The following is a 72,089-nucleotide window of genomic DNA, read 5'->3' as shown; positions in this document are numbered from 1 at the left end:
GTTTTCCTCTAAATAAATCAGCAACTGTAAATAAACAATTACAGAGAAGAAAGTAGCTGTAAAACGCTTTGAGAATATAAATATTATCTGTGACTTATCTAGTAATTCTTTATGAGCTTTATGTCACTTTACGCTATTTTTGTAAAATCGTATCTATGCGTAAATCAAGGGTCGTATCTAATTATGTGTAAGTTCTGAATGATTTGATTAAATTGATCAGTTTGTCGTATTTTACATGTGAAATTATTGTAATATTGTGTAAAATTTAAAAAAAGACATCAGCTTTATATGAAAAATGAGTCGAATTAAAAGATAATCGCGCTTAGGATATAAATCATTTTTTTCACTTCAAATCACCGGCGATTGATCGGCGCATCTTTCTTAGAACTCGCATTAAAACTTTTTTAGCAATTATAATGAAAAAAATCAAATATAATCGAAGGGCGAATAAAAAAGTTACACCAACACCGAAAACCACCTGGTCACGGAAATCGGACAGGTGACTTAATTGCTGGGGTGTTTTAGATCGTATCAGACAGGCGCCAAGGCAAACAATTACACCGAAAATTAATAACAATAAAAAAAACATATGTAGGGCATCAAATGTACTACGGTAGAATAATTATTTCGACACTTTTTTATTTATTGAGTAATTATTTTAACAACACATTACGTTTCAAGATGAGGGAAGATAGAGCTGTGACGGACTGTCGTAATGCAGGTGTGACCATAAATGCGGTACGTGATGTTTTAACACACGTACGTATAACTAGAATAAAGGGTTTTATGAATATGATGGAATTATGACTTTTTATATAAAAATAAATACCTAATACATGACAAAAGTTCGTGGAGTGATCATAGAATGTGAATTTATTTAAATTCATTGCTAGAAAATTATCAGACTTATGATTTTTTAATATAAAATTTGTAATTTATTAGTTGCCTTTAAAACACTTAAATGACTTTCAAGAGCTTATTTTTCTAATCATAAGATAATTAGCGGTGTATTCCCTTAAGTTTAGATTTTATTTTAGCTTCTTAGCATATTATATTTTATTTGGGAACTCCTATTAATTAATTATTTTTATGTATTCGTGTTAATAAAAAAATATTAATGTGTCTTCTGTGTTACGCCTCCCCGAGCCACCGAAAAGCAATGCAATCAAACAATCTTCGTTCAATATTTATCCAGCGCCGTTGTAATTATAACTGACAGTGTTGCCAGCCATCAAGGTCCTTCGGATGGTCAGGTATAAAAATTTCGAAGCGATTATCCTTTCCTTCTTCAGCTTCACCGGGTTGAAATCTATATTTCCTCAACGTATAAGTTTCGTTAAAGTTTTTTTACGTTTGTGCGCGTGACAAAAGAGAAATTTGATGAGGCGAACCAAGATAAGAGAAATACTATTTTTAATTTGATTTTTTTATCGAAGTCGTCCTAATTCAAATATTGCTGGCTTCTGTCATTATTTTAATGTAGTAAACTCAAAAGGGCATAAATAATATATTCTTCTAGAAAATAAAAATTCAATTATGGGCTTGCTGTATTATTTTATTTTAAATTATGCTGATTAACCGATTGTGTGGTCCTATTGGTTAAATTATATTTTCGCCAGTAGAAATGTATGTATACTAATGAAAATGTATTTAGTTTTTAACTTTATTAAAACATCAGTAAAATTATAACTTTACTCCTAATATAAATTCACTGTAACCAATATAAAAATATATGTTTGACCATTTTATTTGACTAGAACGATTCATTTATTTATTGTAAATCATTGGTAGAAAAATCACAGGCGTTAGCATAATGCGTTACAAAGATGTAACACATTCAACAACTAAGTAGTGAGACACCGGACTGAGATCAATGTCTGTAAGCTAGTAACATATATTTTATTGAATATATATTACAGTTGACGATCAATAGATGGCACTGTGTACGACTTAGCTCGATTTTCATCCATGAGATTAAGTAAATCTAGGAAAAACTTAATCTGTGATGATCGATGGAAATTATAATTATATAATAACATTTATTTCAGATCTCCTAGATACTATATAAATTGAAAAAACATTGAGATCTATATGGGATTCAAATTCAGGTCTTTCAGGTATTAGTCGTAGACCTATATCGTACTAGTGTACTCCCATTCTTATCTGGAGCGTATTCACCGCGCAAGAGAAGAATCATTAGCACATGTTTTCTCATATAGCAGAATATACTAAAAATAGCAATAAATATATAATAACATGTATATTTATATATTAGGCTATTAATAGCCATTTCTGATACATTTGTAATAGTAATATTATTTTATTAAAAATATTAAAATATGCACTTTGTACTCTTATGCCATTTCAACTCAATCCGTTATGAAGAGACAGCCGCAATTAATATCAAATTATGTTCGTGAGGTTTAATTTACTCGCACGCGGTTGTGACTGTCACGTTTGTCAAGGCTTTGATTTTTTTCGTCCTTACGGTCATTAGAGTGGACCCCCAAATTATACACCCAGAACAAATTACAACAGTGGATTCGACACGAAAACTTACGCATGTCATCGTCATCGTCATTTTTGTTCACATCGATCGTGAGAGTGTGGGGTTTAATCGACTTAACTGGACGCGTATGTAGGTGTAATTGAATCGTTAGGCGCGGAAAGGGCACATGTCAATATTTTCCAAGAAAACGGCTAGTACTAATAATTGTTAAACGATCTCTACATGTGGTTCCTCAACGTTTTATAACTTATATTCATTACTGAATATTTTCAACGTAAAAATAAAAACAATTTAATAATATATATGTATATATATATATATATATATATATATATATATATATATATATATATATATATATATATATATATTTTAATCTCGGGATTCCTCGCGATTTTTTGCTTACTTGTATTCTATATTTTGGCCGTGATTTTCCGGCCATGATCACAAAATGATCAAAAATAATTAATTAAAAATAATTAATAAAATTAAAACCAAAAAAACAATGCGAGTAAAAATTCCCTTCCTGCGCGAAGCAAATAAAAGTGTACCATATAAAAAAAAATGTGAAAAACTCCTGAAGATGCCGGGAAAATCGCCGGCGAAATATAGAGGAACTAATTCAAACGCGAGAAAATCTCGTAATCAAATTTTTCTAAATATTATGCCGCGTAAAAATTCAAGCAATTTAATAATATTAATAGTTACGTGCTGTAAATCGTTTTTTAAAGGTCGAACATTTGTAACAATACGCAAAAACGATCGATAAAAAATTCGTCAGTATGCTCCTATCCGCGGAGCAGTAAGGGTGTAATAATATTCAAACTAAAAAACGTGTTTTTAAAATTAAAACCAAAAAAATTGTGCGAGTAAAAAATCCCTTCCTGCGCGAAGTAAATAAAAGTGTACCATATAAAAAAATGTGAAAAACGCTAGTAAATATATATTTATATATATATTTACTAGCGTTTCCTCTCGAGAAGCAATACTATTATTAAATAGAATAGTTGTACATATAAAGAGAAATGGGGTTATTTGTAATAAAAATAATTCAATAATGAATATAAGTAATAAATAATCAACAATAATACATACATACAGTGGCGTAGTGAGGGTATGTGCCGACTAGGGTGATCCTTAAAATTGCCGCTCCTCCCTCCATACATTTTTGAAAGGTCATAAAATCAGCATTTCTTAAAATAATAGTTATTATTAAGCTCTTGTTATTTGTGTATGTTTTAATGCATTCAGGGTTAAGAACCACACTAGACGATCCCATCGCGAATATACCACCCCCAAGCAAGTGCCGCCCGGGACGGCCCGTCCCCTCATAGCTACGCTACTGCATACATACATAGAGAATATAAATATCTAATGGATATTTGCAAAAATCAAGAAAAGTATGACTTGTTTATAGTTTTTTTATTTATTACAATGCTATTTAGAGTAATTTAGTAATTAAAACTATTTTTCATTAGTATAAAGATTAATGTTAAGATTAATTATTGCAATGTTAATAAATAGTTGTCACGTGTTTTTATCAATTAATTTAAATTTAAAAAATAATGGCAATTGCTAATTTTAATAAATTGAAGAAAACACAAAGGTTATAAAAAATATTGACAAAAAAAACAAGTAATATATTGACGTGACCTCAAATGTTTTTCGATACATATGATTAAATGTAAGAAAATTAAGCATCACCTTATTTTTTCCCATATTCATGACATGTTTACTTATCCTACTTTTAGTATTTTTTATAATAAAAAACAAACCTGAATAGTTGGATCCAAATAGCAAAACACATGTATCGCTATAACATGCTAATAAAGTAGTTTAATTTATATTCTTAATGTAAAGGACGTATTTGCCCTTTAAAGCAAAGTGCAGTTAATGTGTTTTTCACTACAGCTTAGATTTATTTTACGAATGCTAATATTGTCTTTTTTAACGCTAAAAGAAAAAGATATTTAGCTTTTTTCTTATGTTTTACTTTTTCATTGTTAATCGTTTTATTAAAAGATAAATTTATTTTAGTATTTGAATACAAAAATAAATGTTAGCAAATAAATAGGGTCAGTTAAACCATAATGCAAAAGCTTCTTAATCAAATGTCTGCAACATTTACATTATAATATCATAATGTTGTTTGTAAACAATCTTCTTTGCCCTTGTAGTATATTATTTACTGTCATTTATATAGATAATAGATAAAAGAGGCTCTAAAATTATACCCTGCGGTACCTCACATGATATTATTTAAAGGCAAATTATTATTCAACAAATTTTCACAAGATTTAAGAAATAGCTTTTTTTAGTTTTAGTGGCAGTTAGTTTTTCATATGTATAGTGTTAAACTGTATCGAGTATATATTTAAAAGTTTGATATTATTTTTAAACTGACTTGGATAAGTATGTATGTAGGTGTAATTGCGAAAATTCGCCGGTCATCCGGGGTGGCACCTATTTGACGACTTATCACAGATTCCAAAGACCGATCTCCCGGAGATGCTGCCGCGTGGGCAGGGCTCTGAACACCAGGGACTCGGGGTTCAATGGGTGCATTGTTATTACGGTAATGGTGTTTCGAGAGAACGTGCGGCCAAAGGACTGCTCTTGGCCCGAGGACATCAGAATCAAGCAGGGCTTGATCGTCATCGTCAATATGGAACCTCGAGAGCATTTAATATTATTATATGCCCCGGTAACTCACGGATTCTGCGCCTTTAATGCAGATTGAAGGTTGTTTGTGTTGGGAGCGAGGGCTTTGTGCGCGGAAGTGGAAATAATTGACACAGGAGTACAAAGTGTAGTCTCCCCCCAGTATCTATTGGAAACTATATAATTTTAACGTGGCCATTTCGAAATGTCATGTATTTGTTTGCGTTTAAAGAGATTTGCGCGCTTGGGCGTAATAGCGAATTGATTGTGATGCGTATGTGTTATCATATGTTATACTTAATATTACATATTAATAATATAGGGTTTCAAAAGTATTTATTCATGAACATTGAAGCATATTTTAAAGAATTATTAAATTACTGCTTTCTATCATTTCAGACCGTTATTGAAACTGAAACTGAATCTTTACTAAACGCATTTCAAATATAAATCATTTCAATGTTTAATGAAATAGAGACCTATCAAAAATATCTCTGACTTGGACAAACACCTTCAATACAATCAATTTTTGCATTTATCTTATTCAAATTTCGTATTGTCATTTTCATTATTCTTAAATTATTTTTTTTTAATTCTTGATGAAAAAATCTTTATAGCTTTTTATCATGTGCCATTATTTTTATAAATAGATTTAATAACAATTAAATTTTTATACATTTACGAACTATGAAAAAGAGATAATCTTACGTTTTCGTAAGATTATCTGTTTTTTTAATGAGCATTATCATTTCTGAGCTAATGCCAAAGTTCGCAAACGTCTTGATTGTTATATATTAAAGAATATATATTTTTAAGTAATTATTGAAATGTGATACTGTTTTATTTTATAGAAAAATCATAAAGATTCTGGAAGAAAATGCTAAATATAAAAAAAATACAAATCTAATGACTCCATGAAAAACGAATAAGGAAAACAATAAAACGTATAGCAATAACTAATCTTGAATCACATGAATAAATTATCGGTGTAGGGAAAAACCTACTTCATTCAAAGTAATTATTTAATGCCTAGTAATACATTTGCCTACATTTGGAAAACGGATATTGATGTGTTATTCTGTGTTTTTTACATTTTGCTTCATTGTCTCTTATGTTTTACGTATATGAGCTCAAACTTTAATTAATGCTCGTAAAACAGCCAAAAATTAACATCGAATAAATATGTTTTTTTAGCAAAACTGAATGCTCAATAAATTTATATTTTTCACAGTTCAACACTTCATTAGTTCACTGTTAAAAAAATTGGGAAAGCTATTTGTAACTAAATATATATTCTAGAAGCATATTTTTATTTTAAGTCGTTCCATATAATATCTTAGTCATTCCTTAAATACTTTGATCTAAAGAGTTAAAAAATAGACGTAAGTGTCTAACAACAATATCAAAGCTCATTTTATTATCAGTCAGACCTATTTTTTAATTACTTTATCGTTTCTCTGGGAAATTCTATATTAGATTTATTATATTCATTATTAAAATCCTTAATTATTGAGTTTTTAAATGTATTGGTTTGTTTAGAGATTTTTCATATATCCAAGGATTAAATTTAAATCTCTTGCTATAACAGTGTAATTTTTTACTCACTCAAATTTTATGAATGTTGTAAAATTTGTGGCGACAAAAAAAGTGCCATCAAAAAAATATAGAAAATATAGGTTCAAAAAATGCTCGCTCTAAATATTTTTCATATAAACTGAACTTTGTGATTTTTCTTTACTATCGATCGAACAAGAGTGCTTTTTTATAAAAACAAGAATGTACTCAAATGCTATATTTTATCATGTAATAAATGTGGAACGTGTGAAGTTAGTAGCGAGTGAATAATATTTAGTGTTTAACAAGTTGTTTTATTATTAATTATATTTATTTAAATTAAATTAAAATCATCGTGATTTAACAATCCCAATGCGTCACTATGGTTAAAAAACAATACATAGAAAATATAATATATCATATAATATATATAAAAATCAGTAGTAAAGAGGTAAAAACCATACATGTTTTCGTTTCAGCGGGTGTAAAAATTAGGTTAACTCTGACTAAGTGAGTTACGTATCAGACTTATCCTAACATGGTCAAGCACACACATAGTAAATATTATAGATGTCAAGTTTCATTAAAACAGTCGATGGTATAGTGAAGAAAAATCATCGATTAAAATTAAATAAAATAGTCTGATTTATGGAGATGAACCATGCATCAGTGGACCATTTTATCCTTGATTTTCTGAAGTTCTAAAAAGTTTCAGGTGGATATTAAACCAGTTTTAGAACGCTAGTGATTCTTACATATATTAATAACTCAAAAAAGCGATTAAAAGAAAAAAATACAGGTACGTTGAATATATGCAACTGACAATGCATGAGTGTCTTAGCTAACATATTTTTTTCTAGTATTGTTGCAATATTTGTATAATTATAATACAATACAGACTATGTAGAAATTAAAAAAACTATAATCTGAATCTAAATATAAAATAAAGGAAAATAACCTGAAACTTCCATAACAATAAACATAGAGCAAACCTAATATTTATCAAAAAAATAATTCGGTTTCTAATTCCATCACTAAATGTACTCAACCATGTTTTATAATAAGGCAAAATTACCTTTGTGGAAAGTTCAAAATTTCAATTATACACGACTTTACGCCGCAGCCAGATCGCGGAGATTGAACCGGAAGGTCAGTTGGCCCATTGTCGTCGTTGATCACTGTGCCACGTTGCGTTGCAAACACGCCGCAGATAATTATCAAGTGTTGGTTCGTGATCTAGCGGTGGCTCACGAAGAATTTGCCTCCTGGGGAGCCTTCTCTGTTATTGTAACACCCTGTATATTACACACCCTCGAAACATATTTAAACAAAATATATAATTATTTAATTATTGAAATTAAACGTAAGTTAAACTACATAAAAAATATGTATAATTATTAATATACACGTGCATTGATGCGTATAATAAAAATTATCGCTCAAGATGGTCGACGACCTTCAGATACATAAAATTCAAATTAAAAAACCTGAATTAATTTTGTGCTCTCTTACTTTTAATTTATGTAAGAATCGGGCCTTCGGGAATCCGATCTAATTGCGTAATGATACACTCCTAATATCGTGACTTTGATTATATGAAACAGTTCATTTACACCGATCATCATAGAAAAATGTACATTCCTGCAACAATTACATCGCCAACAGGGCTACCAACATTGGGTATGGAAATAAAATATATAAATATTCAATCTTAAGAATATACATATTTTTATAAAATTGTATAATATTTACTAGAAAAACGCCCTTATTTTACAAATAAATGATTTAAAATCAATTTGAATAAGAAAGAGATAAACAGTGTAATCAATGCTATCGTGTATTATAATTTTTATTAGTAAATTTATTTAAGTAATTAATTACAGAAAAAAATATAGAAAATAAATTGTGTCAAAATAAAGAATGATATCCTATTTAATTTATTATTAAATAATTTAAAGCAATGTTCATATTTTATATTTGTACTCATAGTTCATATTAGTAAATTTTTATTTGTACAGAAAAATATTTCATTACAAAGTCTCAAAAGTAGATAAACAAATTCACAATTATAGTTTTAAATAAAATGCAGCATTTTATGCTTGAAATAATTATTTTTAATATATTTTTTATTTATTTTTATTAAATTTTCCGTTGTAATCTGACAGGCGTAAGCCCAATGCGTTACAACGGGGTAATTATTTACCAACTGAATAAGTCAGTCAGATATAATGAAAATCTACAAATAAGTATTTACCACCAGACTGAAAGTCTAGGAATCGTTGACATCTTTATTAATAATTTTAAATTATTATGTTTAAAATAATATGATTTATAACCAATAGATGTCACTGCAGCTGGGGCCGGTTTTTTATTAATAGCGCATTTTTTATAAATAAAATTTCGAATGCCGCTGCCGGGACTCGAACCCACAACCTCAGAGTTACTAGTCTAAGACATTACAGACTACGCTATTCCATATCCGTCCTTAATAATAAAAAAAAAACATGGTGAACAAAATTTATAGGAAAATACTAAAATATTTTATAAAGTCGAATAACAGAAGATTAAATTAGTAAATTTATTTAATCAATTGATTATAGGAAAAAAATGAAGATTAAATTATAATAAAAATTACTTGATTTAAAAATAGATTTTGTCTAAAAAGAGTAAAATTTTATATCTTATTTATTATAAAATTACTATCAATAAATTAAAAATTATCAAGAGCCATTTTAGGTCGTCAATTTCTTAGAAAAAAATATCTTATCATTGAGCGTGAATTCACAAAACAGATTGATTTTACATGATTTAATAAAATAATTGATTAGTTTGCTTCAAAAAACGTCGGAAAAATATACCTTTATAGGTAAAGAGTTATATTATTTTATTTCTATTTTAATTTAATTTTTGATAAAGTGAGTTTGTATCACTGAAAAATTGTAAATTAAATGCTACGATATTCTAATTGCTTTTATCTGATCTCAAATATGTTTTTATATTTTTTTTGCTGTAGACTGTTCAAAAAAATAACTTTACAAAAATACTTTGTTAAGTTAAAAAGTGATATTTATTTAATTTGTATCATTTTATTTTTATTATGCTTAAAACTGTATTTTTACAACAATTGTACTTTTACTGTGTTCTATGATTTTTTTATGTAATCTAATTATCAATAAATCCATTTTGTTTCCAAATTTGCTTTATCAAAAAAAAAAAAAAATACAAAAAAATATATATAACTAAATGTTAACGTATTTAAATTCGTATCAGTAAGAAATGATCGTAATATTTGTTTAATATACATTATTTTTTACTATAATGTGACAACCCTAACACTAGCACGTTTCAGCCTGAAGCGTAACGAGCACAAACAATAATTAAATAAACGCTCTTTTTAATAAGAGATCGTTACATAGACAATAATGTCTAATATAAAGACAATATTTTCATATTATACTCGGCTATAATTAAATTAACATTTGATGATAACCTTATGCGCACAGGAATAACCAATAATTGCTAATCACGATCTTTCCACAAAACTTTACGCTAAATCGATTACGTAATAATTTAACGAAAATATCAACATGTTACGTTCCACGTAAATCACGCGCCATTATAAATTATCATATATTTATTTACACACGCGTGTCAAACGAGAATATTTTTATATCGAATCAGGCTTTGCGCTTGTGATATAAAATTAAATTATGCATTGTTAAAAAATTCCAGGGCTCTTTCTCTCTCTCATTTGTGTCTCGTTTAACACATTGTGTTCCGCGGGCCTTAATTTCCGACGTTCATCAAACCTGTATTTAAATACTCCCAAGGCATTTGTGGTCACGGAGAGCGTTCTCGATCCGATACGTAAAGTATTAAAAAAATGAAAAAATCCGCCATTAAGTCGAGTGGGGGGTGATATAAAGTTTATTTTGGCCCCGGGGTGAATTAAAAGAACTCGAGTTGCTCACCTGTGTTATTATTACCCGGTCATGCCTACGTGCTTGCGGGCCGCGTTCGGACTTTTAACTATTGCTTTTTAACCATAAGCGTTTTTAATGCTTCTCATATGCATGTGTATTTTTTTTAATTTGTGATATTTATGTATGTAGATAAGCCACTGAAAAATAATTCAAATCTATATCCTAAATATAAAACAGATTTTTTTGCTAAAGCAGCAAGACTCGTACGGTGAATACTGGGGTCATGAAATCTACACACTTTTTATGTTTAAAATTACAAAACCACTTAAATGTAATTTTCAACAAAAGCGATTGAACTAATAACTACTATAACTGTCAAAGACAAAATGCTATTTAACTAACATTGCTACTTAATTTTGTAGAGTAGTACAGGGTACCACACTTTGTCAAAAATCATATCTGAGAATACAGATTTATATCTTCATTGGTGTATTTTGCCAACCTATATACTTGCTAGAGTATATATAGAGTGTTTATTTATAAAGCAAAATTGATGATATGGTATGAGATTTAGTACCTTTATTACTGGTTTTGTTATTTTTAATATTTTTAAGAAGTGTAGATATGCATTAAGATGTGCATTTAAAAAAAATATTTAATTATTAAATTATCATATTAATTAAAATAAACTTAATAAAAATAAAATCAGTGGATAAATGTTTCATAAATTATTTTTTAACAGCAGCTAATATAAATTAAATATTATGAGCATTTCCATTTTTAATTTTTTTTAATTACACTATTTATATGATTTTACGATTAGCGACCATATTATAAAAAAATACCACGACTTTAATAATTTAAGGGTAACCTTTGAAGTCTAAATTAATGATCATATAGTCCTGCGGAACGCGTCAGTATTTATGGAAAGTTTATTCGTTATATAAATTGGTATACTTTTGGCTTCACCTATATAAGTTTATTTATTATCTTTAGAATATTAATTACGAAAGTAATAAATACAGGCATAATAACATCTAATAATTAATAATCTGGTATTTTAAAAATAGTTATGTATCAATGGATATTTTATGGTGACGGCTTGTTGTTACAACGAAATATTCACAATAAATAAATATATTTCCATAGATTGTTAATATTATGTTTAAAAATAATATTTTAGAACTATTAACATTTGAAAATTAAATATATTGTAGTTCTTCTAGATCGAATAAAATACGATTAGTGACTTAACCCTTAACATTTTTTTTTCGGGCAATGCGACACAGAAGATTTGAAAGGTTTGCTACCCATGTCCTAGTTGATAGCTTAAAAGCTACATCTGATATTTATATATTAAAATAATGATTAATAAGAGTTCATATTATTCTGAATTTTACATTTTTACATAATTTTACATACACGTTATGGTTTTCTACTTTTTAATATAATTTTCTTTCTGAAAAGATTACCAATGTAATATATTATTTAATTTAACACGTTTGATTTTACATTCGACTTTACTAACGACAAGCTGTAGTAAGATAATGTACGTAGAATTTACTTATTTATATTAAAAATGTATTACGAATGTAAATATATATTTTTTTGGAAATAGGATCTGTGTGGGGGTTCAACCATTGAAGCCATTCAAACAACCATTATAAATATCATATAATGAAAATAATCAACACACCAAATAGAAGACATAACAATTAAAAATAAAACTCAATACTATATTTGCCTAATAATTGGAGATTTTACAAATCATCTACTTGCTAGCATACCCGTGCGTGAAGGAAGCGCGATTTACAATGTGTCTAACCTGCGTAAAAACCGCTGTTGTTATTTACCCCTTTCATTAACCATCTTTGAAGTTTCATTGCAATGCGTGAGTTTATTTCGATGGTTAAATAATCAAGCGATGCAAGTGGCCCACCAACATATGCATCTTTAATACGCCAAAACTGTCTCAAATCAAGAGTTCATGAGATATCAGTATCAAATGATTCGACAGAGGCTCCAAATTTATTTTTAAGCGTGGAATCTTTTATATCGTGTGTCATTTTTTGAAATATTTTATTGTATCATAAATAAATTATTACAATATTAAAAATATTTATAATTTAAACAACATATAAACTATAGATATAAATAAGAGTCAGATGTTTTTTTGCTCTGTCAAAACTTGTTAGTACGCTTCCACAATTAGTGTGCGCAGAAATCTTGATGCGGTAGTAATGTGTAATTATACGAATCGTAGTGCTAAAGGTTAACATCAGGCGACCAATTTAATTGCGAGAGATAAAGCGCAAATCTCTTGCAGATTTATACATAGATAGATATAGAGAACGGTCACAATGCGGACGCGCAAATACGAAATTGCGCTCGGCCGGCGCTGGTTGGTCGCCCCGGGCATCCAGATCGGTCGAGCCGTGGCAAGTCGGGTAAAGAAAGCCCCGCGAGAATTTGATTTATCTGGGATAATTATCGAATAATATCTGCTTTGCATCTCTCGTTATGCCATTATGATAATTTCGCCCCATTACACACCGAGTGCTATATGCCTTTTTCGCGCCGGACACGGCCCGCGGACCCGCTCGCGTGCACGACTTGGCCGCACCACAGAAAGCCCTGCGCACGATGGACCTCGAGTCCACAGTAATTATACCGAACACCCACTCTGTCACTATCGTGGCCTGACATGGTGTCGTCAGGACAGCAAATACGGTCAAAATGAGACGTAACATATGTAAAAATAACCCTAAAAGCTATCATCTCTTACAATCCCACTCATTCTTAAAAACTTCGTAACTAAGAATTTCATGATAAATTTGGACTGTATTTTTAAAGTCATACTATTGTTTGTAAATATACATGTGTTTTGTATCTAGAACAGTTTTAGTACAAGGATTATTAAAAAACTTTTTTATAGTATGAAAACAGTAATATATTTACTTTGTATTGGGGGTTTCAACCACCTGCACAATTTGTTATAATTTAAAGGTCACTAGCTGTCGGTACTTCGCTGTCATGAGGTACCGAAGCTAGTGAGTGTGCGAATACCGGACCCTCAGCTTTTTGAGTTTTAAATATTATTTTTGCTTCGTTCTGATTTCTTAAAATCTATTTTTAAATTCAATGGTTCAAATTAGATATTAATATTTAGGATTTTCAATGATAGTCAAATTGGTTCAAACTATAAAAAACTACTTAACATTTTCAATTCATTTTAAAATTGGTTTACAGCTTAGCTAAATATTTTATATTATTTAAAGTTAGATTTGAAACTAAGATATTTAATGATACAACTAAATATTGTATATCATTTATGACTAGGTCTAAAACTTATCTAGATGATAGTAAAATTAAACATTGTACAGTGAAATCTCAGTATAGCGAAGCTCACGGGACCAATAAATAAATTTCGTTATATTGAATGTAAGGAAGATGATATATTTTTATTTTATTTTTAATTACAATATTACTACAGCATCAAAATAACCTCTTTTAAAAATTGACAAATCGTTTTTTGTCCATTTTTAAGTTTGAGGGTCGGTGAAACACCTTGATTGTTGCTTGTGAACACATCCGGCACATCAAGTAATGAACGAACTGAATTTAGAAATATATTGTGTCAAGTTGTAACGTCATTTTTAAATTCGGGTCAAAATATTTCGTTATACTGAGATCAATCTTCGTTACAATGAAAACATTTTGTATGAAAGTTTATCGGGGACAAATTGAAAATTAGTTATACTGGGAATTTTGTTATTTCAGTATTCTTTACAAACAGATTCACTGTATTACGTTTTAAAATAGGTTTGCAAATTGACTAAATATTAATAAGACAAAAAATACTAATATTTGAACATAAAAAAGAATATTAAACGTAACATTTTGTATAATTTAAAAGTACGTTTACAGTTTAAATAAATAATGATAATAAATAGCATTGGTTACACATTCGCTCAAAAATATGACTGATATAAAAAATATTTTGTTACGCCTTACTTTTGCTAAGTGAGCGATTATAAGTCATTGATTGTGTTTTAGCGCATTTTAGATGTTTGAGGGCCCGTTTTAAAGCTGCATATAAAACAATTTTATCATAAATTTAAATTTTAGTAATAAGAACGTTTTTTAGTTACACCATAAGTTACTTTATAATTAAAACAAGTTGTTAATATGTTATATAAAATGTAAGTATAAAAGCCATTGTTTCTTTATATTTACTAATTAGAAACAAACAATAAACTGACCTAATCTGTTACTTTAAACTAAATTTAGACAGTAAGCAATTTTGAGACCTTTGTCTATTTTTATTAAAAAATATATAAGATGTATATATTTTTTAAAATCAATGTTTTATCTGTGCAGCATTATATATTTTAATAATTAATAAGTGCAAAAAGTTTTCACTGTATTTAAAATTAATAATAAACTAAACATATTTAAAATTTACAATAAACTAAGAATATTTGATATCCATAATAAAATTAAAATTATTTTCAGGGTTGAAAAAAATATTTTGAATAAATCTTGAAATTTTATTCTGAAACTTTATAATTTTACTAATATTTAAATTAGTATTAGACAATTTTGTGTACCTTAATTTCGAAGGCTTCAGTAAGAGGGATTTTTGCAACACTATGCGTTTAGTAGTTGGTTGTTAATGACAGAACTTTACGCGCTGTAATTGTGACAGCGCGAATAATACTTATTTTGAGACTGCCGCTTTTTGTTGGAAATGTTTTCTCAAGCGAAATTTTTAAAATTCTCTAAAAACTATATCATTAAATTGCCAACGTTCGCCAACATTTAAGTACACTATTTTTCTGTATAGAGTAGCTAATACAAATCCACATTATTTATATTATTTTTAAAATCCCGTATAAGCTAAACATATTTTTCTTATGTTAAAATTTTTTTTTTAGAATTTTCCGATTTTTCTACATATTTTGATAAGTGTTTTACAAATTAAATCGATAAAATCAATTGCGTAGCTCTTTTTTAAGCACGCCCGTCATCAAGTTTGATGTAACTGAATATCCTGAATTTGGCTATTCCGAAAGAGGAATGATGGCACAGAACAAACATTGAATAAAAACCATGACGTATACATATTTTGTCACATCGAAATTAGAAATAACCCACTCTTAGATATTTTGGCCATCAATTATTCCAGGTATGCAACACATATTTATAATCATTGTAAAATGTCAAGAAACTACAGATAAGTATATTGCGAGTCATCACTCGGAACGGAATGATCTAGTTGAATTTTTTTGCTGTAATAATGGTTTTAATTTATTTTGCTGTAACCAAAATTCTTCAGCTAAATAACCGACTGCATTACAATCATTATCACGCGATATTCGTGAAAGATAGTATCCCCAAATATCAATAGATAAAAAAATACGTTTTATTAGCATTCATATAGTTTAATCAACATTAAGCTCAATCTTCATACGTACTAAGTATATATTACATGTTCACGTTTAAAACAAACCTGGTTCAGTCAAATTTAACATATAGGTGCAATTAATCGGAAGCAATGATAATGTTTATGTATTATAAAAGGAAAAACTCACTTTTCAGCCTCGGAGCCCGTCGACGGAAATTCAAAATTTGACGATCTCATTACGAAGATTATTTATCTTGTTTATTCAATGTATTCTTCTAATCCTCAACACATGTATATATTTAATTTTTATAATTATAACACTGAGATAATTTGCAATCCGATTATTTATATTCAGTTAAAACGAACAACGCACATAGCGAATTAATGAAAATTACTGTCGCGTAGCAAAATTTTACTAATAAATAATAATTATTTAAAACTGTTGTCACGTTACTGTCGGCCATCTTGTTTTATATTTGAATGCTTATTTTTTATTGGTCGAAACCACAGAATACATTACCGAAGCAAATTAAATTATTATTTTTATTATTATAATTAAATATATTTCCTTTGTTTACGTATATTATTATATACACCGTTCATACAAAGCGATATGATTTAAAGAGTAGAAAATTGAGCATAGAATGTTTAATTTTTAAATATGCGCGTCCGGAAGCGGAAGCGGCTTAGGACAATTATATATACCACTATTTAAAAAAAATTAAAAAATGTCTTGAAGTAAGATTACACACAATGAAAGAGAGATCCCGTGATAAAACATTTGCGTTGATAATTAAAAATATTGCACGGATCACATAATAAAACAATTGTCCCTAAAGATTATTCACCCATAGGTATCGCTGAAAAACTACTCTTTGCTTGGAAAGGATGCACAACTTATTCTACCCTGCATAAAATAGCATTGTTTTTCTACCTTTTGGTGATTCTAACGGAGTGGTAATTTGGACCATTACTATTTTAAGGCTTGAACATATTGATGCAATTGCCCCGTAAATATCTTCATCTGAAATTCGCCAAAATCAAGAACGTCACTGGGGCATTTGCCCCGTTGGTTGTTCTAAGAATGTATTTCTATCCGCACATCATCTGTTCATAACAATGATGTTGATCTTATATTTTCTTAATTGGGTGAAGAGAGATAAAAACAACAACGAATTATTTTAATTTCGTTTTAAGTGTTTTGAATTCATCAATTTAAGTCCAAGGATCAGAATTACTGTTATGGTCAATTTTATGGCATTCTATAGCAGATAAAAGTCAAAAGACCTCTATGTGTCAGCAAATGAAAATATTTCTAATATGTTAATATTGCAAACGTTGAAAAATATTATATCTGGGAATGAACAGGTGATAAAATTAAACAGTCGAAATATTGTCATATTTAAATTATATATATTTATTAATTTTATTTTGTATGAAGTAAGACAATGCTCGCTGTTATGGAAGCAAAGAGGCATAATGGGTCGTTTTCCACGGCATACATCATATGTCGTAATAAATTTGTCGAGCCGTTCGAGACGTTATGTAATAAAATTTCATCAAGTCGTATAATTTGGTCGATCCGTGTTTCGCTCGGGGACAGAGAGCAGCGCCTCCCAAAGGAACCGGACCCGGACCTTAATGCTAGTTAATCATTAACATCAACCTGTCAGTATAGTGATGCTTGTAGTGGAGCTTCGTCCGAGTCGTTTAAGCACATCCCCACTAGGACGGAAATTACATGGCAGCGGTGAACGATGGAATCTATCATGACTCGAGTCGCGATCAAATCGATATCGATCGGCGTGTGTAAATATTATGTATAATATCATGTGAATATAAATACGGAGAATGCATTGGCAAATAGCTTGTCCTGACTTTGTTGCAATGGGAGGAAAACGTGCGAAAATACCAAGGCGTTATCTGACTTCGACATGGAATTCAAACAATTTTTTTGTAGTACATAAATATTTTTATTCAAGTGTTTTTTTAATGTACGGTACGATTTTACAACAAGGCAATTCATGTTTACAAACAGATAAACATATAATTATTAACTATTAAAATAAATATTATATATCTATCATTATTTTTTACGAGCAATAGTCATCCATTTGTTAAAAGCTCTGATGTCACAAAAATCAAATTGTTTTTAGTACAACAATAATGAGATATTTTTTTCTATCTAAAAAATGCCTAAAGATATCCACTACTAAAAAATAATATATACAATTCGAAAATCGAATTAAAGTGTCTATTTTGTTTATTAAAAATAAAATATCGAATTATAGATTAATTAAATTAAAGTGTTAAGTGTAATGTTGTGCTTAGCTGCTTATTTTATTTATTAATATAAAAATATATAAAGGTAATTAACAAGAACTGATTAAATGTTTTTATATATTTTTCATAAATAATTTAAAGCTTAGATTTGCAATATCTTCCAATTTTAGATATTCTAATGTTAAATATACACTTTTTACCAAATAATTAGGGTACTTTTTTTCTTTTTCTGATTTAACTGAGAAAAAATTCGATCTTATTAACAAAGTGAAATTTATTTTTATAATGCAATAAGGATTCTGTGGATGTATTGCAAAATTGCCAATATTTTTTATTAATAGATATTTTTTATTAATAGATGGTGGGACACTAAACTTTAAATCAGTGCATCTATTTTATTTATTAGAAAATATCGTTAAAGCTTAAAATTAATATTCCTATATGTCACTATGCACAACTAGCATGATTTTATTTTAATTATTTATTATAATATTGTGAGATTAGCAATATCTTAACTAAATCTAGAATTATAATCCTGATTTCTTAGAACATCGTATATAGAGATTTGTGGTCTTCAAGGTATAAAATAAAATCTTGTTTTAAATTTGGGCCAAATCAAGCAAAATAATTGTATCTCTCTTAGGACGACGACGAATGACGGTACACCTAAATGTTTTTTTTATGTCTGTAAATGTGTGGAGTAGCAACTTATTTTTTTTTGTTTAAGAAATTCAAACTAGAAGTCATTGAAAATAAAGGGATAAAAATAATATGTAGCACACCCATTTATACTTAATTGAAAACCTTCATAGTATATTTAAAATAGCAACATTAAATACCGAAAAATACAATAAAAATATTACGCAATATATACACTAATCTCCAAAATAATTAAAATTACATCTAGCTTTAAAATTATATTATTTTTTTAGTAGCTCAAGCTCCCTAGTAAATAGTCAAAATTAAATAATTATTTATTTTATTTTTATTATAGTTTGTTAAAAGTTTTAGTATTTTTATTTTATGTTTTTTATCACTACAAGTATCTTAATTATTTTTTGTAAACTATAAAATGGTTGTAAATCAGCATACTTATTTTTATTTTTAATATCTGTTTCTTGTATTCTGAATTTTATAATAAATATATTAAATACTGTAAATTTGTTTTATTTTAATAATTCCTACATGAGATTAAAAAAAAATATAAAATCTAATCTGTGATAATTGATCAGAAATTTATTTATATAATAATCACTAACTCTGATTTCTTGATATGATAACATGGAAAACACTAGGTTCCATATGGGATTCGAACCCAAGTCTTTTATGTGCTAGTCACCCACTTACTACTGATTTATTGTACTAGTTGATTCTAAATGAACTAATCTGATTTCTATATCGTGTGTTATTTTTATGAAAATAACTAAGGTGCTACATAATAACTGTAATTAGATAATTGTATCCATCTGAAATAAATAAAATTTTACAATCTTATGAAATATTATTTAAGTAATAAATTAATTAGTCTTATTTACCATATTATTTAGAAAAAATATTAATTGTAGATTTGGTGTGAACATTTTGTAAGTCATTGCTATAATAAACTGTTATTAAATTATTTTTGGCTTATCTACAGATTTTTTATTTGCTTGATGCTCATTGTTAAAAAAATTAAAATAACACAAATATTACATTTATCTTGTCGATGCTTACATTTATGTAGTCAAGATTCTCGTATCAAGTTTAAGGAACTTGAAGTATAGAAGCTGTTATTTGTAATTATTATATGGAAAAATTTAAATTGAAAGAAGTGTCAGTATGATATAATAAATATTATATATTAAAGTGAAAAATAAATATCAACAAATCACTAAGATAAAGAGAACAGATATATTAATATCTTCAATCGCTATTCTAGTTTCGTCAGTTGACTCGGGTTATAATTACGGTAATTAATAATGCGTCGGAATGGTCGGTCGCTCTGTTTTTTTTGTGACAAATTCACTCAGACACCGGTGTGGCCGGGGGGCAATTAAAATATAAAATCTGATATAAGGCAGTATAATTATCCAATAATTAAGTTGTAAATATTTATGACCGCTGGGCAAGAGCGAAAACAAGTTCATCGCACAGTACTTACGAAACTAATAATAATCGACGCTATATGTTGTATATTTGCCTTCGATGTATAACTGTGTATGCATACGTGCATTTGCTTTAATGTATCTCATATATAAAATAGAATATTGTTGAACGATGATCTGGCGATATTTATACATTAAAAAAGCGACGTAAAAATTGTATTTTAAGTATATGGAAATGAATTGAACGTGTTGGATATTTAAAACGATATACATATTATATTTTATAATACAACAATAAATATATAAATATAGCCATTAAAATACACACTAGTTAAAATATTTTCAACTTGTTTTTAATGGTTTTATGTTACTGTTTACGATTGTGGTTAAAATATTATCATTCGCGAAGGAGTGTTAGTTATTGGACATAACGTTGGCAAATTACTGTCATTACTCAATTATTTAATAATATAACATGTAATATTTGCATTAAATTCATATATAATAGATTACTATACAATATTTGATAAGACTAAAAATCTACTTGATAAGAATTCGGAGAAATAGCAGTTTAGTGGATGAGTAATTATGTCATGAATAAGTAGAGAGAACAGTGATATATTAATTGACTATCGCAAAAATTTAGATTAAGAACTTTGACAATTAATTTTATTTTTTATTAAATATAAATGTAAATATTATAATGCATAAATGTTAATTTGACTTAATTATTGTTATAAATAATATATTTATTTAATAAATAATATCTAGGTGTTGAATTTTTGTATTATGTTTTAAGTCACAAAAATATTATTCTAAAATAATTTGCTTTAAATAACATAAGTTGTGCAATTTAATTTTCTTAAGCTTTTTAAAAACTCCTATATTCTTGAATAATTATATGAAAGTGACTTGAATTTGTGAAATTTGATTTGAAGAATTTAAAACTACATATTTTCAAAGTTGATTAAATTAAAAAAGTTGTTCCTAAAATCATAACTTTAATTTAAATTAAAGTTTTGTCCGAAAGATATTTTTAAATTATTTTCTTCATGATGTTGAGTAGTAAACGTATTTTTACCTTTTTGTCTTGTGGCCTTAGTTGATCTTTGTATAATGATAAAAATTATTAAACCTTTACTTGATTAGAGAATAATGTGAAAAAATTGTGTTTCATTAAAATTCCATGGAGCTGCATATTGTACGAATTTAATATGAAAATAAATTCAACATCTGCTAAAAACATATTTGTGAAAGTATTTGTGACATATTTGATGTTAAAATTGGTTTAAAATTTGCTGGACCACACTACTTGAAAGATAAAATAGTCATACGAGATGAAATTGAAGCATTTTCAACGGTAACCATCGAATTTTTATCAAACAAGATCAGAATTTTTAGTCTACTACCCAAAGATGTTTTAAAATATTAGAAAGAGTTTAACCCATGAACTATTTGATCACTACAGAACACATGTACTATTTTGCGTAAAAATTATATTTTAGTAATTTCTCTAAAGATCACTGGGTCCTTTATTCAAACGTGACTTAAAAAAAACAGGAGCTATCTCACGCAGAAAGGGCCATTACTACCCCTACATACAGATTGCACCCTAAGAATGATTTTTTTGTGTATGGTAGGATTCCAAATAAATTATTTATTTTAAGGTGTTACAACAAAGTAAAACAGTGATGGCAGAAATGTATAGTAAGCTTTTAACTCAATTCAAGTATTACATTGAGTGAAAAGAGATAATTTGAAGTAAACAGGTACAAAAATATTATTTAACAAAACATGCTTGATTAACTTGGGATAAAAATCTGTAAGTTTTATTGCAGCGCACATAATTTCTGAAAACTACTATTTTTTTAAATGAAAAGTTTTAATGGGAAAAATATTGAATTAATTAGAAGGGAAATTAGCTCATTTGTATAGTTATAATACTTCATTAGAAAGGTGGAAGAAGGTCATATAAAAAGATAAAAATTATATTATATAGGAAAAAAATCGAAAATACTGAAAAAATTCTATCTAAGTCTGAATATCTTATCATATTTGAAATCGTATATTTTAAAATTTAAGAATTACAAACACTGTACCTGTAATATTTATATTTATTATATTTACTTACTCACAAAGTAAATTGTAATATAAATATTTGTTTTTCATAGAGAAAAAATATTTACTTAAATATTTAAAAAGCTCTCGTATAGTTTATATTATATATAAGCCAATTCTATGTTATAAAAAGTAAAAATATAATCTAGTTTAATTATAATGTAAATTTACCATATAAATAGGAGACCTTTAAATTTCTACATAAATTTCATGGAATCAATAAATCGAATAGCGTCGATCTAGAAAGCTCACGCGCGTTCGGCGGTAATTAAACCAAAATAATAAAATTTTATGGTAATGGCGTTTATCTACTATATGCCGTGCCATAAATTTTGCATTTTCCCATACAAATGTGACCGGTATTATAAAGTGCTCGAAGCCAATTAGCCGCGCGATAAAGAAACATACCGGATTAACTCTCGTCCATTTCGTGTTTGATTAAAGCACAATTACGATATGGGGGCTCTCTTATTAATTTATAATAAGAGAAACTTTCCATATACTAGTATTATATGATGCACATACACACATGCGAGGTGGTTCAATATTGAGATCTTGCTTATTACCATAATTTAACACGACCGTTAATTACGCAATTTGAGAAGAATGCTCAGAGATGATGACCAATTAATTGCACCCATAAAACTTAACATATATGGTCGAAGCTATTGGATAGCTGTATAGAAAAATAAAGTCGAGTATTGAACTTTAAATAACACGATTTTTCAATTTATTAGTGTTGTACAAAGAGATTTGAAAGCCACCCAGCTTTAAATCAAATCTGTTATATAAAGATTTAACCATTTAAAACGGTTTCGCTCAATATTTTCACTCTGCTAGTAGAGCCGCATCTACATATTTAATGTCGGATACGAGGAGCTGTTCCGGATCATATTTTTTATTCTTATGATTTTTTTCTTTCTTAATATGTATTATTTTTTATCATTTTCTGTATTGTTATAATACTATCTTTACGCATTGGGGTAACCTGTTTGGTCACGTTAGTTTTAATTTAATTTAATTTAAATAAAAATATTCATATATTATAACATATAGTATATGTATATATAAAATCAAACCATCATCGGTCGATGTAACACAACATTGTTTCAACTTAATTAAAGAACAGTCAGAGTTGAACGGTGTTCATCATTTAATGGCAAAATACTGCCGGCCCCATAATCGACCATTATTTCATAAATTATCACCTGGGAAAATGTCAGATCGATCACTTAAAACGCCGCACGTTCACGACCAACTTGGACCTTTGAATGGACCGATTAAACTCGTCCGCTGATATCACAAAGATTATAATATCATATTTTATTATTGCTTATGACGGTGGTTTATTATATATTGTGTAATGTGAGAGATGGTAGAATTCTAAAGCGATGAGAAAGCTCAACTTTTCAATGGATTACATTCAGAAAACACCATTGCAAATTTGAGTCTTTACTTCCTTATTTAGTTTGTAAATCAAAATTTCTCTCATTATTTAATCAATGAAAAGAAAGTACGTATTATTTCGTTTTAAGTATGAAATGTTTTATTTTTCTGATAATGATTTACTTTAATAAAATAAATAAAAAAAATATTCTTGATATTTATTTAACTTTTTTATTACTAATTTTTTTAAACTAATGCTTGACATGTCAGTGGCAAGTCCACTCAAAAATGGAACAATCGTTCGCTATTCGAGAGAGGGTGTGTCGCGGCAATGATTTGTGTACATTATCGATTATATTGGAATGGTCGGCGGCAGATTTTTGTGACAGGGGGCGAATTAAGCCCATCGCCCGTTTTTAAGGGCTTAAACTTCAATGGACCAAGAAGGGGTGAGTAACTCGACCGGCAGCGGGAGGCCGCGGAGACTCTTTTAGCCAAAGATGACGGCCCTTTTTTTGAAATATAGTTCAATAGATGGGGGGAGAGAAAGAGAGAGGCCAGCAGATCCAATTTTTTAATCGAATCGGATTTCGCTCGGTGACTCATACGGGAATAAAATGCGCGGCGATCGGGGAGAGATATGGAATCGGAAATTAGATGGCTGCTCATACGTGTAATTTAAAATGCGCAGGGGGTTAGTGGGTGGTTGGGAGGCTAGTGAGAAATATTGGCGTCGAAGATCGCGTTATGGATGGAGAAAAGCGAAAGACGCTGGATTGAAAATATTATTTTTTATTATATTTGGTTTTATTACAAAATGTCAGTTTGGTTTTTATATGATAATTATTAAGAAGGATTAGATATTTTAGTAGTGATATTAAGTTGTTGTTTTGTTTATTTTGCTTAGCAAATTTTAAATCAAACAAAAAATTAAGAAGATAATGATTTTTAACAGATAAAATATCATACTTACCATATCATTAAGAATGCAATTTGCTCAATTATTAGTTTATCTTCTCTCTCGATCCGCATTACCATATACATATTTATGTTAAAGCTGCAATTATGTATTTTTTCAATTTGTTTTTCTTTATGAAATAATTAATATTTTTTAATTTCAGTGATGTGTAAATAATAAATTAACTTCGATCTTAAGATGTTTTACTGCCAGTTAGTAAATTAATATGTGCTATTTATATATCATACAAATTGTTCTAATAGCTTATTATCCACATAAAAAAACGCCTCGATTTTACCACAATAATATATATAATAATATATAACTTTTGTCCTTTAAGTTATTAGTCATACACTAATATTATTGTTTTTAATAACAATAAGCTACGCAAAATATAATATTAGGTAAATCTTAAATTAATGTCGTTTTTTTAATAATAAAACAATAAAAACACTTTTAATGTTTTTACAGTTTTAACTTCTCGATCGATTTTTAAATTACATTATCGTAAAACGTTGAAAGCTTTGATTCAAAATATTCCGATAGCCCACTTTTTACATCATCTAAATTTTAAATTATTTTTTTTGCTTAGGAAGTGCTGCTTGTTTTCTATTTTCATTAAAATATGAATACGTACCTAAAAAGACGGACTCGTGACTTGTATGTGGTCAATTTTTTACTATGAAATTATCAGTAGGCTTAACATATAATTTTTATCTTAAAATTTCATTCATATTAGCAAGTTTAAAATTGTGCTGCTTGTTTTCTATTTTCATTAAAATATGAATACGTACCTAAAAAGACGGACTCGTGACTGTATGTGGTCAATTTATTACTATGAAATTATCTGTAGGTTTAACATATAATTTTTATATTAAAATTTTATTCATTTTAGCAGTTTAAAATTAGCTAAAAATTAGCAGAAATTGTACATTGCTGAACTTTGAACTACTGAAGTCATATGTTATACATATTTTTATTATTTTATATTTAATTAAGGCTATCTTAACTATGTATATACTTACGATATTATCTGAGTAGATCTTTTGTATGTATGTGTAATTATGTAGGTTGAGGTAAATTAAACACATTTTTTATTTTCTGATAAACTAGCATTGAGTTTATTTCACCAATTACACTTGACAATGTAGTAAAATTAATTATCAAATTGTCATCTTTCAATTAATTTATTGTTTTTTTTTTAAAGTGAACTGCACAAGGATGGTAATCCTGCCAAACTGATGACACTGAGGGAAAATGCATCAATTGTAAAATTAACTGAGCCTTAATAAAATTATACATAATAAAACTATACAATATTCAGTAAAATTATACAATAATATAATAAATTATAATAATCATATTTATAACGTATCAAAATTCTTAAAAAAATAATGCTCATATTTTATGTACATGATGAAAACTAATATATGCATACAGTATATAAACATTTTTCGTTTTACATCACAAATTAAAATACATAAGTAAGTTACAAAGTAATATAATAATAAACATACGCACGTAATATAAACAATAAAGAAACATCATACAAGTTTAATACTATGATCTTATTATTTTTTCAATATTTGATCACAGTCCCTCAGAGTGCAATGCTATACAAGCGGTCCTCACTAAAAACACGAATTATTAAGAAAATATCTTCAACAAATATTATCGATTAAAAACAGTTTGGCTAAATATATATCATATATTTATATATTATATCAGGTGATTGAAACTTCATAGAAAAATCGCCAAACACAGAAAAGTTATAGAGATATGAAATTTACATAGGAACCATTATCGGCCAACACACACTGGCCTTTTTTTCGTCTCAACGATTCAGCATTTTCTTTTTTATTATTATTATTCACAACACAAAATAAAATTACACCACTTTATATAAATAAATTTGTAATATTTATCATTCATATAAAGATTCAGCTAAATGCAACGAAGAACACGCAAAGTAAATAAGGAAAGAAATTTAAATCAATTAAATAATAGTCAATACGCTGTTCTGCCTCTGCGTTGTGTCGTAGAACAAAAACCCTCTAATTGAAAATTAATTTAATTTAAAAAAATTAAAATCGTCCTTTAATTTCGTAACATTGAATTATATAAAATATTCTATTATTGGCTATTTAACTACTAGTAAATATCAATTGATTTAATAAAGCATCAAAAATCATCAGTGAAATATTGTAGTAAGTATTAGTAACATTATCGAGAGGCAGTTGCTTCTCACGAAATTATTAAAATTATTTTTCCTTCAAATATAATAATGCAATAATGTTTCACACACATACACTGACTACACAAAAGTATATATGCGTTGAATTAATGTTGTAATAGTTTTGAGGCGATCGACTGGCGAAGAAATTCTTATTGAAAACTTAACAATATTCAATTTCATATTAATTACTATTGTTTTGAGTACTTCAGGTCGAGTAATAAAGTATAAAAATTATATATTCATCAGAATCTTTATGTATTGCGAACGTTAGAAGGAACTTCTCACCGCGCCGAACCACCTTAGGATTGTAGCTTACAATAAAAATATAATAATAATATATAATGGCAATAATAATAATAATAATAATAAGAATATAATAATCCAAGAATCACACTTAGTTCCAAAATAAACTCACTTGTTTGCGAGGTAGGCCCAGCTGATGCAGGACCCAAGTTTCGAGTTCGTTCGTTTTGGAATATAACTACGATATAATATTAATTATTATTTCTACTTGTTTTTTTCTCAATTATTATCATTACAACTACAATACGTTACGTACAATAATACAGATCAAAACCACCCCCTTGACAGCGCCCTCTAGCGCCATTTAAAAACGCCAAAGGGCGTTGGGGGGTGGTCAAAGTTTGCTGTTTTTTTTCACATTTAACCTCTTAAAACATCGTAATTTAAGGTGTTTATTATTTCATTTTTTAATATTAAATACCTAAAAATTCTGCAGTAATATTCTTTCACTTTATAATAATATGTCAATAGTTAGTTATTAATAATTATTAGGAACCAATTTTTTTCATTTTTTCTGGCTAACCACCAGCAAGTATTGGGTATAAAATATTTGCTTTTTTTACTGACATATAAAAACACATCACAAAAATAAAAATAAATCAACATTCATATACGTTTTAATAGCAACGTTAAAACACACACATTAGTTGCAAATATATATATGAATTTATCATAAATTTATGCTAGTGTTAGTATTTTTAAAAATACGACGTTGCGCTTTAACGTTGTTAGTAAAACTAAAATCATCATTGAAAAATAAAATTTACAAATTGCAATAATAATTTGATATATTATTGATCGTATTTTTTTATAAGAATTAATAATAATAAAACAAACAATATAATAGTGAACGTTATATTTTTGACATCACGATTTTCTATATATATAAATGTTCATCAATACATTTCATATATAGCTACTTCGGATGCTCCAGGAACTTCTTACAAGAACATTATAAACTATCGTTAGTTGATTAAATATGTATTATGTATTACATAGTCATTATGTAGTATTATTAAAATTATAATATTATATGCTATAAAGATAGGAACTTGCTTTTCTGGGGGTCGATGGTAAATATTGTATCAATTGCTCCTTGCTCTCTCAAAATGGACGCAACACGTGGCGCTGGTGGTAAAAAATTATTATTATATACCGATTTTTTTAACACGCACAATCTCCTATCATATACCCCATTAGTCCTACTACAATCAATCGCCGAAGAAAAATTAATAAAAATATTGCAACACACACAATATCTTATGATATGATCAGAATCAGTAAGAATTGATAGATATAATTAATTGTTTCGAACGAATGCTTGTGTGAGTAGCCCGCCCGAGGGCTTGTCACTTGCGTCAATCAATTATTTATTTTATTTTATTAGTATCAGTATTCATTTTTCGATTTCAGCATAGTGCGCGAGAGCAGGCTGTCACGCCACCCCCCAGTGCGCGACGTGACCATTTATTATTATTTTAATTTTTTTTATTAAAATATTTAATATATTTTATTAACATTCTTTGCTGCCAATAGATTTGCAAGAAAACTATGGCAAATCAATTGGACTATATTTTTTTCTGCACGCTTGCATACACGTGTACGCATTTTTGCGAGCCATTTTGGTCGTCATTTTAAAATACGAGCTTTTCGTACTTTCGAGTCAAATGTCAGTTTCGTTCAGAACATTTAGTTCAAGTGACATATTTTTTATATCGTTTTTTATATATTCGTATCGTGCGTCTGCGATTCGCAGATCATCGCACAACACGAAGAAAAGGAAGAAGAACCGCGGATTTACTTAGAGTAAATTAAAAATTAGGAACATACTTTCGCGATAATCTCAAGAGAATCGCTCACATTCTTTTATCGCCATGGAATTGTATAAATATTATTCATTTATAATATACACGCGTTAAAAGTAACTGATTGCTTTTTTTTACTCAGTTACGTCATTAGTTTTCCGACCGATTTATAAATTCACTTCAATAGGAATTTCGAACCAGGAACTCTGAGAGGGTGATGATTGTTTTTATATAGATATGAAACTACACAACCAACTATACAAGATCAACAGTGATAAAAATCAAAATACATAATTTTATTTTAAAAAAATAATCATCTACCCCCGTTTAAATCTAAATACACGTAATTGTGCGAAAAATTAAACTTCATTTTGCAATTTTAAACCTATGTTTTTTTTATCAACACACCGATATATTTACAAGTCTTAATTTAATGCAGAAATGCTGTCTATTATTTTTTATTCGAAACAGGCGTAACGCAATATAAGTCAGCATCGAATCATAAATTTATATTAGATTAATATAGGAATCAGAAGCTTTCGTCTATTTTTATATTGTTTATTAGTATTAGTAACCGTGCTAAGAATATATAGGAAACTCGTCGATCAGTGGAGTGCAGACAATCTGCTACTATTCAACTCTTCACATTCGCCACCGTATTTATTAAAAGATATGAATAAATTATTGTACAGCAACAATGATCTCTCTCAAAACTCCTATTTGGGCAGATCGGAAGCTGTCGTGTGCGGACAAGAGATGCTAAGACCCAAGGTCACTTTAGAAATAAGCTTACGATAGTCTAGCATAGCTAAGAAAATAAATATATATATATTAAATATATAATTTGACTTTGAAACGCATAGGAACTCTTCATAGGAATACACGTGACAAGTCACAATATCTTATGGACATTTATAAAAATATTTAGCGATACACCAGTGCTAAACAAAGTAAACGACGTTGCTCGGGTTTTAGCATCTCCGGACGCGTCTTTCGTAGAGTTTGGTTAGTGACCGGCGCTGGCTTGCTGGAGAAGTTCGCCCGGTGGTGGAAATCTGGGCTTAGCGGGACCTGGAGCGCAAAATTCCCTTTGAATGTTAGCGTTCGAGTCTTTGGTGCCAGACGAAGGAGAATCTTGGGCAGCTCTGGCAGCCAAGAGTGTGATCTGGTTGACCACGTCTTCCATTTCGTGACTCAGTGGAGATTCGGGAGGCGGTAGTCCGATCTTGGGCGGTGCTGGTATATGATTGCGCTGATGCATTTCAGTTTCAGTGTGTTTTCTGAATTCTTGGAGGGTCTTGAATTTTTCCGCATTAGGACAGATCCTACATTCCAAACCGGTTTGTACGACTCTGATGACACCGCGCTCTGTTTCTCTGCCAGCATAGCACACTTGGCGTTGATGTGCTAATAATGCGTGATCTGTCAGGAAAGCCACTTTGCAATGTTTGCAAACGAAGCACACTTCGAGATCCACGTCTCTGGCTGGAGGTGGAGCAGTTGGTGGCGCTCTTGGCAAGCGCAACGTAGATAATCCAGGATCTGCAGCGATGTGGCGAACTTGGTCCAAAGATGTTCCTGGCAGATCCAGAAGAGCTGCACCGTTACCTGTCTCCACTACTAATCCAGCTCCGGGAACTGAGGTGTTTACTGCAACAAAAATACATTACGTATTAGTTTTGTGTTCACATTACATTCTTAAAACTATCACACGCAAATAATATATAAAAATGTATGCAAGTTATTAAGTTAAGGAGTCTTGACCTAATCTTTAAAAACTAATTTTAAGTTATGTTGATAGAATCTCTTTATTACTAGTATTGTACACTAATATTTAACAAAAAACTACAACTATAGATATAATAATAATTTAGATATGTATTCTTCAACAAATGATGAAGTAATGAACATGGCGTCTTAGTAGAATATTAGAGCAATATTTATAGTCATTTTCGTGGTAAATATAGTTTAATTAGGTAAAAATGTATTCTAAATTTATTTATTTATAATCAACTTTCCACTGTCATATGACTGACGTTAGCCCAATGCGTTACCACGGGGTAAACACTATTAACAACTACTAAGTAAGTCGTGAGAGACGTCGAGATGATCTAGCTCAATTTTTTTTTAAATTATCTATCTTGATATTCATCTGTGGGATTAAGAAAATCTGTGATAATCAATCAAAACATAATAATGTAAAAATCATTAGTCTATCGTGCTTAAAATTATGTTTTTTATTCTTAAGAGAGCACTATGTTTAATTTTAGTTTACATATAAAACTTATAAAAATATTTTTACAGTGATATCAAATAAAAATGTGCTTCTGAATATAAGTTATTTTAATAATAAATTATTACGTATTATTTGAAAAAACATAAAAAAATCAAATTTATCCAATGAGAAAGTCCACAGCCACACAAGATTAACTCGAAAATATAAAAAAAATTCGGCAGTTAAAAAATGTTTTTTTTTCTGTATTATTTTGTTTGACGGTTAGTTATTGTTATTAAGACTATTAATAATAACATAAAGATGGCTATTATTAATATCTGCTGCATACAAAAATGCATTTAGGTATACTCAAAAAATTATTACTAAAATAAATTACTTTAAACTGACTAAAAATTCAAGTTAGGTTATTTATGGAATTTCGGCAATTACAGAATAGTTTTTGTCTTCTATTAATTGTAATTGCCATGGTTGTTTTAAATAAGATAAAGACACATAAATATTGCAAGCAAAAAATGACACAATTTAGCTGTAGATGATGCAGTTGTATATATAAAAAGATTTAAAACATAATGAATATACAACTATTGTCTTAAAATTATTAAAAATTAATGTTTTAAAAATAATTATATTTAAAAAACGTGCGAATATATTCAGTACTTGGATATTTTAATATTTGGATTTTATTATTTAAAAAAGTAATAGTCAGTAATAGTTAATATGTGTAATAATGTTCCACCAAGATATGAAGAATTTTTATATATTTTAAACATAGCAAATTCATTAATTAAAGATGGTTTTCAAGTTTTTTAAAATATGTAATAAAAAAGTGAAGGCTATTTATTCAATATATATTGTCAAAAGCAAATGTATCAATAATTCTGAAGAACTAGATGCTACTTATGTAGCTAGACAAATGTAAAATATGGCGATACATTTTAAATTCAATAAAGTTAAAAAAATGGTTAAAAATAAAATTTTTGGGACAGCTTTTTTAACAACAATACATAGATACACTTTTTCTTTAAATTAATTAATCAATAATGATAGTGATTTTGTATACAATTTATTTAAAAGACAGCAAGAAAAAATCCAAAAATAATAATTTCGTTTATTTTAATATATTATAAATATATATAAATATATTATATACACCTGCAATACTTCCGATTACTACTGATATTTAAATTATTAAATTTTATCAATTTTTTTTTATTTTTTGTATTATACACCATAGTTTGTACTTATAAAATTCATCCATCACTACGTTGATACGTAATTCATATATATCCAATTAAATATCTCATTATCTTTAAAAGTATTTGTAGCTAAATATTTTATTTATTAATAAATGACAGCTAAAGTAAAACCTGAATTAAAATATTTTTTTAGGCACAGTCTAAGGTTCACAAGGATTTGTCCATCCCTGCTTTAGATGAATAGTTTCAAAATAAATAAAATTTTATCGTATTTAAATAAGGCTTGCTTCATTTGTTATTATTTTATTTTCAGTTCAGTAATGCTAGTCTTTTTTGGGTTAATTTGTTTTTGCTATTTATTTTATTGAATATAGTAGTTAGTAGTCACATCTAAGCCTAGATTGACTGATTGATATATTAGTGCAACGATTTGTTATCGTCTGGCTGTCTTTCGGTAACAAGCGCGGCATGACAAGGTAAACATCGCACAATTACAGTATTTTCTTTGAATATTCAAACAACACGAAATGTCATTCGAGTCAATCAATATGGTACGGGTAATGATTTGTAAATGACGTGGGCGTAGCGGGTGAGTAAACACGGCGTTTACTTGCCCTATCAAATATTTAGACTAATGACCGCAATACTTCATTTGCTTACGGTTATTATTGGCATGGGGGACATCCGAACGGTCACGGCACGTCTGACGGTGACCGGCGCCGGTCACCAGAGATGGCGGATAAATTTTAGATGAGGCCGAGAAAAGCATGCGAAGTGTATGTATGTACTACATAATGTCGAAGGAACGCTTGGCCGACCGATGGAAAGTTAATGTAAAAGGTTAAACATTGAGAGTATTGTTTTGATCTCATTAAGCATTCAGAGAAAAAAATATTAAAAAATAATAATCACATCTTCATCTACGAAAATATGATTTATCAGAGAATTATTTTTCATATATATGAGATTATATTATATATATGCTTTCTTTTTTGCGAATTATTCAGACTTTTCGTCTCGGCCATCGAACGCTTCGCGGCCGCAATTACGGCCAGTATTGAAATGCGGCCCGGCCCTCATCTCATTGTCTGCGCAGAGTCGCGGGGAGAGAAAGAGAAGCATTAAATGCAAAGTGCATTCAGCGTCATTTGATTGAAGGACCCGCTTGTTTCACACGACATTATTCAAATGGTCCGGCAAATTTCCATACAAAATCATTTGGATGTAACAAACCGAACCGGCTGCCGGTTCAATTATTCGCTGCTCCACTCTTTTATGGCCACGACTGGGTTTGTTTAGGGACGTTCATTAGAAAACGTTGTCTTAACCAGGACACGGTGCTCCTTAACGAGACATTTGAATATTTCATAAAATAAGGACAAGATCGTGGCGAAAGCCTCGAGCTTAAAGCTCTCCTGGAGTCCTAGAGAGAAATGCGAATCGTTTCTTATTAAATGTTATTACAGTAGCAAATCCAAAACATTTTCCTACTTATGCAACTTTCAGTATTATCATTTTTTTAAATATGATAAAATAAATAATAATGATTTTTTTTATAGAATTTCGATTATATCTATAACCAAAATGCTAAGGGTTTGAATCTCACATTAAGCTTTAATTTCTATCGTATCTAGAAGATCAAAATAAGTGATTATAATAAATATAATTTCAATAGATCATTACAACCTAATCTCACATATAATTATTGTGTTAAATAAATAAAATCAAATATATAAAAAATCCATCTAAAAATAATCTAAACGTCGCTTAAAAAATTATGTGTTAATATTAATACAATTGTATCGTATCAGATTGTATTGTATAGTAAATTTTGGATTCTCTCTTTAAACTTAAATTTTATTACATATTTATAATTGTGATAATTCCTATCAAGTGCAGATTAACACATATCTAAATCTAATTTTTTTAACTAAATAATTTGTAGCTATATTTGAATTACAAACTGTTTCTTTATTATTAAAAGTATATTTCGGATAGAATAAATCATTTTTAAGATCATCATTGAATGAATCGTACCAATTAAAAATCAATACAATATTAAAATCCTTTTTTTTTTAACTAGAAAATGTATAAATATATTTGATTTATAAGCAGTTTAGTCATTATTGAAATTATTATAGATATAAAATATATATTTCGAATAAAAGATTAGCATTAAATTAATTTAACAACTAAATGTATTATTCATATATATAGATGACGTAAAAACAATGCTCATATCTGATGAATTATGAATAATATAGAGAAAATAAAAACGCTAGATAAATCTCAATTTAAATCCCTTCAATCTATGTTAAATTAAAGGCCGTAGAATTATTTTAATGAAAACAGTTGTTCTAAAATATAGTCAAATATGCTAGAAACACATTTTATAAAAGCTCATTTAAAGTCATATATGAAGACATAACATGTAAATTCTGTAAGCAAACGCTATTGTTTAAGTCATTTTTATTCGATTTATTATAAAAAATTACTGTAACATGATTTTTAAGATTATCATTAAATGAAGATTAACACATATTTAAATCCTATTTTTAAAACTAGAAAATATAAAATTAAATTTGACTTACAAACTGCTTATTTATTATGTATATTATTATAGTTTAAAATATATATTTTATTTTAATAAAACTATTTTTAAGATCAATATTAAATTAATGATACAGTATTAAACATATAGGTGACACAAAAAATTCATATCTAATGAATTATTAATAATATATAAAAAATAGATACGCTAAATAAAAGCTCAATTTCAGTTATTTTAATCTATATAACGTAAAATTAATAAAATTAGAAAAGCTACTTTATTTAAATATAGCATTGATGCTAAAAATAAGCATTATATAAAAGCTTATTTAAAATATTTTCTATTTATTTGTCACATATTAAGCCATAACATGTAAATGTTAGAAAAATAAGCTATTGCTTAAGACCTTTTCATTCAATTTATTTTAAAATAATATAAACTGATTAAGAAAACTGTACTAAAAAACGCACTTTGCTTCTGTGTAACTGATTTTTGCGATTTTGTAAAAAGATAGATTACATAAACGTTTTGTTAAAATACAATATGTATTGTTAGTAATAGTTTATAAAATAGGAATATTTTTAATGTATACCAATGAAAAAAAATACATTTTAAAAATGTTTTTATATTCCTATTATTTTTGCTCAATCAGTACATTTATAGTAATTTTTTGCCTTTTTGGGCTTAGAACTAAGAAGTAATCCTACTTTATTACAAATCGCTATAACTCCTGAAGTACAAAGTAGTGAAATTTTAATATTGAAACTCAACATTCTGTTTGCTATCAAATTTAAGAACTATTAAATAGTTATATGCCACATACATATATAATAATATAGATATTTTAGTTTAAGCAAAATTAGATATTTACAATTTATAAACACTAAAAAAACTACGAATAATGCTTTTTCACAGCTATCGTTTAAAACACATACCCTTATAAAGTGGCATACCACAGAACTTGCACATATACAAAGTTTCACTAATATTTTTGTGCTGCACACACTCAGCACTGCAACATTGCGTATCAGTCTACCGACCTCGTATTTTTACGAGTCCCCCAATCTACCACAAATAAAAAAAACGTATTTTACGTAAACCAATAGCAATATGTTAATCAATGAATAAGACCTTTAGCTTTTTTTTACTGTTCTTTAAATTTATTTAAAATTGGTATATATATATTTTTAATTCTTAAAACGGTGTATGCTAGCTTTGTTATATAATATTTTAAAGCACATTTTAGTATTTAATTCTAAAATAATAATTAATTTATCCAGTAATATTATGTAACAGTAAAAAATAATGAAAAAGTCACGAGTTCACAACCTTTTCACTTACATACATTAGCGAGAGCGCGTGCGTCGATTATTTTACGCTATTATTTAGTACACACCACGGGCATTGTATTTATATGTATCATTACCACACAGTTTTATTACTGTACTAAATATTATCTAATACAATAACGAATTATGTAACGACGTACATAATAATACAACAATTGCGATCCACGACGCCATTACGCGCCGCGAAAGTCATTACGCGCGTATCGAGATTTGATTATAAGACCGAAGCTCGTTTATGAAACACTCTAATTATATGGCGGTGTCCTGGCACTGTCTAGGAGGCATTTCTTCATGACTTACTATGTTGTACGAGTCATACTGTCCGACCGTAATGAAATGATTGTCAGATGTCCGTGCAAACGAGACTTATGTCCTTTAACGTCGATGCAAGGACCATCGGAGCTAAACTGCCTTAATCAAGCCGATTAAATTAAAATGGTCTCTCAGTGAATATAATTAATGCTAATTATAAAGTATGCGCAATGTGCACGTGTGCGAATATAGTACCTCGTTTAACGCCGTTAACTTATAAGGATTCATAATCCTCGGGTTCAAACCCCATTATGCATTATTATAACGCGACGTAGTGCCGCAGCTAGTAAAGGCTTAATACTAATTTACATCTCATTAAAGACTTTAGACATGTCATTGAACATGACTTAGGCGTATATTTATACGCGCTTATGTAAAATTATAATTCAATTTTCATAAGATTTATGAACGCATTAATTAAATTATTTGAGTTAATATAATATACTGTGCGTAATATTAATTCTAACTGTCACTATACTGATGTATTTAAATTATATGAAAAAAACAACGGTACATAGGTTGATGGTTATTAATTAAAAAAAAGTAATATGTAAAACCACATATAAACCTCGAAAAAAATTTGGAATTCAATATGATCAACGACAAAAAGATCATTATTTTTTTGACATTTCTGATGAAAATCAATGTTTTAGAAGACATTAGTTAAAATTGTGAATACTAATAAAAGCGCAATGTTTTTAAAATGGCTGTGAAAATTCTTAATTAGATCCGTTTTTTGTGCCAAAAAACAACTAGCAAGCTATTTATATAAATGACACAATGACATCTTGAGTTAATATACAAATAAATCAAATACTATTCGTAATTATTAAATAGCTTTTATAACCTTAAAATCAATATACTCGACAGTTAATTTGCTATTAGAAATTTATTCACATTGCATCTTTACTTGAATCAACAAAATAATTAACTTCTATTAAAAGTTCCGCCACAGTACATTGATTTTTTAAAGCATACTATAAATTTGATATAATTTTTAATATTTCAACCATAAAAATCTTGGCAATCGCCACTCGAACGCAAATCAATGAGAGCACCCCAACGCGCATAAAAAAATATTAATGATTTTCGTCACCCTCGCTCAGGTTCGTTATAAAAGCACCCCTCGTTTTTTTCTCTCCATCATACATCTAAATGAGGAGACTTCGCCACCCCCGCGGTCTCCTAAGCCGCTCAGGAGACATTGTCCACACGAGGAGTGCATGTTGTTTTCCCGTCTCGGCGAGACATTAAACATTCAAGAGGCACCTGCGGTTTGAAATTTCAACATGGCCGCTAATGGACGGGGTGGCCGAAAACGACGTCTGGTGGGTGGTTTCAAAAAAAGGGTGGTGGCCGTGGGGGCGTGATTGAGATGGCTAATATAAAAGTTGCACAAGTTTCCTTCAGAGTGAGAGACGATGAAAAACGACTTTGCAAATTTATTTTTCGTCAGCGTTTTTAGCGACTTTTGACCAAAGGTAAATTTAAAAATACTGTATTTTAATTTCTAGACATTCGCCTATTCAAACATAACTTAACTCAATACACTTATAGTGTATTTAAATTAGGTAAAAATGTTTAATTGTTACGCAAAATCTGTATAATCTGTATAAACAATTTAGGGAAGCTTAATCATTTTTTGGTTAGGTGGATATAAACTTTTACAATAGCACTTAAGAATCAATATCTTTATATCTATATGTTGCAACAATAATAATAATAATACGGTAATTTCTCAATTCAATAAAAACTTGTTTTCTCACAAAATTTTCCTATTTTTTTAAGAAAATTTTCATTTTTCAACACATTTGCTTTTAACAGGATAAGGGTGCATTATTCAATCACTTTAAAATACAAATTAAATACCATATTGCAATGTATTATTCAAAACAATTTAATGGTTTAATATATAATATACCATTAAATAAAGAATTTATTAAAAATCAGATATGATATATTTGTCTTGTATTAAGATTATTAAAAAATAATTGCTCAGTATTTTTTTTGTATAAAAATATAATTTTTAGTATTTTAGTTATGTTATTTGTTTTTTACTATTTTTATGATTTAATTCACTTAAATGCTCAGTACTTGAAAATATTTCTTGAAAAAACGTATAGCGTACTAAATTGTTTTCTAAGGTTGAAAATTTACTAAAGAACTGTAGAATCATACATTAAAGTTGTTTTTATATAGCAGTTCTATGTTTTTATAATAGTTACTATAACATTATGTTATTTAATAAAGAAAAATAATGATGAAGTTATATTTTTTTTGTATTGTAGTGATGTTATTAGTTTTTTTACTAGTTTTGTGCTTTAATGGACTCAAATGTTTAGTACTTAAAAAATATTTTTTGAAAGGCTTACTTATTTGTTTTCTAAGATTTACTGTAAAACTGTAGATTCATACACTAATTTAACAGGAATATGTTTTCATTATAATTGTTATAACATTATGTTATTTAATAACCATAAACAATGATAAATTTGACCGTAGCAGATATAATAAATGTACATATATAGATAGCAAAAGTGTAGAAAAGTTTAAATTTTACCGATTTTTTAAGACTTATAAAACAAGACATTCACAGAAAAATTAAAAAGCTGAATTTAACGTAAAATATTACATAAAAATAAAGTTAGCTCGGAAAGTGTAAAAAGTTTTTGTCAATTAAATAAAATCGTAAATTATGCTAGTAGCTGCTCATTTCTATTTTTATCAAAACTCTTTACTTTGTGTACCTTGTTTCTAAAAAATTTAACAAGACTTGAGAAAATTACTTAATTTGAGGCAAATAATAAAATTGTAATAATGATGTTTATAAATGTTTCTGGTATCTCAAAAAAAATGTGTGTAGGTGAATCGTATCATAGGCTTATTTCAAGTTACCGCTAAGTTTTTTCTAGATAATATATTATTTATTCTACGCTCCTTATAATTACACCTAATATTGAATTTATATTTAAGATATAATCTTTCATCTCGCCCCTCTTAATTTTTCATTTCCAATATAAGTCGGCGCCGTTTTTCTCACATTTCTGCGACGCCGTAAAAAATAATCATTCGTTCGTCTAATTAAAAATGTTCTCAACAAACCATAACGAAATTGCTCATGGGTCCCCCTTCCTTATATATATTTTCCATAATATCACATTCCGCACCCCCGACTGCGGAGGTAGAGGGTAGCGAAAAAAACACATAAAAAATTAAATTGCGAAAGCGCGCCACCCCGTCTTCTCCATCCCTTGAAAAACGAACTGCAAGCGAGTGCAGTCAGGGAGCTTCAAGGAATAACAAAGAGTCTCATGAATAACAGCTTATATACCGTCTCGAAACTTTGCCAATCTATTCACTCATCGTCGTAGTTTCTATTTTTTTTTTTGTAATCTTATTTGGCTCATTTGTATCGAGCGAATATCACGATACAATCATTCAAAGAAATGGCTTCGTTTACTCAGAAAAACTGTAAACTTTGTAGCTGCTTTTGCCTCAAATGATCATAAATGCATTCGCTGAAGTTATTAATGGAGATTTGACTCTCAGCGTCAGACGCTTACATATTCAATATTCTCATCGCGTTTGCCTAAAAATCGTTATTTTTTTACTTTTAAGCTGCCTTCTCCCCATTCAAGCTGACACCCTCTTCCTTACTTCTTACATCTTCCTACCCTCGGGAATGGGAAGTGGAGTGGGTTTTGTGGGGGTGAAATCTTCCCCCCGTTCCGCCGTCAAGAAAATCTCCCTCTTTCCCGACACAAATTTGACATTACGAGTGCAAAAGTATGTTGCGAAAAATGCTAAAGTTCTCCACGTCAGAGTATAATAAATACGCATTTTCTAAAACACATTTTATCATTTAATTATTTATTTATATAAATATTTCTTATTAAATTGATAATGCTGTCAAAAATGTGTTGATCTAATAATGTTAAAGAAATTTTTAATTGCATAGATCTATTCAACTTAAAAATTTATAATTTTAGGCAAATATCCGCATGAGTTTTAGTTATTTATTATTAGTATATCTAGCACCAACTGATTAATGTTGTATATATATATATTGAATATATTATAACTTTTTATGACATACCTAAAGATTATTTTGCTAAAACTTAGAAGCTCTTATTATATTATCTATTTAAATTTTCTACATAATTATTTATATTTTCACTTTGAGGAATATATAAAGTTTTTCGTTTTACTTGATTATATAAAAGTTACATTAACTTCTCATCACGGTCGTTGTAATTTTTAGCAATCATATGTGGAGTTGAACTGAAAAACGATCACAATCGTGTTATAACAAAACATAAATCATGTTCGAGCGCGTCGCACAAAAGGAAGCGTGGATGAGAGAAGAGAAAAGAGGTGCGAGGAGAAGAAAAAAGGGAAAAGCTCCACTGTGTGATGTTTATGATCTTGTGTGTATTGAATAAAAAGAAACAATTTAGAATTGGGAAACTTTTGTTAGATTCAATTTTGTAGGCTTTTCTAACGCCTTCTACTTTCATGAATCGTTATTTTATATGTATAAAAATATATTGGATTCACGTCTTTCCCGACTAACGAAGTGGAGAGGCGAGGCGGGCGGTCGGGATGCTGGGGTAGCGGGTGGATACCGTGGGGTGGTTCGTTGGGTTGCTTTTTAGGGCGGTTATAAGGGGTGGGGGAGTGTAAACTGAACCCTCTGCCTGCGTGACTGATGGTAGACGAAACTTTAATTATTAATGCATATCTTCTTTCCTCGACGCATTTTTTGCACATCTTACGTTTCATAATAAATTTATACGATTTGATGTGTTTTAAAAAGTTTTTGCTACTTATAATTAAAATCTCAGTTATAAATTATTTTTATTTAAATATTAATTATACTAAAATGTATTTATATGTATAATACACAAAAATAATTTAATATTTATAGCCCTAAGTTTATTGGTTTTTAAAAATAATAATATATCCAATATATATTAAAAAATGTAGTGATAATCTGACTTTTTCATATAATACAAAAATGTATGTTATACATAATAAAAATACTTATTTTTTGTTGTATTTTTGATCATCTGATTCTTAGCCTTTTATGGTTAAAAATCAACGGCGAAAAAACGTTTAAAAAGTAATAGTTAAGTAGTGGGACACCACAGTCATCAAAGACTCTAAATTTTTATTTTTTTTAATAAAATATATTTTTTTCAATATGCATTTTATGATAGATGAGGCTAGTTATTAAATAAAAATATCTAGGATCATTTATATTAAATATAAATATCAATTAAAGATTGATGTATCTTTTATTGTATGTTTAAACCCTATATGATTTTTTGTTAAAACTACAGCTAGTTTTAATGAAAAATAGTATAATTTAATAAAACTCTAAAACTTCAGAAAAAGCTTTTCTCACACGCTTATTTTTTATTTTATTTATATATTATATATAAATGACAATATTTTTTTCGATGCATTTTATGTTAGATTAGGTTAGTTATTTAAAAGGATAGGCTCTGGAATAATTTATATTAAATATAAATAAATCTTTTAATATTTTTTAAGTAAGTTCATATCCCATCTTTGTTAAAATTAAAATAGTAATTTATAGTTTATCTCAAAATTTATCTTTTTTGTATTTATTATATAATATATATTACATATAAATGATAACTACTGTTCTCTGACAATATTTTTTTTAATGAATGCGGCTTATTTTACCAAAGAAAATTGTACTATAATTTATAATAAATATAAATATACCTGTAATAGATATCAATTCAATTTTTTTGTATAAGTAAAATCTTATATGATTTTTATTTTAGTGTCTATTAGTTTTTAATAAAATAAAATTTCATTTCTTGAGATATATTTTTTTGTAGATCTTAAACCTTAAAATGTTAGAATAAAATCACATATGAGGCATCCAGAATAATAATGGCAACTCTATGAATATTTAATAAATTGTATAATAATATTTAAGAGTAACATAATATGACTTTAAAATAACACAGTAACATAAAACTAATTTATAATAAAATGAACAAAAATGAGCAATTAAACACATGTTCTTTATGAGCTATGTTTATTTCTTATTAAATAATATATTCACGGATAATTGTGAGAATAGAAAAAATAGAAGAACCTATTCTGTGGTGATCGATCGAAATTATTATTATTTTAATCGGTAATTCCAATCTTCGAAAGTATGTCTTTCATGTGTTATTTGTTGTCTTACACTACTGATCTATCGTCATGATCTGATTATTTACTTAGTGGTTACTGTTCTGAAACAAATATAAATTTGTTTTTAAAATTCCTATTCTTAACTCCTCATATCATAAGTTACTTTACAAGTTTCATGCTACAGGTGTTTATTATTATTTTTCAAAATTGCTTCATTTCTATGCACATAAGTCTTGAACTTTTTGGGACTTTGTGTTCAATTTAGATTCTACGTATGTATATATATAAAACATCAATACATTTTCTTTTAACTTTGTTCATATTTTTTTTTATATATATATAAAATGTTTTAATTTTAAATATATTTTAGAATTTGTAGTAATCTTTTTAAGTAATATTATAAATCATAACAGATATAATATTATATCTTATTTGGCAATCATCCACGATTGTATTAATATATTGCACACCTAAATTCTTATACATTCAATACTTGTATGCATACACCTACGCAAGAGTAACTTTTTTCGGTATAATATGAGTTTGCGAAAATTTGTTCCGGCTATCAGCCGAAAGGAATTTCGTCGGCTACATGCGAAAGTATAAACTCTCAATAGCGCACGTAATAAGTATTGATCTTCGGGCCATTAAGACGCCTTTTGGCTCACGGGCGAGTTTCCCTTTTTAAAGAAGAAGAAGAAGAAGAAAAAAATAAAAAAATGTTGATCCATATTTCCCCCTGCTCGCACACATGCACACACACGGCCAAGTGTGGAGAATTTTTTTGGTTTGCCTGCTATCTTACTCGCATGACGGATTTTAATAGCTATCCCGCGGTGGGTATGCGATGGACTAAGGTTTGGGGTGGTTCTCGGCGGTCGGGTGGTTCTTGGGGGTGTCGGCGGTTAAGGGGGTTTCGAGTCGAGATTGCCGCGGGCTGCAAAAATGAGGGATGAAAGAAATATAACTTAAGACGTGGATGTTTTACACACAGATAGGTATAATGATGGAGGCATACGTACATACGTACGATATAAAAAGGGGTCTTTGTGCTGTGTATGTGTGTGCTTAAAAAATGAATTTTAATAATAATTTATTGCACACATACGCGGGCGAAAGGATTTAAGGGTTTTCATAATATATTCTAGAATATTTTTGGGGATGTGTGATGTTGTGTTTTTTGGGTTATTCTTTTATCTGGGGGTGGGTTTGTGTGCTCGTTAATTTTGACGTTTATACATCACGTGTCTTGCGAGATGGTAATATGAAGTAATGCGATGCTGAAGAATTGCCACCCGCGGGGGGTGAATTTTTATATTTTTGCTTTTTGTGTTATTATATACAGGCGCGAATTGAAAATATTTCTGATTTTTTACAAAATGAAGACGACACCTGTTGCTGTGCGTTATTTTCGCACGGAATTCTCTCGAGTAATAATACGCATGTAACCGGTTCACATTTTATAACGCGATTAAGGTTTAACAAGCAAGTCTAAGCTGTCAAAGTAGCACATTTGTACATATGTTATGAATAGTTAGTTATCGACAGCTTACATTGGATTACATAATAAAATATATTTTATATAAATATGTAGTTATTGCATCATAAAAATATAGAGTGAATAAAAGCATTTTTCTTACACATTAAAAATAGTGTTTTTTATACTTTAAACAAAGTTATTTAATAGTATTAAATTGTAAGGATAATATAATGTATGAGACGGTTAATTAAATTAAGCTGTTCATTCTGTAGATATTTTAGAAAATATACTTTATGTTGATATTATAATAAAATATTTAATACATTATTATATTCATTTATAATGCTAATTGCATATTCGGTCCTTTTTTTCTATTAATATTTATTAGCTATTTAATCACTGTTCATGCTTTGGCGAAATTCAATGTAAATAATACTATGATGTATGTAGTTTTAAGGCTTCTTTGTCGATCTTATGACACATGGATTAGACAGTATGTGTTAAAATAAAACAGATCAATACTTTATAATCATGTCGCATAAATAGATGTTGTAAAAGATAACGAGCTTAATCCAAAGTTGCGATCATTAAGCTCAACTTTAATAATAAAGTGCACAATCATCGTTATATCAACTTTCTCATTTTTTTCCCTTATTACGTCCATAATTGGATATTCCAATCTGGCTCCGTTTCGCTGCAGTCGACCGGGCTGGGGGTGGTTTCTTAAGACGGGGGTGGTTATTCGGGAGAATAAATCGACTTTGAAATTAAAAAAATCTTCTTTTATACTATTTGCCCGGCGATTTCCACAACAAAAGCCGCCCACGGGCCGAAGGAAGAGCGTCGGAGCGGGCGAAAAGCGTCTGATTACTTTTTCCTACCCCTCTTTGGTACGTTTAATTTTTTTTGGCGCAAATTTTTAACCGAAAAAAATCACGACTTTCCAACTCCCCTCGAGCGGATTTTCTACTTTAATTAAGGCAAACAATTAAATCGGTCGAGCGTGGGAGAGCAAAGATTAACAGTCGATTGCTGGGGACGGTGTCGGTTTAATTACGTGGCCGTAATCGGAGAATTTGAGTGTTTTCAGACAATACAAAAAGGAATCTGCTTTTCAATTTTATTTTTTATTATTTTCTTAAAAGCCTCTTAAAAGATAAATTAAACGGGGGTTGGATTTTTTGCTTTTATTGCGTCCGTTTTGATTGTATTTGATATTATACCTATCATGTGTCTTATATTGCTTAATGGGGACATAGCAAATTATGTACGTGTGTGCGTGTAATTATTAAATTGTCAGTGGCATTATCAGCAGCCGGAAGGTGTTGTCATTCCCACGTGGGCGGAGGATGTGACGTCACAGCGATTTAGGCGAGAATTAAAACGATCGCTGCTAGTTAGCGGGATGTGTTATAATTGGAATAATCGTACGAATTGCGATGGGGGATCGTCAACATTTTTATTATATAAATATTTAACATGATATGAAATACGCGAAAACGAATAAATTTTACTGGAACTAATTAGGGTTAAAATATATTATTTTTCTGCATTTTTAAAATCAACCTAGCAATAATAAAATGTTATTTAAATGACCTTTTTCAGATCAAGTAACTGATTAGTTATGATTTACATAAATACTTGAAATCGATTCTAAAAGAAAAACATTGTATAGTTTTTATAAATCATTAATCAAATTCTATTTTACACACACAGATAAGATAATATTGCTTTATCTGACGTTTCTTGTTAATATATTGTGTTAAAGCTAATAAAAATAAATGTATCCAAGTATTACATATTTATTAAAATATGGAATTTTTTTTTTACCGTAAGCATAATTAAAAACATAGTTATAATTAATTTAACATTTATATAATTAGGAAAATGTTTTTGACTAAATTTGAAGTTCAAAGCACTTGTTAATACTAATACTTTGAATACAAAAATGTTATATTTTAGATTTGAAAGTTCACGATGTTGTGTAATATATAGGGTATAAGTTTAATATAATATAAAGATAATCTAAAGTTCAACCCAAGCCAATCAGTTATTTAGTAGTTGAAGTATAAGACATCACATATGTATTTTTGGAGTTTAAAATTAATTTGGCTTTTTAATTATAATAAATTTACCATAATCACCTGAAGGATTTTAACTTTGAAAAACCTGTGTTATTGGTCTACTATATCTGTAAATAATTAGAGCAAACCACTTATCATGTGTCGAAGGAACGGCGTTAATAATAATATATTATAATTGCCAGTTCTAAGCTTCCAGACAATATTAATTAAAAATAATGGGTTTGATATATATAATTCGAATCCAGGTCATTCAGGTATTAGTCACAGACCTGTACCACTATTGTGTGAAATTAAAAATTACTGGTTGGGTTCATCATAACTTTTGACATTTGATATTTTTACAAGATTGAGTGTATACCACAAAATAATATTATGTATGATTATTAAGTTAGTTATAAAACATATATGATTTGACCTTACTTTAACTATGCATTTATAAAATTATGCAAATTTCGTGTAGTAGTCCTTTATCGGATTAATTTGATTATTATTAGAAGATCTAGTTTTTAAATTATCATTTAAAAAGGTATGACATATATATTAAAAATTTTATATTGGTGTCAAATTTACTGAATTAATATTAAAACATAATATTTATTTAAGGCAACGGTAAAATTATAAAAAATCTAGATGTACATTAAATATAAAATTTAAGTAAATTAATTAAAAATTTTGTATGAAGTTTTAGTTTTGAAATATGTAAGGCAATGGTTAAATTATTTACTGTAGTCCTTAGTACAATTACTACTAACTAGTATTGATATCATTTGTAAACAGTTTAATTGCAATAATGGGCGTAACTTGAATGATATTTACGCCCATATATGTTATTATTAATTATAATTAGCTTAAATAGATGAGAGCTCTTAATATAAATTGAGTAGTAAATTAATATGCGGGTAACCATTGAGGCATTAAAGTGATGCCTTAATATTTTCTGATAAATATAATAAATTTATGACTCCAATGTTTAGAAACATGGGCGTTCTTAAAATTTAATTAAATCTAGTGGTTTTCTATGGCATTTATACATCACAAAATTGTTGTATAAAATCGTATTTTATTATTAATTTAATTTCAAGCATAATATATTAAAAATATATATGAAAATAACGATTATATGTCGAATATGCTTTATGAGCCTATAAATTTACATTTGCCGTCATAAAATCACTACCGAACGACGCGGTCCATTGACTTTACGAGCGCCTTTACAAAAGTGTCAAAAATATTTTTAACCACGAGTCGCACTTTACTACACAAAATACTAATCACGGTCTTTCAGATTACTCTTAAACATTTAAATCATGCGGGCTTAACATTTGAGACAAAACTTATAGATAGTGTTATGAGGGCATGCATGCCAGAAGTACTAGACTTAAATGCAATCTTGGTCTCGAGTCGCGTGCCTGTATTATTAGTAGGTCGACTCATTAATTGTGTAGTACTCTCATTATGCTACCAACACTAAAAGGGATATACTTGTTTAAGGATAATTGTTGTTTTTGTGATATAGCCGGGGCACTGTAATTGCGACGTTCACGAATTAACCACGATTGAATCGAGCGACTGATTTAATAGATGACATATTTTTTTGTTGTTTACGTTTATTAGACAGGGAGGACAAATATATGTTTAATTAATTACTTTATTATATTCATTTCACATATGAAGATATAATAAATCATTTACAACTGATCGTATCATATTCAAATAAATATCAATTTGTTGCAAGATTCTAAATCGTTGCCCACATAAAAAATACATATATATCGACCTTTAAACAACAAATCATTCTCGGCGCTTTTAATTTTTTTTTAATAACGCCCACTTAAAATAGCCCTTCGTACACATTTATACAAACGAAGATATACTGCCAGAACAGCCCACCTCATCAAATTAGGAGCTAACATTGAAACAAATTAATATATCTCTCTTCATAAACGTCTTTCATCTCTCAAATGTATTCACGCCCCTTCTTAATAAAAAAATATTAACAGTTGCTCAGTTTGTTTCTATATATATATATATAAACGTTTTAAAAGATTAGGACACCTTGCGTTTATTAATCAGCGGCCCCTAAACGCCCCTTCTTGTGTTATAATTATCCCTTTACCACCCTAATATCTTAGATGAAAAGGGTTGAGAGATGAACCGCGAACAAGACACTGAGAATGACTGTTAAAAATATTATAAATGTATAGATATTTTTAGATGTGATTTAATTATGTCCGCCCACCGAAAAAGGGTTATTTAACGCGCCCTTGTTTGGGGTGCGGTTACGTTAAACGGCATGCAAATATTCCTAAGGGCTGGCAGGTCTCTAATAAAGACGGAGCGGAAGGGTTGAGAAGCCAAATCTGGCGAGTAATGAAAGGGTTATTATTAACCGAGCCAAGTAGTCCTCGGGGCATACGGTCCCTAACAATTAATTAGCCCCTTGTAATTATCACTACATCAAATTGAAATTTATGAGGTAATTTATATAATCATTTTATATTTACATTCCTAAATTATTGTTTTAAGTAATTAGTTAATCTGTGGATTTTTAAGGCGAATTTACGAAAACGAGAGACGTAAATAAAAAAGTCCCCTTCATTTTTATTAAAATAAATGAAGGTCCATCCATCCCTTTTAGCGAAAATCTCGATGTTACAAAACACTTTTATTTTTTCACGTTTCGGAACTCATTTACTGGGTGAGGGAAAGGCGTGACTCAATTTACACCCTCATTACATGAATTAGAGAGGCACCTTTAAAGAGAAAGAAAAAAGTTTCCCCCTTTAAGGGTTGGAAAATTGCAGAGAGGAAGAAAAAATGATCGACAAACACGATAGTCTAAATTGAAACGCCGAAGAATCGCCATAACCGGGATTAGAGGATAATGGAGGCCCTAAATAAAGCTGTCATCCCCGAACCTCCCTCAATGATTAAAAATTACATCACGTTACGGCGCTAAAAATACGTCCCGTCCGGTTACAAGCGGCCATTTCCACTTTACAACGTAACCGATTTACTTTCTTCACACGTACTATGCTCGCCCTACTCTGCCCTTACAGCGGCAAAGTTTCGATACACGTATGAGGGTGTGGGGTAAAAATAATGCAAAATTTGTTAAATACTAGTATCTATAAATTTATTTCATTTTTATGTTTATTAAGTAGAATGATATTTTACATCAATTTACTAGGATCTAATTTATAGATTATTTTATATTAAATATACATACATACCAATGTAATAAATTAAAATCGTAAAATTTAAAGCAAATTTAAAAGCAAGTGTTTTTTCTTGAAAATTTTCATATTTTGAGAAACTTATTATTTCTCAAAAAATATTTTTATTTAAAAATTAAATTAAAGTTTTGTACCCATTCTATTTTTTGTAACGCTGCATAAAAAAGTATGAGTCCATGCCAGATGTTTGAACATATGCATGATTTTTTGGAAGCTAAAATTGTTTACGATTTTTCCACTCCTCTATTTGGTATAAACTGTACATTATTGATCTATAATAATAGCTTAATTAATAATAAAAAAGGAAATAATCACTCCGCGGCAGATTTCAAAAATGTATGGGGGCCTTCCACAGAGTTATGCTATAAAATTCCTTGTAGGCGAAGTTAAATCTCGTTTTTTCACGCCACTCAACGCTCTGTAATCAATGTTTGATTATTCGCATCCATTATAAAAAATCATCATCATTTTGAAGTTTGTTCTCTTCAACGATCATCCAGTTCTCTGTTCATCAATATTATAAAAATACCTACAACGTATACTGTATTATTATAATCACATACTTTATAAAACATATATTGTTATATTTATCAAAAATTTTCTCGTAAATTCTCGAGAAAATCGAGATGTGAAAATGAGGATTCTCATCTCTCGAGAAAAAAATCGAGAAACCAGAATGTCTAACCAGGAATAATACAGTGTAAAAGACGTTTTCTGTCTTAATATAAACATTTATGACTCATTGTTAATATATGTGTAATAATTAAAAGTATGAGACATACTGTAAATCGTATTTTTATACTTTAAAATATGTCAGTGTTTTTAAATATATTTTTTTATCGGCAAATTTCTAAAAAGAATATTAGTATATTTTCTGAAAAAAAAAAAATTTTTATATCCATATTTTCTTAAGATTCCAAGAGTATAAATAACTATTCTTAGAAATATGTTATTAAAAATATATTATTAGTCTTATATTGCTTCAGAAATTCAACCTTCAGCGTATAGTTTTGTACGTAAATTTTTACAATACTAATATTTATTGATTACCAAAAAAATTAGGTATATAAAAAAGTTTTAATTAACGGAAAGATTTTATATTTACAATCTCTAAAAAATATGCATAATTAAATTTAAGTAATATTTTAATCCTTAATATTTATAAACTGCTAAAAACTAGTATATAATAAACAGACATTAACATCCGTCAAAAATTTTAAGGTGTAAAAAAAGCACTATAATATTATGTACATAATATTGACAAAATAATATTACAATATCCAGAATATATTATTATCGATCATATTTTTATTGATTTATAATTTTATGTTATGTATATGATCATTTATGTACATTTTTTTATTAAATCGTAATGATTTTAAAGTGTTTTTAACAATAAAATGGCAACAATTGATATTTTTAAGAATAAAATAAATTGCGTTACACTTTGTTTAAAATTTAAACTTTCACCCTTGAACATAATTTCTACCCTCAGATTTTTATTTCACATCGCGCCAGATTCGTTCCATTGTGCAACCGTCGTGACAAAATTGTGAAATGGAGAAAAAAAATCGATACCCCATTGTTCAGTGATCAATTATTCACGTGCGTTTGTGTTTGCAGTAAGGACTCGGGTAAATTTAATTGTGTCACATTTGTATGTCGGTCCTGGAACCCCAAGTTTTCTAAACTTGTGTGTGTGTGTATAATGTATCCACCGATAATGCAATATTATCAATCAATACGGGGTAGAGACATCGAACGTGTGTGTGGCTTTGATAGTTAACGAAAACCATAGGCGTAGATTATATTTAATAAATATTATATATATTACAATATACTATTTTGCGTTTATTTTATTCGGTGTTTGTTTAGCTACTTTATTAAAAATCACGTACCGTTGAAAAAGAGTAGTGGATTGATTTTTTAATCTATATCCCGAAATTTTATCAAACACAAACATTCGTAAAAATCAGCCGTGCACACCACTGGCCCTTTGATTGGTATTTTTCCCTCCGCACGGGGTTAAGGGATGTTTTTTCGGCTTGAAGGGGTTGCGTCCTCGGGGAGTTATATAAATTCCGCTCCGGCGATACTTGTGTGTTCTTTTACATAGGAAACCAACTTAGCAAAACTGATTAATGCAAACAACGCACACGAAAGCGCTCGGAAATATTTCTAAATAAAAATACATTGATTGTATCGATTGATGACTCACCACCACCCTACCCTATTCTGTATGAAAGTCCTTTTTTAAATGTCTCCTAGACTTGTAATAAAAACGCGACCCTTTAATAAGCGTCGTATCTATAATGTATGGACAGTCCATACATAGCGACATGGTTGGTGTACATGTTTTTCTATAATTATAGAAAGTGCTAGTTCGCCCCTCGTTTTCGTTAAGAATGAAGTGAAAAATAAGCATGTATGGTAAACACGCGTTAATATATGTACAAATTTGATTTTTATTACAATTCATGGACGATAATTCGATATAGTGACAAGCTCGAGTTGACACACGAGGCTTACAAAAATCGCGGCTTGTGAATAATTTATTAATTTAATTTAATCCAATTTTCAGCTTTTTTTTGGATAATAAGCACATTCAGTTACCTGTAGTATCAAAAAAGTAATTTTTAATATATTTTTATTGACTCTGGTTCAAAATTTTGCCGTTAATTGTAGTTTTTTAAAGTTACTATTAAACATTTCTTGGTCTATATTTAGATCTAAATTAGAAAAGTTTAAATGTTGATAAAATGATCAGTAAGTTTTAGATGTTAGTAAAAAAAATATTTCTATCTTCAAAATTATTTTGTATATAAGTTTCCCTTTCCTTTAAACTGATTGCGTTTTATCGGAAAAATGCTGTAGGTATTTTTGCGCTTTTTAAAAACCTGCTGTTTTATTAAAAATTTAATTTTTAATATTTTGGATTAAAGATATATTAAAATTTAGCAATGTGCATAGATTTTTTATTATGGCATTTAAAAACATTTTTTTATTTAACGAATACATCAAAATATTTTTAATTACAATTGGGATAATAAATAATAGCAATTAAGTCTCATTGTAACTATGGGTAGAGATTTATTACTGTTGAATATTACAATGACTATTTATTATATTATATTATTTTTATGTATTTTAGCTGTTGCTCCCTAAATATATTTACTATAATTTATATAGTAAATTAAGTTATGGAGCTATTTTTATAAGCTTTACCTCCTGTCTGTAAATTTAAAATTGCATTTTTCAGAATTTATTAATGCTTCAATATTAAAATTAAATGTAATAATTGAAAATAAATAATATACAGTTTTAGAAGATTTTTATAATAAATTATGTCTCAGTGCTTTTTTAAATGAGCCACATTTTTGTATAAAAATGCATTTAACTTAATTACAAGATTATGGAAATTTTTCCAGAACTGAGTTATGTTACTATATATTATGATGATTAATTGTAATTATATATTATTTTCTCTATTCTACTTAATTTTTTATTCTCAAGATCTATTTGCATTTGAGCATTTTTCTCGAGCTTATTTTTATATGTCTTATTTTTTTATAGTTTGAAGTCATGACATTTAATGAATTTTACTTAGTATTAAATAACGTTTTAATTTATTAAATATTTTATAATACATTTTCTCTTGAGTTAATTGATTTTATTTTTATAGTAAATATTATCTCTCTTTTTAGATGCGTCACAATGTAAAAAATGCATTTAACTTAATATCTCATTTATATTTATATTATTTATAAATATAAAAATGATTTGTTATAAAAACATAATATTTAAATCTTATTTCTTATAATCTTATAATAAATTAGGTTTTATTGTTATTTTTTTAATTTTTTATCTTTTTGTATTAAATTTAACTTTTTTAAAAATTCAGGGAAATTGTTTTATTATTTAATGATTAGTTATTAAAACACATTATTTTCATTAATTTTTCTTTCTAGATCTAATTTATTAATAAAAATTAATAAATTGTAACTTATTACTACATTTAAAAGCCGGAAATAATATTTTTTAATTTAGTATTCGATTAAAAGGTGATTAGATGAAAATGTATTATATTAAATATTTATTAAAGAAGCGTATACAATTTTTTTTTCATACTAAATTATATTATTGAAAGTGCTTACTTAATCGTATACATATACAGTGAATAAAAATTAATGTGGTTATTAGCGATATTAATTCGCCCATATAATGATCGGTAATGGGTATAGCGGTGGGTAATAATCTCCTGGAAAATTGCGCATAAGCAAGTATCTCATGCCAAAGGCGCATTTAAATTAGCCTAATAACGACCGAAAAGAAAAAGAAAAAAAAGCGGAAAATCTGAAAAGCGTTTCTATTGTTTCTTCAAACGCACAGATTATGGATTTTCCCCCATAACATTATATTATAATGAAACGGAATCATCCATCTTCTCCCAACACCACCAGGGGCAATTTGGACTCCTTTTGTTATTTGCCTTTCGTTGTGTGTATATTTTTTTCCTTTCGTTATTTTATCTAATCAAAAAGTTTTTTAAAAAGGAAAAATTATACCCTTCCAATTTATTATTAGAGCGAAACACGTACCCGGTGGGGTGGTGGAGCTTGACACGAGCAGATTCTTACTTTTCACCCCATTCAATATACCGTATATAATATAAAATAGTATTTATTTTGGGATACAATTCTAACAAAAATGTGTATTTAAAGCTATAGAAAAATGACCAAAATGCTGATTTAAAACATATATAAGTTATACATTATATTTTGTATACACATTCATGTAAATTACAGAAAGCACGAGGGGATGAAAAAAAGATTAGGAAAAGAATGAAGGGCGCGATCTCATCTCGGAATATAAGCCCCCCGAAGTTCTTAGCATTTTTTTTTCTGGCTCTGCTAAATTATTGTACACCTTTGTGTGCACGTAAATCAATAGGGGGTGTTTGTCGGGGGTTGCTGGCTCCTTTTGCATATAATTGCGTTTTCTCCTCGCAAATGAGGAATCGCTAATACGCCCTGCCGCTTTGATGTACTTTAATCCATTAAATAGAGTGTCGCTAGAGTTTTATTTACTATAAATAACTATTCGAATAAAAAGTATCATTACAGATTTTTTCTATAATAAATAGAAAGGGACATTTTTTAGTGATAGACTTTAGTCAGTATTGGAAATTTAATAAATTCCTTTAAAAAGTAAAGAAATCTATTTACTACATTTTTTTCACTAATTACAACATATTTAAATAGTCATTGCAATTTTCAATTTAAGACGTACATTTTATGTAGAAAAAAAGAGAGCTTTGATATTTATTGAATATAAATGGATTACTACAAAACAAACTAACTCTTATTATGTCTTTGAAAAATTTAGATCCACTAAAAATATGCAATGAAACGCAAAACATATGCGATTAAGGCAACGATCTTGATTAGTATAATTTATTTAAAGGCAAAAATTTGCTTATTCTCATAATACCATTGATTTTTAGCAATTTTGCTATTTTTTTCTTAATTAGTTGAATTTCGTCTTTATATCCCAATATCATGAGTAAGGATTTAAAACAAATATCTGGGGGATAAAAATATTTCAATTAAAATATCGTTTACGAGCAATTTTTAAAATTGGGATATTAATAAGAGCAAGACTTAGTTGATGCTAGGTACAAAATTTACTTATTAAATGCACATTTATAATGTTTTATTTTTATATACGTTGCAATTTATTATACAAAATAATAATATAGTTAATGAGATTTATTTGCAATAATAAATTTATATGAGTAATATTACTATTATTATTTTAAGACATTATTACTAGTGAGAGTCGAATAAAGCGCATCTAAACCGAATTTTGCCCAATAGGAGAGCACAAAAAACAATTATCCATTCTCAGAAGTCAAAAATCCACGTCAAAAGCAATAAAATCGTGCTGTTGCCGTCGCAGTGGGAACGCTCGTTACCGAGCGTTCCCACTGCGACGGCACCGACACGATTTTATTGCTTTTGACGTGAATTTTTGCCTTCTGAGAAGCGATAATTGTTTTTTGCGCTCTCCTATTGACCAAAATTCGGTTTGAATATACTTTGATAAGCCCTCTTATATTTAAAGTCCATAGTAATATCGGTAAGGATAGGATCATATTTTTAAAACATAGTGTAATATCGAAATGGAACAATATGTGAGATGCGTCTGTACTTATTCTTCCGCTTATTTTCCCCTGAGAGATGAGTTGGCTTAGTTTGTATTTTTGACTTGAAATAATAAAAGTTCAAAGACTACAATTAGTTTTAGAACTTTCATTAGCATAGGTTTGGGTTTGACAGCAAATGGACGTTTCGCAACTGTCAAATTGAGTTTCATAGACATTTTAACGCAGCACATTCGCTCCTATCAGCTAATTATATTTTCGTTAGTAAAAATATATATCTACTGGTGAAAATATATTTTAACTTTACTAGTGAAAATATAACTTTACCAAAAAAAATACATATTCACTGTAACATTTATACATCCGATGTAAATAAATAATAAGTTGGTAAATATATATATATATATATATATATATATATATATATATATATATATATATATATATATATATATATACATTAAAACATATAGAATAGTTGAAATTATATGATTTCACTAGCATCTGCCAGATAATTTATATTTTTACTGGTTATAAATCTACTGGTGAAAATGTATTTCGATATGATTTTACTAAAATTACATATTTAAAAAAATATTTTCGAGATAGATTCCATACTGTTTTTTCTAGATTTTCTTTTAGGAATACCCACATATAACTGAATCTATTATTTATTTATTTTGCTGCATTAAATCCAGCTGTCAAATTACCGATAATTCAGATGGTGCTGTTTTTGATTTTTCGTTATTTATTTGCTTCTTTTTTAAGGATTCCACCTGAATTTTCAGATCAAATACCTTAATTAATTGCTACTAATTTATATTCGTTGAATATTTCCTCTCATGTCTAATATTTTTTAAACGTTAAAAAAGCAATAAAGTCAACAATAATTTACACAAATGGAGGCGCGTCAAAAAAATAAAATCTGTCCCTTTAAATAATAATGCTTATCGTGAAAAGTGGGTGATTTTGAAGGCAATGTTCCGCTCTTTTTATTTATTGCATGTATAAAAAGAGCTAAATGAACTTATACCTGAAATATTAATTGCTATGATTTTTTCTAGAGCCGGGCCCCTCAAGAAATTTGTCCCCTTTCTCCCTCACCTCTCAGCAAGCCTGCTCATATTCTTAATTCCATAAACTCTAGAGTTATTGAAGTATATTCTAATATACTCATGTGTAACATTTTAATATAGTTTTTTGTATGATGTTATGTATGGAAGCTTTATATATGTTAACCAGGTTAACCACCATCTAATCAACATTGCCGCTTTTGGTCTGCATCAAATATTTATTTGTATCATAACACCGATTTTATTTATGGACGCGTCGCAACATGCACTCGAGGGATAATTAATTTAAGGACGATTCCCTCGCCGCACGATCCAGGGGGTTGAAACGCGCCGTATGAACTTTCATACGCTGCAATTATTTCTGCTTACCGTGGGGTGTACATTAAATATTATATAAGACGCATCTGATGCGGGGTGGGTGGGCAAAAATGAGAAAAACGGCGAGAAAGCGCGAGATGAAGGTTGGGGGTAGCCTCTGATATTATACGGCGGTTTAATATTTCGCCGACGGACACAATGGGAAGTGATTGCATAGTAGATTTTCATGAAAACGTAATGCGAATGATGCGGGAACGTAATGGAAAACTCAAACCGGCACACCCGGTTATTATTAAGTTTCGCCGAGACGGAGAATGGAGCCGTGCCGCGTTAACAAACACGTCGTGAATGCTAGGCGAATCGAATTTCGGAGTTGTTGCTATTGCTTATTTTTTGGGAGAGAATCAAGTAAACAAGGAAAACTAGAATGTGTAGCCATTACAAAGTAAAAGTTCAATTGTGAAGAGTCTTAGATTAACACTATAAATATGAATTGTACACGAATATTTTTTTTAGTCAGTGTTGCTTCGGTCATTTATAACCAAGTATTTTCATTTTGATGTATATCTGTATTAAAGCACATTTTGACCTCCTATTTTGATATTTAAAAATAAAATTAGGGCGCAAAATTGACGATGGCAGATTTTTTCACCAAGTAAACAATTTATTCGAAAATGTATGTTACATGTTTTTTTCTCATAAAATTCCGCAACTACAGTCACAAATAACATTTGTGAAGTGATAGGTAATTGATTAAATATCCATAAATGGCAAAAATGGTTCCAAAAAAATTCTAACAGGAAATTACTATAATAAAAATAGTCTTGGATGTGATAGACCAGCAAAGATAGATGATAATATCCTGGCTGCAGAAATGGAAATAAATCAAATCTACTCAAACTATCCATCAGCTGACCAAGAAACTAAACCACTCCGATTCGACAGTGCATAGACCCATAAAAAATATTGGGAAGGCTTGGAGACACCGTGTATGGGTATAAAACAAGTCGGTGCGTATCCGACTATCCCAAGAGCTTCTGGTTCTTTAAGCTAGTCGTTTTTTCTTAATTATTCGATAGATTAAAATAAGAAATATGTATTCTACGACAATAATCGTCGCAGAAGACAGTAGTTATCCGAAGTTCAAGTATTAAAACCTATATCTCGAAGCCCGGGCTTATACTTGTCAACAGAAAAGCCTAAAAAAGGCTTATACTTGTCAACAGAAGTCGAACAGTTCTGCAACATGACAATGCATGACCCGGTGTGGCGAAATTTACTTTGGAATCTAGGAATTTGTCTGGAAGGTTTTATTTCATTCACCTTATTCTGCAGACCTTGCTCGATTTTATTTTGATCAATGCAGCACTTCTTAAACGTAATTTATTTTTTAATTCAGACGATGTTAAGAGGAGGCTATTAGAATCATTTGCATTAAAGGCTAATGAAATTTAAAAAATGCCCGAAAAATAGAAAAAAAAATTACTTTGAATCATTAAAATAAAAAAAAACATTGAAGGGTAATTTTTTGTTCCAATTAAAACCCGAAATTTATTTTATGATTATCTTACATGAATACTTGAAACAGTAAACATAATTCAAGCTTAAGAGTTGTATCTCTTTTGTAATCTGAAATATTGTAAGCTCGAACAAGGATACGGTGTAAAGACATAGTTGATCGTGTTGTTTGATTTATATTTTGCTTTTAAATATAAAAAATAAGTTTGTATAAAGAGATTATTATATTCTAAAATAGTAAATATTTCATAAAAAATATTATTCACCGTCCATCTAATTTCCATTTTTTACCATCACATCAATTCAAGTCACATGAATAAATTCTCAAAAAATCCTCGTTAAAAATAGCAATATCAATCATTTATCACGGCCATACTTATTTATGGCCGCTTTCCCTTTCTTAATACCCTCTCACCCTCGGGCGCATATACATGCTTAAAAAACATTAAACGCCATCCCCCAACTTTTTTTTATTACTACGAAAAACTCCACTATTTATTCTTTTCCATATCTATACGTAATATATAGACACATCTTCTTTAAATTGCGTGACGCGATTAAAAAAAGAGATTATAGCATTTTTTTACGACCGAATATAAATTATGCTTAAATAGCAAACAGAACGGCGGAACGAACTTTCGGTTAGTTTTTATTATTGAATTATCTCCCGTTAAATATTCATCGTTAAATATGTCACGACGTCGGCGAAAGTAAATTTTGCATTAGCATATAAATTCATTATGGAATTTTATCTATTTTTTAATGAAAGAATATTTTCGTGGGTTTATATTAAACACAGACAGTCACATAAGTGTGGGGTGATTTTTTTTACATATAGAGATTCAACCACCCCCTGAAGTAACCCCTTCGAATAAAAAAACACCATTAAAAAAACGAGTTACAGAAAACCCACGAAAAAGCGCATTACAGTCCCCCCTGTATATATACAAGACAAATGTGCCGAAACACATTGTTTCATAAATAATAAAAAAAGCTTTGTTTGATATATAAAAATATTATATTTATTTTTAAAATATTACATATCAAACGACGGTTAAATTTAACTACGATTGAAACATCGTCTCAATCGTTATAATATATATTGTGCCATTCAAAAAGTGTAACAAATACTATATTTACATAGGGTTTTGTTCTTTGAATGGCAGTTTCGCAGCGGAACCGGCATTAATTATAATATCCGATTAAAAAACGCTATTTAGACTGCGCTCATATCCATTATTGTTTTTTTTTGGCTAGGGGTAGGATCAGCCCCGTGGGGTGAGAGATCAAACAATGCCTCGTATAATGAATCGGGGTGTACAGGCGTAGATAACGCATGAAAAAGTGCACTGTTGCAATGTGCGAGTATAAAAAAACCTATTCATACTAAATCATAATATGAACAAAAAAATATATTATAATGTGAGCGTCAACCGGAAAATATTGCAACGTATTTTTTCATAGTTAATTGTTATTTTTATATATGTTTTAATTTAAAAAGATCGATATAAAACCTGAATCTGATTTTAAAAAATACATTTTAAAAATCTGGCTTAAACAAATTTAAAGATATATAGTACTTTTATAACATTAATATAGACATTAAAACGATATTTTAAAATCAGTATAGAAATATCCCGAATGTATGAATAAAAAATAAGTTTACTGGCAGTTTACATCCACTCGACTGATATTTGCGTAAACTTTCAATAAATGCTCTCATATTTCAACAACTTGTAAGATCAGAAAGTGAAAAACTAATTATCACAAAGTAAATATATATTAATAAAAATATAGTAGATTAAATTCATATTGGATAATTCCGAATTCAGTCGTGCTTTGGCTTTTGATACCAGAGTGCGTCATATGTTATATTTGTGTCAAAATAAACTGGGCCTCAAAATTAACGATGACAGACTTTTTAGCAAGTGCATTTCTTAGCATTTTATATAAATTTATTATGGACAAAAAAAGTCAACAACTACAGCCACTATAAATATTTGTGGTTAGATTTTCATTAGATTTATTCGGGAATGTTAAAGCTACTATTTTTAATAAATTAAAAAAAAAAATTTAATATGATTATTTCCAATTATTTATTTTAAGAAATACCCAAATTTAGAAAAATCATATGTTATCTAATATCTATATAATAATATACCTATTTATTTATTGTCTTCATATTTTTTTAAAGTTAAAAAAACATAAGGTAATTTTTTAATTCAGCAATATATTGAAATTCGGTTTATGTTAGTTATTTTGTTAATGTTATGAGTATTTACACAGGACAATAATAATTTATAATATATAAAAGTTGGCAAAAATATTCTTAATATAAAAAGGTTTATTTAATTTTTTTCGTCATAGCGTTTATTCATTAAATTAAAAAAAAATATTTAAAATAAACTAATAATTGCTTATATTTTATTATATATATAAAATACATACGTATAATAAAATAATTGCAATTTAAAATAATAAATAAATATTTTTATCAAAAATAAATATAAATAATCAATCTAGCATCTTGATCCTTAATATAATATATTATATTAAAAAATAGGTGCTGATTTAAATTATCTTGATTTTTTTATAAAAATCTTATATATAAACGTATTTTTTAATGACGTTTTTCAATGTATTTTAAAACAAGAAATTTCTATAAAATTCTATATTAATAAAATAGATATGTTTTTAAATTAGTTAACTATAAAAATACAATATAGTTTTCAAGTAAAGATTTATTTTAAAACAGTGTTAATATCAATTAATATAGTAAAGCCTTAAGCTCTTTAAATTACACAGAACATTTTTAATTTATATATTTTTAATATAAAAATATTTATTTAAGATTTTATATAATATGTTATATTCATTAAATCAGAGCAAACGTTAATTAAAATTTATATATAATATACGAATATATAAGAATAATTTATTTAAATAAGATCATTGTATTTATATTATGTTATTATTACTATTATTATTATTTTTATAATAATTGAACTCTTAATGCTGATTTTCATTATTATATTTAAATTTATTTTAAAAATAAAGTCATATACATTACCGTATTTTAAATGTATTTTATTAAAAGTAATTTCTATAAAATTCGTATAAAAAAAAATATTAAAATAGATGAGTTTTCAAATTAGCCAACTTTTCCTTCTGCTCTTAAAATTCAAGAGGCGCGCCTCAAGAAAAACTACGTAATTAGGGTTTAGTTATGGAAGGAGTCGAAAAAAATTAAAGGACTTACCCCCAAGGAGCGTGACGCTTTTGTAGTAAAAAATATGAGTGGCGGATTTAATTGTGATGCAAAATTAATGGTATGGGTCGCCCCGCGGGGTGACGTCGACAAGGATGTTTTGATTGCTTTTTTTTAATAAGATTTTTTTGCCTTCTAGGGTTGTTTTTTTCTGCAAAGTCTAATGAGTTGTTTTGCGGTGTGAAATAATTGTCCTTGTTTTGACTGGGGTGTGCCGGCGTAGGGTGCTTTGCCACCAAGTGTGTAATTAAACATAAGCCTAAATTTGCATATCCATTTTTTTCATACACCCTAAACCATAAAAAATGAATTTATGCCAACTTGAAAATATATACAATGACACCTAAAACTATTTCTATTAACTCGAAATTCAACCATAGCAAAAATACATAAAAAAGCATACTTATTCAATCGCAATAGTTTCATATCAAAATATTTATCTTTATGTTTATTTAATATAAATATTTTTATACGATTCAAATCACTAACCTTTCGCGAATAATCTACGAAGACTTCGAACGGGTATTGGGTAGTTGGCGAATCGTACACTGAAATTAAGTGAAAAATATCCATCAAAAAAACTATTATACAAATCGCGATTTTAAAAATTTACTCATACAATAACTACCCAATGTTGAATTAATCAAAAGCATACAATCAAATACCCGTATTGCGATCAAAAATTATAATTTATGAATATTCATAAATCTATTGCGATTCGATATATTCTCACAAAACACAATGGTCTTTCAATAAAATATAAGTATAATAAATACACATATATTTATAAAAAGGGGTTACGCTTGTGTATGAATATTCATTCTCTACATATCTCCTAGGAATATTAGGTAACTGGAGCAGTTTGACTGGGGTAAAAATTAATGGCACATGTACAAATAACGGCTGTCGATTCTATTGGCTTTTTTTAGAAATACATATTTTAATTTAGGATATTCGACACGCTCGCGAAATTAATGGCGTGTCAATAAAAATCATAAAAATACTTTTCAATGATTATATATAAAACATTTTGAGAATCAGTAGTGATGGCGATCGGCATGGGGGATGAAAGAGTTGTCGCGCGATTATTGTTATATATTTTTTTTATAAATTTAATTTATGGCATTCCAAAATCGAAACCGCGTGCGCTCTCAATAATTGAAAATGTCATTTGAAAAACTAATGGCTTCGATATGCCATAAAATCTATGGCTTCGGCTATAAAACCCATAAATTAATATCATTTATTTAATCCGGATTGGGGGACCCAATTTGTAATGGCTCCAAAGTCGAATTTACAATGCGGACATGTTCGATCGATTAATTTGTTCTATATATTCGGACGCATATGGCACGATTATATATTTTATTAAAATAAATCTGATCTAAATATGTAAATGGTTTAATATTTAAAGAACATTTATAAATAAATATTAATATATTTAAATAATCACATATACATTAAGATGATATATTACATCCATAAAATTGATAAATTTTCTATTTTAATAATATTTAATATATTATGAGCAAATTAAAAGATTAAATAAATTTCACTATTTTAAATTAAGCTGTCATATTTATTTTAAAGTCTGTAAGTACTTATAAATACAACAAAATAATTTGTATCTAATAAATACTAATCATCATAATCTTATAAGATACTGCTCAATTATTTTTTGATATATATTATTATATAATATAGAGTTTTTCTATATATATATTTATATTTTTTAAAGCAACTATTCCATAAATCGTAATAATTTATTTGCCTAATAAGTATTGTTAAATAAGTTTTTAGTGGGTATATACTAAAATAGTTATAAGCTTCATTTTTTGTAAAATAATCTTATAAGAATAGTGGTCGATTTTATGTGTAAAATCAATGCCTAACAATAGACGAGTTTTATTACCTGTTTCGAACACGTAGAGCTTCGCGTCAGTTTTTTCTTTAAATATACAAAGTTTCTCTTCCAAATTCGGTAACGTTTCTTGTACAATAATGAATGACCGTATCCAAGAAGGACAAAGGGCGACCGGTGAAAAGCTTCCCAGTCATAAGCCGAATAATATCCATTCATATGGGCAGGAGTCTTTCTTTTAATTCTGCTCCTCCCCGATCCGTTTCAAGGACAAAGGGTCGGTGTAAAAATATACATTTTTCTACCTCAAAAATTTTCAACGTACAAAAACGTCTCATCACAATGATTAAGGTGAAATTTGGAACCCGGCCTATTGTTTACACAAAACCGAAAGAATGCTGCTCACGGTACCGGTGCAGGACAAAGGACATAGGCCCCTAGGGCGGATCGCATTTGTCATTTTTCACGGTTCAGACGAGAATATGCACAGAAAAAATGTGTCATCTATCATTTACAATTTATAGATTATTTCAAAAATATCAATGGAAGTGTAAGAAAAAATGAATGCGACCCATAAACGTTTCCGTTTTGTAGAATATTTATATATAAAATAGTACATCTATAAAAAATCATACTAAAATATTCGTACAACTGTGGAATTGCTATTCAATACGTGCATAATAAATATGTTTTCGCCAACAACTGTTATTTTTGTCAAAAACGCGGCATTCTTTAAACCAGGAGCGAGTCTAATTCAATAATGACCATGCAAAGGGTCCTTTTTGAATTCGCATGACATGCATTTACGAGGGTGTAATTTCAGGGCTGTGTGCTACATTTTTCTAAAATATTCTAATCAATATATAATATGATAATCCTTTCTCCTTATTATTACAATATCTTAATTTATTATAATGTTTTTTTTTAATTTTCATGCACATTCGAAGGTCTGACTCAGATAAAATCTTAAAATCACAAATGCATCGACAAATATTTATCTAGTATTTTATAAGCTCAGTGTGTGTTCGCTATCGAATGGTCGATAATAGGACACCCTTCGCCACGTTAATTGATACCGCTTTGGGGTTTCTTGCAGAGAGACAAAAAAATAGCCGTTGGCAAATATTTAAGAAATATTAAAAGTAAACACGGATTTTTCACAAGTCGCATTTCGGCGAGTTGGTTATAGTATAGTAAAAACCACCCTTGAAAATAAAATAAATACCGAGATCGAGGGTGGCCGAGCAGCCCTAAACAAATAAAGCTCAGAGCAAATATTCGCGCGGCGCACCGGTCCTAAATATTTTCGTCCCTTTACCTTTTCCTTATTTATGCTTAGGTGAGGTCAAATATCTCCTGTCTAACGATACGGCGTTGCAGGAGTTAATTCTTCTGGTTTGGCTACTTTTAACCCTTTTAACTTGCTACCCATATATCTATTCATTAATTTAATATTTTATATTGTAAATAAAAGGAGCAAATACGTTATATAAAATAACTATACACTATATTACAAATGTTATAATTAAAAAGTGATTTTATTTTAACTTAATTTCATTAAAAGTAATATGTATTCAAATTCTTTTTAATTTTTCTTCTATACAAGAAAGTACTCTAATTAAAATTTGTTTGTAGAGTACGCTCGAGATAAGGATGCCGGTTTGTTATTGTGTGCGTGAACTGTGTGGCTCAAAACAATTTCGCTCAGAATATTTAATTTTTTTATTTTAAAAGAAAATATATGTTTATTTAACATACATGCATCTGAGCTAAGTTGAAAATTTCAACGGACAATTAAAAATATATTATATAATCGACGAAACCAGACATTGATGTCATTAATGAAATATTTGCAAAATTCAAAATCTTTCACTAGTCAAAAAAATAATGAAGTCTTTAGCTATTCTTCAAAAGCAAAAAGATAAATAAAAAATGGGGAAAGAAATTATTCGCAGATTGTTTAATGGCTCGACGACTCTATTAAATCATTAGAGTCCATTGAATAAATTAAAAAAATATCATTGGCGCAACGATAAGAATTATATTTTTTGTGTGAAAAGTGTGAAAAAACCAACAACGTACGGATTAATGGAAAAATAATTAAAATATTTTAATCCACGGGTAAGAGAACGAATAACTTACAGTGTATATTTTAAGCCTTAATATCAATTAACCCAGATATACCCAAGAAATTTTGTTCTCTTAAAATTGCATTTATAAATAAAAAACAGTGGCACGAGTTTAGTGACCTGCCCATGGGACAGTGGGCATATCTGGGTTATACTAATATCAACACAAAATTATTAAAAATAAATCACTAGAGAAGACCGAACTTCTGTGCCACACTGCACTTTAATGACGAATACCAGCGTTGACGAATCAGCGACTGTCCTTAAAAGAGAAAGCGAGACAACGAAGTACACGCTACATCGCTTCTCCTTCTCATATACATGTACACGCACACAATAACAAACCGGCATCCTTATCCCGAGCGTACTCTAACACAATCGTAAAAGAATACATAAATTAAAGTATTATATACTTTTTATTTATTTTATTAATGATATATTTTATATGTATGATCTGTGTGGTAAATTATATACTTAGCTAATAGATAAATAAATTAATAATAATATGGTAATTTTATTTTCGTGTAAAAAGTTGAGTGGTACTAAAATGAAGAATGTTAATAAAGTGGATCAGCAAAGACAGTAATGGGGTATTCAAGAGTAACCTAATTTTGATATGTAATTAGGAAAGGTAATAATTTATTAACCTTACCTTTCCACATATTAAATCAGTTTTTTTGCGTATGTTTTTTTCCATGTTGTAGTGTTGCTTTTAGTGACAATGGAACTTCTTATGTGAGAAAGTAAAACTTAAACACGTAGTATCACATATTTTGTAGTTAGGTTTAAAATTGTTTTGTCTTATAAATTATGGTCAATTGTCCATAATCGTCTGGCATAGTGTTACTTTGGTGGAAGATTTTTCTTTTCTTATGAGTCTTTAGAATTTTTTACTGTTATATTCTTTATGGTTTGAGAAATAGTAATATTTATTTATTGTAAATATTTTTTTGCAGAACAGCAGGCGTTAACCCAATGCGTTACATCGGGGTAAACACAATCAAAAACTACTAATGAAAGTTTATAAATCATTTACATTTATTTTATTAATACTAAATTTTTTACCGCCACTTTGCACGACTTGTTTCATAATAATTAAATGAAATACTCACTATTGAGATTAAAAAAATCTAGGAAAACCTAATCTGTGATGATCGATCGAAATTGCAATCATCTAATAATTAATTTATTCTTGTTTTTTTTTAACATGATAGAAATTTAATAAGACAGTTCCATATAGTACTCAAGCCAAGGTCTTTCTGATACTAATCACTGTTTTTTACCAAAAGTAAAATGGATTTATTGAAGTATTTGAAGTCTAATAGCATATCTAATTAATATAAAAAATATGTAAATACGCAATCAATATATTTTTAAGAAAATAATTTTTTTTCTATGTACCATAATTTTTTATATTTTTTTTATTATATAAAAAAATATAAAAGTACCATTATAAAGTAATAAAATTAAATCAAAATAAAGCTATATTAATTATAGAAAGTGTTAGAATTGATAGATATTATGATTCGAGCATTTAATTCAACCATTAAATTATTGTACTAAACCAATACATTAGAGAGTCATAAATATTTTCGCAAATATATAAGATTTATTTACAGCAAAATATTTTAAGAAAATTCAAGTTACTTCTTGTTAGCATATTAGCATTCGATTTGTCCATTTAGTACAGTATTTCATTGTACAGATTAAAGTCATTTTCAGTCTATTTTTAAATGCGCCACCCGTATTTTCTTATACAAATCAACTTCAAGTCTTACATTTTAACCTGAGAATAGTTTATGAAAACTTTAAAATTATGGCACTCACGATAATTTCGCAATAGCGGCCGTTGGTCGTTATGCGTCGATCGTTATTTTTCGCGTGAAACGAACGGTAATGATCGCGGGGCCGAGAGCTAAACAAAAGCTCTGCGCCGAGGATAAAAGCGCATTATTTCTGCAATAAATTGTGGTACGAATGCAATTATTCATGACAACTGCGTCATTACAATTTGTAGTACGAGCTGCCATCGCCCCAGGTGAATATTATAACAATAACCGAAGAGACGACGATAATAACGACCGTGGCGCGAATCCACCGATCGTGATTGATAGCCGCGACACAAAGATGCCTAATCGACGCCAAAGATACAGGGTAGTATCCATTGTGGAAGGTTTATTCATATATTGGGGTGCGGCTCTCTTCCTGTATTCGTGAGACATATTTGATGTGCGCAGGTAAGCCTGGGACGAAGACAACCACAGGTAAACGACGCAAAATTTAGGGGATGATTGTAACAAATTTTTGATTGACAAAATCAAAGTGCGCGATATGGATGTGGCATTGTCAAAGATTGATCTTTTCCTAGCAATTCGATTTAAAGATAAGAATTTTTAAATTATGTCATAAAATGATAATGATAGATTCGATTAGAAAATAGTTAAAATTCAGATTTTATGTCTATGTTAAAAAGCTGCTTGTGATACGTTTTATATGATAATACGTCATAAAATATGGAATAAATAAATTATATTATATTTATTTCTAAAAAAATGAATAAAATTCTTTTCATATAAGATTTCTCTGTAATAGCATTAACCATAAGTTGTAGTTTTATTAGCAAACATTAAAAAAATATGATAGCTCTAGAAATATCATACATATGAACATATATACATATGTTTTCGTAACTGTAATTTTAATCATCATTCTCATCATAAAATTGTGTGATTTTCAAATAAAGTATAGTATTTTATACTAGTTAGTACGTTCATGTCTAAGATTATTTATGTATGAATATATTTCTTCAAAAAGTGTATTTTAAATCACTGACATTTCATAAACCGTTATTCACAAAAAAAAAAAAAAAAAACAGAAAAATGAAGTGCGGCATATTTTCTAGGTTTACCTCATTGATTCAATATGAAAGTTGTCTTAACTGAATCTTTTTTGCAATTTAATCAGATCAAGTCAAGTATTTTAAAGTTGATTCAAGATTCTTACATTATTTAATTCAAGTCGATTGAATATATAATACAATATCATTGCTGCTAAAATACCTCACCTTTAACGATTTCTACTTTAAGAAATCAATTCTAAGAAGACATTAAAATGCACGCACAGGTAATTGTGCAAAATACGAGTCGAAGTAAATCAATCACACAACTCTTGCTCGGACCTCACAGGTAAATCTTTGCGTTTGTCCTCGCCAAACAGCAGGACTCCTTCTTGTTCCCTTTGTTAATATAACACAAAAGCAAGCATAGCATGCGCATTATCCTTAAACAATGTTTCCTCACCGGTGAATAGTGAATAATCTAATGTTTTTGTTCTATTGAAGCGTAATCCCACAGAGAGACACCGACATTGTATCTCACCGCTTCTTCCCTTATTTCACCTTTTCTTCCCCCGAAACGGACACAATGGCATTTTTTTTTGTTGCAATGCCTTGTTATTGCGGACGGTAATTATTTTCAGTTATTGTGTTTAATTTTTCTTGCCATTACTTGGCATTGTTACCTTTTGTGCGTCCGGTGTATGGTCATGTCGAATTGCGCGGCCAAAAGGTAGTTACCACTTCTTGGAGAAGGGTGGAGTACCTACCCCAAAAATAATGTAATTTATGTCTTATACATAGAAACAGGATATGTTTTAAAACTAGTGAATTTGAACAATTAAACATATAGTCATCGTTAGAATTATTATAAAATAAATATAATATATAATAAAATGATTTTATTAAAATACATATTGTATTGAATTAATAATGTTTTATAAATTAAATACATAATATTTGCTTTAAAAGTTCATGATTATTCATTCGATCGGTATTGTAAAAATCAAAGGATTTGGTAAGATTAAAATCTTTCTCGTTGTGGATTGTTTAAGAGCTTTAACTTAATAAATTTTAACCACACGTATATTTTTTAATTTTAATCAAATTTTTTTATGTACTAGCTTTTTAGTGAACATGAGGATGTAAAAATGGAATATATTTATGAAAAAAAATTGCATCTCAATTTATAATTAAATATTGTTTTATAGTGTTTTATTTATAAGATTATCACTTATAAAATTAATGCTTGTGCAAAATTTTGTGTGTGAGAGAATCGTAAAATATATTTACAGATAAAGTACTGAAAAGCAATATAAGTGTGTTAGAAAATTATTTTATTGATGTACAAATGAACATACATATGTATGTATTTTATTTAAAAGTGAATAATAGCTTCAGGTACTTCAAACCAATAAAAGTTATTATATTGAATCGAACGAAGGTTCAGTAAATATATTTATTCTTTATTGGTTTTCAAAATTTTAGTTTCATTTTATGATGTGTAAATAAATAAACATTTGTAAAATATAAAGTTTATCATTTTAACTGTATTATTTATATTGCTAATTCAATAAAATTATTTTTTATTTATTTACAAACATACTAAAAGCATGATTTCACGCCACGTGTAAAAAATACAGAATATAATTATGAAGCATTTCATTTATAAAAATTATTAGTTAAAAATGTCATATATGAGAGGAATTTGTAAAAACAATTTTTTGTTCTAAAGAAATTGATAAAAATATTTATTTATATGGCAAACATTTTTTTAGTTAAATTTATTATACTAAAAAATATCTTACATAATAATTTTTTCAAAAACAAATATGTAAAAATGTAAGTTAAATCATTAATATGACAAAAAAATTTTTTTTTTTTTTATATTGTAACATAGATTTTTATTATTAAAAATTACATTTAATTTTTAATACATTTTAATTTATGTTATTTATAATGACTGCAGAAATATTAAAAAAAGTTGAGCTGCAACTCAAATCTGTCATATTTATTATCTATAACTTAATTTAAATTTAATTAAGATTGTTACGACCCAAAAATAATATATGATATATAAGAAAAATAAAATATTAAATTCAGTGCATTAAGGATTTCATGCAAGAGGATGCGATCGTGACTCTCGAAGACATTTTGGAACCCAAAACTGAAATTCCTCGAGAATAGTTGGATCTTTAACAGCAATGGTTAGCGATAAACAACTTTCTGCGAATTGGATCTCAACGTTCCTTAAAGAAAGGTGCTGACATATAAGAACGGGTAATAACCAAATATCCTCATATAAAGGTATCTCAAGAAGCTTTTCTGAAATTTTTTGAATAAGATTATGTATTTACTTGGGGATTTTAAATTATAGATCCCGGTTGATTAATATTGTGTCATAGAGGACATAAATATCTATTGAATTGGCAAAGTGAAACATGTTCATTTTAACAGAGCTGAGCTTCTTGGAAGATTTTTGGCAGACGTCGTTTACGTGTAGAGAGAATCGCCTCTTGCTCTTAAAAAATATTCTGTGGCTTTTAATGGAAGTTTCTCTAGACAAAATGTTCCTACGAAGATCGTTAGAATATTCTAATGATAAATGAGATCGGTAAAATGGCACACTATAGCACTTTCTTTTTTCATAGAAGCTTATCTGCACCTAAACAAATTTAATGCATCGGCATATAAAAGAAAACTGGAATTTGTAACTGCCGAATGGAACCTTAAAAAACCCATGAAGAGGTGAAATATTTTTTCGACAATCGGTTGCCATTGGTTATGAACACTCTACATGGAATAATTGAGATGATTCATATGATAAAATGAGGTCCGAAAATTTGTTTATTTGTAACTTTATTTATATCTGGAATCAAATTACGAGTGTGTTGATAGATTAATTATGTATTGATTATTTGATCTTTTTCTGTCACTAGTTTTGTTCCATGCATCAGTTGTAGAGAACTGATACGGAAAGATACTAAGAACTAAAACGAATATATTGTACCAGGTGTGTCGCGGGGTAAAATGTTTAAGAACCATCGATCTATCACATCCATTTTATTATATATATAT

The 72,089-nt window shown here is 28.5% G+C and overlaps 1 protein-coding gene across 1 annotated transcript; it reads right to left on the bottom strand.

Moving 5' to 3' along the window:
* Nucleotides 1-25,988: 25,988 nt before the first annotated feature.
* Nucleotides 25,989-63,497, bottom strand: LOC148230508 (uncharacterized). Its single transcript, XM_088195681.1, has 3 exons — nt 63,487-63,497; nt 62,678-62,736; nt 25,989-30,877 (listed from the first exon to the last, which is right to left on the bottom strand). The coding sequence occupies exons 1-3, from the start codon at nt 63,495-63,497 to the stop codon at nt 30,234-30,236; spliced, it is 714 nt and encodes a 237-aa protein (XP_088051807.1). The 3' UTR covers nt 25,989-30,233.
* Nucleotides 63,498-72,089: the final 8,592 nt, after the last annotated feature.

Source organism: Plectrocnemia conspersa, unplaced genomic scaffold (assembly GCF_051122295.1).
Source record: "Plectrocnemia conspersa isolate PC_06_02 unplaced genomic scaffold, ASM5112229v1 ptg000010l, whole genome shotgun sequence".
Taxonomy (NCBI): domain Eukaryota; kingdom Metazoa; phylum Arthropoda; class Insecta; order Trichoptera; family Polycentropodidae; genus Plectrocnemia; species Plectrocnemia conspersa.
This window is presented reverse-complemented; position numbering and strand designations above follow the sequence as displayed.

Excerpts from the sequence above, each read along its gene's own strand:
- LOC148230508 (XM_088195681.1), bottom strand. Across the intron at positions 30,878-62,677 it reads TCGTAGATTATTCGCGAAAG|TAAACACCTCAGTTCCCGGA; the intron begins GTTAGTGATTTG and ends TTTTTGTTGCAG.